Here is a 72,089-nt window from a genome sequence, read left to right as displayed (position 1 = left end):
TCCATTCCATTTCATTCCATTCCTTTTCTTTCCATTGGGGTTTATTCCATTCCATTCCATTCCATTCCATTCCCTTAAATTCCCTTCCTGATTCTCCATTCCATTCCACTCCATTCCATTCCATTCCATTCCATTCCTTTCCATTCCATTCCGTACAAGTTGATTCCATTGAATTTCATTCCATTCCATTCCATTCCATTCTGGTTGATTGCATTATATTCCATTCCATAACATTCCATTCGTGTTGATTCCATTCCATTCCATTCCATTCCATTCCATTTTGGTTGATTCCATTCCATTCCATTCCATTCCATCCCATTCCATTTGGGTCGATTCCTTTCCATTGCCTTTCATTCCATTCCATTCCATTCCAATCCATTCGGGTTCTTGCCATTCCATTGCAATCCATTCCATTTCATTCCATTCCATTCGGGTTGATTCCATTCCGTTCCATTCCATTCCATTCTCTTCCATTCCATTCCATTCCATTCCATTCAGTTAGCTTCCATTCCATTCCATTCCATTCCATTCCATTCCATTCCATTCGGATTGATTCCATTCCATTCCATTCCATTGCATTCCATTCCTTTCCATTTCATTCTATTCACGTTGATTCCATTCAATTCCTTTCCATACCTTTCCATTCCATTCCATTCCATTAGTGGTGATCGCATTCCATTCCTTTCCATCCCATTCCATTCCATTCCATTGCATTCAGTTTGATTCCATTCCATTCCAGTCCATTCCATTCCATTCCATTCCACTCCATTCATGTTGATTCCATTCCATTCCATTCCATTGCATTCCATTCCATTCCATTCCATTCCATTCGGGTTGATTCCATTCCATTCCATTCCATTCCGTTCCATCCCATTCCATTCCATTCGGGTTGATTTCATTCCATTTCATTCCATTCCATTCCATTCCGGTTGACTACATTCCATTCCATTCCATTCCATTCCATTCGTGTTGATTCCATTCCATTCCATTCCATTAGACTCGTGTTGATTCCATTCAATTCAGTTCCATTACATTGCATTCCATTCCATTCTTTCCATTCGTGTTGATTCCATTCCGTTCCATACCATTATATTCCATTCGGGTTGATTTCATTAAATTCCATTCCATTCCATTCCATTCCATTCCATTCCATTCCATTCCATTCGGGTTGATTCCATTCCGTTCCATTCCATTCCATTCTCTTCCATTCCATTCCATTCCATTCGGGTTGATAACATTTCATTCCATTCCATTCCATTCGGGTTGATACCATTCCATTCCATTCCATTCCATTCGTATTGATTCCATTCCATTCCATTGAATTCCATCCCATTCCATTTCATTCTATTCACGTTGATTCCATTCAATTCCATCCCATAACATTCCATTCCATTCCATTCCATTCCGTTCCATTCCATTCCATTCGGGGTGATTCCATTGCATTCCATCCAACCCATTCCATTCCATTCCATTCCCTTCGGGTTGATTCCATTCCACTCCATTCCATTCCATTCCATTCCATTCCACTCCATTCATGTTGATTCCATTCCATTCCATTCCATTCCATTCCATTCCATTCCATTGCATTCCATTCCATTGCATTCCATTCGGGTTGACTCCGTTCCATTCCATTCCATTCCATTACATTTGGGTCGATTCCATTCCATTGCCTTTCATTCCATTCCATTCCATTCCAATCCATTCGGGTTGATTGCATTCCATTGCAATCCATTCCATTCCATTCCATTCGGGTTGATTCCATTCCGTACCATTCCATTCCATTCCTATCCATTCCATTCCATTCCATTCAGGTTGATTCCATTCCATTCCATTCCATTCCATTTGAATCCACTCCATTCCATTCGGGCTGCTCCATTCCATTCCATTCCATTCCATTCCATTCCATTTGGGTTGATTCCAATCCATTCCATTCCATTCCATTCGGTTTGGTTCCATTCCTTTCCATTCCATTCCATTCCATTCCATTGAATTCGGGTGGATTCCATTCCGTTCCATTCCATTCCATTCCATTCCATTCCATTGCATTCCACTCCATTCCATTCCATTCCTGTTGTTTCCATTCCATTCCATTCCATTCCATTCCTTTCGGGTTGATTTAATTCCATTCCATTCCATTCCACTCGAGATGATTGCACTGCATTCCATTCCATTCTGGTTGATTCCATTCCATTCCATTCCATTTATTTAGGATTGATTCCATTCCATTCCATACCGATCCATTCCATTCCATTCCATTCTATTCGGGTTGATTCGATTCCATTCCATTCCATTCCATTCCATTCTATTCCATTCCATTCCATTTGAGTTGATTCAATTCCAATCCAATCCATTCGTGTTGATTCGATTCCACTCCGTTCCATTGAATTCCATTCTATTCGGGTTGATTCCTTTCCATTCCATTCCATTCCATTCCATTCCTTTCCTTTCCATTCGGGTTGATTCCATTGAATTCCTTTCCATTCCATTCCATTTCATTCCATTCCTTTTCTTTCCATTCGGGTTTATTCCATTCCATTCCATTCCCTTAAATTCCCTTCCTGATTCTCCATTCCATTCCACTCCATTCCATTCCATTCCATTCCATTCCATTCCTTTCCATTCCATTCCGTACAAGTTGATTCCATTGAATTTCATTCCATTCCATTCCATTCCATTCTGGTTGATTGCATTATATTCCATTCCATAACATTCCATTCGTGTTGATTCCATTCCATTCCATTCCATTCCATTCCATTTTGGTTGATTCCATTCCATTCCATTCCATTCCATCCCATTCAATTTGCATTCAGTTTGATTCCATTCCATTCCAGTCCATTTCATTCCATTCCATTCCACTCCATTCATGTTGATTCCATTCCATTCCATTCCATTGCATTCCATTCCATTCCATTCCATTCCATTCGGGTTGATTCCATTCCATTCCATTCCATTCCGTTCCATCCCATTCCATTCCATTCGGGTTGATTTCATTCCATTTCATTCCATTCCATTCCATTCCGGTTGACTACATTCCATTTCATTCCATTCCATTCCATTCGTGTTGATTCCATTCCATTCCATTCCATTAGACTCGTGTTGATTCCATTCAATTCAGTTCCATTACATTGCATTCCATTCCATTCTTTCCATTCGTGTTGATTCCATTCCGTTCCATACCATTATATTCCATTCGGGTTGATTTCATTAAATTCCATTTCATTCCATTCCAGTTGATTCCATTCCACTCAATTCCATTCCATTCCATTCCATTCCATTTCATTCCATTCCATTCCTTTCCATTCTAGTTGATTCCATTCCATTCCATTCCATTCCATTCCATTCCATTGCATTCATGTTGATTCCATTGCATTCCATTCCATTCCATTCAATTCCATTCCTTTCGGGTTGATTCCATTCCATTTCATTCCATTCCACTCCACTCCATTCGGGTTGATTCCATTGCATTCCATTCCATTCCATTCGGTTTGATTCCATTCCATTCCATTTCATTGCATTTCATTCCATTCCATTCCATTCCATTCGGTTTGATTCCATTCCATTCCATTTTATTCCATTCCATTCCCTTCCATTCCATTCCATTCCTTTCAGGTTGATTCCATTCCATTCCATTCCATTCCATTCCATTCCATTCCAATCCATTTCACTCTGGTTGATTCCATTCCCTTCCATTCCATTGCATTCCATTCCATTCCATTCCATTTCATTCGGGTTGATTCCATTCCATTCCATTCCATTCCATTCCATTCCATTCCATTCGGTTTGATTCCATTCTATTCCTTTCCATTCCATTCCATTCATTTCCATTCGGGTTGATTCCCTTCCATTATAATCTATTTCTTTCCATTCCATTCCATTCCAATCCATTCCATTCTATTCCATTGCATTCCATTCCATTCCATTCCATTCCATTCGGATTGACTTCATTCCGTTCCACTTCATTGCATGCCATTCCATTCCATTCATGTGGATTCCATTCCATTCCATGCCGTTGCATTCCATTCCATTCGGGTTGATTCCATTCCATTCCATTCCATTCCATTCCATTCCATTCCATCCCATTCCATTCAATTCGGGTTTATTCCATTTCGTTCCCTTTCATTCCATTCCATTCCATTCCATTCAATTACATTCCATTCAATTCGGGTTCATTCCATTCCATTCCGTTCCATTCCATTCCCTTCCATTCCTTTCCATTCGGGTTGATTCCTGTCCATTCCATTCCCTTCCATTCCATTCCATTCCATTCCATTCCACTCCACTCCATTCCGGTTGATTCCATTCCATTCCATTCCATTCCATTCCATTCCATTCCATTCGGGTTGATTCCATTCCATTCTGGTTCATTCCATTCCACTCCATTCCATTCCATTCCATTCAATTCCATTCATTTCGGGTTGATTCCACTTCATTCCATTCCATTCCATTCAATTACATTCGATTCCATTCGTTTTGATTCCATTCCATTCCCTTCTATGCCATTCCATTCCATTCGGGTTGATTCCATTTCGTTCCATTTCATTCCATTCCATTCCATTCCATTCAGGTACATTCCATTCCATTCGGGTTGATTCCATTCCATTCCCTTCCATTCCATTCCCTTCCATTCCATTCCATTCGGGTTGATTCCAGTCCGTTCCATTCCATTACATTACATTACATTCGGGTTGATTCTATTCCATTCCATTCCATTCCTTTGCATTCGGGGTGATTCCATTCCATTCCATTCCATTCAATACCATTCCATTGCATTCAGGTTGATTCCATGCCATTCCATTCCATTCCGTTCCATTGCATTCCCTTCCATTCGGGTAGATTCCATTCCACTCAATTCCATTCCGGTTGATTCCATTCCATTCCATTCCATTCCGTTCCAATCGGGTTGATTGCACTCCATTGCATTCCATTCCATTCCATTAGATTCATGTTGATTCCGTTCCATTCCAATCCATTGCATTCCATTTCATTCCACACCACTCCATTCGGGTTGATTGCATTGCATTCCATTCCATTCCATGCCATTCCTTTCCATTCCATTCGGGTTGATTCCATTCCATTCCATTTCATTGCATTTCATTCCATTCCATTCCATTCCATTCTATTCGGGTTGATTCCATTCCATTCCATTCTATTACATTCCATTCCCTTCCATCCCATTCCTTTCGTGTTGATTCCATTCCATTCCATTCCATTCGGGTTGATTCCATTCCATTCCATTGCATTCCATTCAATTCCATTCCATTCTATTCCATTCTTTTCGGGTTGATTCCATTCAAATCCATTCCATTCCATTCTATTCGGGTTGATTCAATTCCAATCCATTCCCTTCCATTCCATTCCATGGCATTCCATTCCATTCGGGTTGATTCCATTCCATTCTATTCCTTTCCATTCCATTCCATTCCATTATATTCGTGTTGATTCCATTCCATTCCATTCCATTGCATTCCAATGCATTCAATTCCAATCCATTCGGGTTGATTCCATTCCATTCTATTCCACTCCGTTCCATTCCATTCCATTGCATTCGGGTTGATTCCATTCCATTCCATTCCTTTCCATTCTATTCCATACAATTGCATTCCAGTTCATTTCATTCCATTCCATTCCATTCCATTCTATTGCATTCCATTACATACTATTGCATTCAGGTTTTTTCCATGCCATTACACTCCATTCCATTCCATTCCATTCCATTCCATTCCATTTGGGTTGATTCCATTCCATTCGATTCCATTCCATTCCATTCCATTCCATTCCATTCCATTCCATTTGGGTTGGTTCCATTCCATTCCATTCCATTCCATTCCTTTCCAATCCATTCGGGTTGATTCCATTCCATTGCATTGCATTCCATTCCATTCCATTCCATTCGGGTTGATTCCATTCCGTTCCATTCCATTCCATTCTCTTCCATTCCATTCCATTCCATTCGGGTTGATAACATTCCATTCCATTCCATTCCATTCGGGTTGATACCATATCATTCCATTCCATTCCATTCCATTCGTATTGATTCCATTCCATTCCATTGAATTCCATCCCATTCCATTTCATTCTATTCACGTTGATTCCATTCAATTCCATCCCATAACATTCCATTCCATTCCATTCCGTTCCATTCCATTCCATTCGGGGTGATTCCATTGCATTACATCCAACCCATTCCATTCCATTCCATTCCATTCGTTTTGATTCCATTCCATTCCATTGTATTCCATTCAATTCGATTCCATTCTATTCCATTCTATTCGGGTTGATTCCATTCAAATCCATTCCATTCCATTCTATTCGGGTTGATTCCATTCCAATCCATTTCATTCCATTCCATTCCATGGCATTCCATTCCATTCGGGTTGATTCCATTCCATTCTATTCCATTCCATTCCATTCCATTCCATTGTATTCGTGTTGATTCCATTCCATTCCATTCCATCGCATTCCAATGCATTCAATTCCAATCCATTCGGGTTGATTCCATTCCATTCTATTCCATTGTGTTCCATTCCATTCCATTGCATTCGGGTTGATTCCATTCCATTCCATTCCTTTCCATTCTATTCCATACAATTGCATTCCGGTTGATTTCATTCCATTCCATTCCATTCTATTCCATTCCATTACATACTATTGCATTCAGGTTTTTTCCATTCCATTACACTCCATTCCATTCCATTCCATTCCATTCCATTCCATTCCATTCCATTCCATTCGGGTTGATTCCATTCCGTTCCATTCCATTCCATTCTCTTCCATTCCATTCCATTCCATTCGGGTTGATAACATTCCATTCCATTCCATTCCATTCGGGTTGATACCATTCCATTCCTTTCCATTCCAATCCATTCGTATTGATTCCATTCCATTCCATTGAATTCCATCCCATTCCATTTCATTCTATTCACGTTGATTCCATTCAATTCCATCCCATAACATTCCATTCCATTCCATTCCATTCCGTTCCATTCCATTCCATTGCATTCGGGTTGACTCCATTCCATTCCATTCCTTTCCATTCTATTCTATTCCATACAAGTGCATTCCGGTTGATTTCATTTCATTCCATTCCATTCCATTATATTCCATTCCATTACATACTACTGCATTCAGGTTTTTTCCATTCCATTACACTCCATTCCATTCCATTCCATTCCATTCGGGCTGATAACATTCCATTCCATTCCATTCCATTCGGGTTGATACCATTCCATTCCATTCCATTCCATTCCATTCGTATTGATTCCATTCCATTCCATTGAATTCCATCCCATTCCATTTCATTCTATTCACATTGATTCCATTCAATTCCATCCCATAACATTCCATTCCATTCCATTCCATTCCGTTCCATTCCATTCCATTCGTGGTGATTCCATTGCATTCCATCCAACCCATTCCATTCCATTCCATTCCCTTCGGGTTGATTCCATTCCACTCCATTCCATTCCATTCCATTCCATTCCACTCCATTTCATTACATTCCATTCCATTCCACTCCATTCATGTTGATTCCATTCCATTCCATTCCATTCCATTCCATTCCATTCCATTCCATTCCATTGCATTCCATTCCATTGCATTCCATTCGGGTTGATTCCATTCCATTCCATTCCATTCCATTCTGTTACATCCCATTCCATTCCATTCGGGATGATTCCATTCTATTCCATTCCATTCCATTCCATACCATTCCATTCGGAGTGATTCCATTTGATTCCATTCCATTGCATTCCACTCCATTCCATTCCGTTCGGGTTGATTCAATTCCATTATATTCCATTCCATTCCATTCCATTCCATTCCATTCGAATCCATTCCAGTCTATTCCATTATATTCCATTCCATTCCATTCCATTCCATTCCATTCCATTCCATTCCATTCCATTCGGGCTGATTGCATTTTGTTCCATTTCATTCCATTCCACTCCACTCCATTCCATTCGGATTGATTCCATTCCATTCCATTCCATTCCATTCCCTTCCATTCCATTCCATTCGGGTTGATTCCAGTCCGTTCCATTCTATTCCATTCTATTCCATTCCATGCCATTCGTGTTGATTCGATTCCATTCCATTCCATTCAATTCCATTCCATTCCATTCTAATCGTTTCCATTCCATTCGGGTTGATTCCTTTCCATACCATTCCATTCCATTCCATTTGGATTGATTCCATTCCATTCCATTCCATTCCGTTCCATTCCATTCCATGCCATTCCATTCCATTCCATTCGTGTTGATTCCATTCCATTCTATTCCATTCCGTTGCACTCCATTCCATTCGGGTTGATTCCATTCCATTCCATTCCTTTCCATTCTAATCCATTCCTTTCCATTTCGGTTGATTCCATTTCATTCCATTCTTTTCCATTCCATTCCATTCAGGTTGACTCCATTCCATTCCATTCCATTCCATTCCATTCCATTCCATTCCATTCCATTTGGGTTGATTCCATTCCATTCCATTCCATTCCATTCCATTTGGGTCGATTCCATTCCATTGTCTTTCATTCCATTCCATTCACTTCCAATCCATTCGGGTTGATTCCATTCCATTGCAATCCATTCCATTCCATTCCATTCCATTCGGGTTGATTCCATTCAATTCCATTCCATTCACATTAATTCCATTGCATTCCATTCCATTCCGTTCCCATCGGGTTGATTCCAGTCCATTCCATTCCATTGTATTCCATTCCATTCCATTAAATTCATGTTGATTCCGTTCCATTCCAATCCATTCCATTCCATTCCATACCACTCCAATCCATTCGGGTTGATTCCATTCCATTCCATTCCATTCCATGCCATTCCATTCCATTCCATTCCGGTTGATTCCATTCCGTTCCATTTCATTGAATTTCATTCCATTCCATTCCATTCCATTAGCGTTGATTCCAATGCATTCCATTCAATTCCATTCCATTACCTTCCATTACATTCCTTTCGGGTTGATGACTTTCCTTTCCATTCCATTCCATGCCATTCCATTCCATTCCATTCCATTCCATTCCATTCGGGATGATTCCATTCTATTCCATTCCATTCCATTCCATTCCATTCCATTCCATTCCATTCCATTCGGGGTGATTCCATTTGATTCCATTCCATTGCATTCCACTCCATTCCATTCCGTTCGGGTTGATTCAATTCCATTATATTCCATTCCATTCCATTCCATTCCATTCCATTCCATTCCAATCCCTTCCAATCTATTCCATTATATTCCATTCCATTCCATTCCATTCCATTCGGGTTGATTGCATTTTTTTCAATTTCATTCCATTCCATTCCACTCCATTCCATTCGGATTGATTCCATACCATTCCATTCCATTCCATTCCCTTCCATTCCATTCCATTCGGGTTGATTACACTCCGTTCCATTCTATTCCATTCTATTCCATTTCATGCCATTCGTGCTGATTCGATTCCATTCCATTCCATTCAATTCCATTCCATTCTAATCCTTTCCATTCCATTCGGGTTGATTCCTTTCCATACCATTCCATTCCATTCCATTTGGATTGATTCCATTCCATTCCATTCCATTCCATTCCATTCCATTCCATGCCATTCCATTCCATTCCATTCGTGTTGATTCCATTCCATTCTATTCCATTCCGTTGCATTCCATTACATTCGGGTTGATTCCATTCCATTCCATTATTTTCCATTCCATTCCATTCAGGTTGACTCCATTCCATTCCATTCCATTCCATTCCACTCCATTCCATTCCATTACATACTATTCAATTCGGGTTGATTCCATTCCATTCTACTCCATTCCATTCCATTCCCTTCCATTCCATTCCATTCCATTCCATTCCATTCCATTTGGGTTGATGCCATTCCATTCCATTCCATTCCATTCCATTTGGGTCGATTCCATTCCATTGCCTTTCATTTCATTCCATTCCATTCCAATCCGTTCGGGTTGATTCCATTCCATTACACTCCATTCCATTCCGTTCCATTCCATTCTGGTTGATTCCATTCCGTACCATTCCATTCCATTCCCTTCCATTCCATTCCATTCCATTCAGGTTGATTCCATTCCATTCCATTCCATTCCATTTGAATCCACTCCATTCCATTCGGGCTGATCCATTCCATTCCATTCCATTCCATTTGGGTTGATTCCAATCCATTCCATTCAATTCCATTCGGTTTGGTTCCATTCCTTTCCATTCCATTCCATTCCATTCCATTGAATTCGGGTGGATTCCATTCCGTTCCATTCCATTCCATTCCATTCCATTCCATTGCATTCCACTCCATTCCATTCCATTCCTGTTGTTTCCATTCCATTCCATTCCATTCCATTCCATTCCATTCCTTTCGGGTTGATTTAATTCCATTCCATTCCATTCCACTCGAGATGATTGCACTCCATTCCATTCCATTCGGGTTGATTCCATTCCATTCCATTCCATTTATTTCGGATTGATTCCATTCCATTCCATACCGTTCCATTCCATTCCATTCCATTCTGTTCGGGTTGATTCGATTCCATTCCATTCCATACCATTCCATTTGAGTTGATTCAATTCCAATCCAATCCATTCGTGTTGATTCGATTCCACTCCGTTCCATTGAATTCGATTCTATTCTGGTTGATTCCATTCCATTCCATTCCATTCCATTCCTTTCCATTCGGGTTGATTCCATTGAATTTCTTTCCATTCCATTCCATTCCATTCCATTTCATTCCATTCCTTTTGTTTCCATTCGGGTTTATTCCATTCCATTCCATTCCATTCCCTTAAATTCCCTTCCTGATTCTCCATTCCATTCCACTCCATTCCATTTCATTCCATTCCATTCCTTTCCATTCCATTCCCTACAAGTTGATTCCGTTGAATTTCATTCCATTCCATTCCATTCCATTCTGGTTGATTGCATTATATTCCATTCCATAACATTCCATTCGTGTTGATTCCATTCCATTCCATTCTATTCCATTTTGGTTGATTCCATTCCATTCCATTCCATTCCATTCCATTCCATTTGGGTCGATTCCATTCCATTGCCTTTCATTCCATTCCATTCCATTCCAATCCATTCGGGTTCTTTCCATTCCATTGCAATCCATTCCATTTCATTCCATTCCATTCGGGTTGATTCCATTCCGTTCCATTCCATTCCATTCTCTTCCATTCCATTCCATTCAGTTAGCTTCCATTCCATTCCATTCCTTTCCATTCCATTCCATTCCATTCGGATTGATTCCATTCCGTTCCATTCCATTCCATTACATTACATTCGGGTTGATTCTATTCCATTCCATTCCATTCCATTCCATTCAATTCGGGTTGATTCCATTCCATTCCATTCCATTCCATTCCATTCCATTCCATTCGGGTTGATTCCATGCCATTCCATTCCATTCCGTTCCATTGCATTCCCTTCCATTCGGGTAGATTCCATTCCACTCAATTCCATTCTGGTTGATTCCATTCCATTCCATTCCATTCCGTTCCAATCCGGTTGATTCCAGTCCATTGCATTCCCTTCCATTCCATTAGATTCATGTTGACTCCGTTCCATTCCAATCCATTGCATTCCATTTCATTCCACACCACCCCATTCGCGTTGTTTCCACTGCATTGCATTCCATTCCATGCCATTCCTTTCCATTCCATTCGGGTTGATTCCATTCCATTCCATTGCATTGCATTTCATTCCATTCCATTCCATTCCATTCCATTCTATTCGGGTTGATTCCATTCCATTCCATTCTATTCCATTCCATTCCCTTCCATCCCATTCCTTTCGTGTTGATTCCATTCCATTCCATTCCATTCGGGTTGATTCCATTCCATTCCATTGCATTCCATTCAATTCCATTCCATTCTATTCCATTCTATTCGGGTTGATTCCATTCAAATCCATTCCATTCCATTCCATTCCATTCTATTCGGGTTGATTCCATTCCAATCCATTCCATTCCATTCCATTCCATGGCATTCCATTCCATTCGGGTTGATTCCATTCCATTCTATTCCATTCCATTCCATCCTTTCCATTACATTCCATTATATTCGTGTTGATTCCATTCCATTCCATTCCATTGCATTCCAATGCATTCAATTCCAATCCATTCGGGTTGATTCCATTCCATTCTATTCCATTCCGTTCCATTCCAGTCCATTGCATTCGGGTTGATTCCATTCCATTCCTTTCCATTCTATTCCATACTATTGCATTCCGGTTGATTTCATTCCATTCCATTCCATTCCATTCTATTCCATTCCATTACATACTATTGCATTCAGGTTTTTTCCATTCCATTACACTCCATTCCATTCCATTCCATTCCATTCTATTCCATTCCATTTGGGTTGATTCCATTCCATTCGATTCCATTCGATTCCATTCGATTCCATTCCATTCCATTCCATTCCATTCCATTTGGGTCGATTCCATTCCATTCCATTCCATTCCATTCCATTCCATTCCATTCCATTCCTTTCCAATCCATTCGGGTTGATTGCATTCCATTGCATTGCATTCCATTCCATTCCATTCCATTCGGGTTGATTCCATTCCGTTCCGTTCCATTCCATTCTCTTCCATTCCATTCCATTCCATTCGGGTTGATAACATTCCATTCCATTCCATTCCATTCCATTCGGGTTGATACCATTCCATTCCATTCAATTCCATTCCATTCGTATTGATTCCATTCCATTCCATTGAATTTCATCTCATTCCATTTCATTGTATTCACGTTGATTCCATTCAATTCCATTCCATAACATTCCATTCCATTCCATTCCGTTCTATTCCATTCCATGCCATTCCATTCCATTCCATTCGTGTTGATTCAATTCCATTCTATTACATTCCGTTGCATTCCATTCCATTCGGGTTGATTCCATTCCATTCCATTCCTTTCAATTCTATTCCATTACTTTCCATTTCGGTTGATTCCATTCCATTCCATTCTTTTCCATTCCATTCCATTCAGGTTGACTCCATTCCATTCCATTCCATTCCATTCCATTCCATTCCATTCCACTCCATTCCATTCCATTACATACTATTCAATTCTTGTTGATTCCATTCCATTCTACTCCATTCCATTCCATTCCATTCCATTGCATTCCATTCCATTCCATTCCATTGCATTCCATTCCATTCCATTCCATTCGGGTTGATTCCATTCCATTCCATTCCATTCCGTTCCATCCCATTCCATTCCATTCGGTTTGATTTCATTCCATTTCATTCCATTCCATTCCATTCCGGTTCACTACATTCCATTCCATTCCATTCCATTCCATTCGTGTTGATTCCATTCCATTCCATTCCATTAGACTCGTGGTGATTCCATTCAATTCAGTTTCATTACATTGCTTTCCATTCCATTCTTTCCATTCGTGTTGATTCCACTCCGTTCCATACCATTATATTCCATTCGGGTTGATTTCATTAAATTCCATTCCATTCCATTCCATTCCATTCCAGTTGATTCCATTCCATTCAATTCCATTCCATTCCATTTCATTCCATTCCATTCCTTTCCATTCTAGTTGATTCCATTCCATTCCATTCCATTCCATTCCATTCCATTCCATTCCATTCCATTGCATTTGTGTTGATTCCATTGCATTCCATTCCATTCCATTCAATTCCATTCCATTCGGGTTGATTCCATTCCATTTCATTCCATTCCACTCCACTCCATTCGGGTTGATTCCATTGCATTCCATTCCATTCCATTCGGTTTGATTCCATTCCATTCCATTTCATTGCATTTCATTCCATTCCATTCCATTCCATTCGGTTTGATTCCATTCCATTCCATTTTATTCCATTCCATTCCCTTCCATTTCTTTCCATTCCTTTCAGGTTGATTCCATTCCATTCCATTCCATTCCATTCCATTCCATTCCATTCCATTTCACTCTGATTGATTCCATTCCCTTCCATTCCATTGCATTCCATTCCATTCCATTCCATTTAATTCGGGTTGATTCCATTCCATTCCATTCCATTCCATTCCATTCCATTCCATTCCATTCCATTCCATTCGGGTTGATTCCATTCTATTCCATTCCATTCCATTCCATTCATTTCCATTCGGGTTGATTCCACTCCATTATAATCTATTTCTTTCCATTCCATTCCATTCCAATCCATTCCATTCTATTCCATTGCATTCCATTCCATTCCATTCCATTCGGATTGACTTCATTCCGTTCCACTCCATTCCATGCCATTCCATTCCATTCATGTTGATTCCATTCCATTCCATGCCGTTGCATTCCATTCCATTCGGGTTGATTCCATTCCATTCCATTCCATCCCATTCCATTCAATTCGGGTTGATTCCATTTCGTTCCCTTTCATTCCATTCCATTCCATTCCATTCAATTACATTCATTTCCATTCGGGTTGCTTCCATTCCATTCCGTTCCATTCCATTCCCTTCCATTCCTTTCCATTCGGGTTGTTTCCTGTCCATTCCATTCCCTTCCATTCCATTCCATTCCATTCCATTCCACTCCGTTCCGGTTGATTCCATTCCATTACATTCCATTCCATTCGGGGTGATTCCATTCCATTCTGGTTCATTCCATTCCACTCCATTCCATTCCATTCCATTCAATTCCATTCCTTTCGGGTTGATTCCACTTCATTCCATTCCATTCCATTCAATTACATTCGATTCCATTCGTTTTGATTCCATTCCATTCCCTTCTATGCCATTCCGTTCCATACGGGTTGATTCCATTTCGTTCCATTTCATTCCATTCCATTCCATTCCATTCAGGTACATTCCATTCCATTCGGGTTGATTCCATTCCATTCCCTTCCATTCCATTCCCTTCCATTCCATTCCATTCGGGTTGATTCCATTCCATTCCATTGCATTCCATTGAATTCCATTCCATTCTATTCCATTCTATTCGGGTTGATTCCATTCAAATCCATTCCATTCCATTCTATTCGGGTTGATTCAATTCCAAACCATTCCATTCCATTCCATTCCATTGCATTCCATTCCATTCGGGTTGATTCCATTCCATTCTATTCCATTCCATTCCAATCCATTACATTCCATTTTATTCGTCTTGATTCCATTCCATTCCATTCCATTGCATTCCAATGCATTCAATTCCAATCCATTCGGGTTGATTCCATTCCATTCTATTCCATTCCGTTCCATTCCATTCCATTGCATTCGGGTTGATTCCATTCCATTCCATTCCTTTCCATTCTATTCCATACAATTGCATTCCGGTTGATTTAATTCCATTCCATTCCATTCCATTCTATTCCATTCCATTACATACTATTGCATTCAGGTTTCTTCCATGCCATTACACTCCATTACATTCCATTCCATTTGGGTCGATTCCACTCCATTCGATTCCATTCCATTCCATTCCATTCCATTCCATTCCATTCCATTCCATTTGGGTCGTTTCCATTCCATTCCATTCCATTCCATTCCATTCCTTTCCAATCCATTCGGGTTGATTCCATTCCATTGCATTGCATTCCATTCCATTCCATTCCATTCGGGTTGATTCCATTCCGTTCCATTCCATTCCATTCTCTTCCATTCCATTCCATTCCATTCGGGTTGATAACATTCCATTCCATTCCATTCCTTTCGGGTTGATACCATTCCATTCAATTCCATTCCATTCCATTCGTATTGATTCCATTCCATTCCATTGAATTCCATCCCATTCCATTTCATTCTATTCACGTTGATTCCATTCAATTCCATCCTATAACATTCCATTCCATTCCATTCCATTCCGTTCCATTCCATTCCATTCGGGGTGATTCCATTGCATTCCATCCAACCCATTCCATTCCATTCCATTCCATTCGGGTTGATTCCATTCCATTCCATTGCATTCCATTGAATTCCATTCCATTCTATTCCATTCTATTCAGGTTGATTCCATTCAAATCCATTCCATTCCATTCTATTCGGGTTGATTCCATTCCAATCCATTCCATTCCATTCCATTCCATGGCATTCCATTCCATTCGGGTTGATTCCATTCCATTCTATTCCATTCCATTCCATTCCATTCCATTCCATTCCATTCCATTATATTCGTGTTGATTCCATTCCATTCCATTCCATTGCATTCCAATGCATTCAATTCCAATCCATTCGGGTTGATTCCATTCCATTCTATTCCATTCCGTTCCATTCCATTCCATTGCATTCGGGTTGATTCCATTCCATTCCATTCCTTTCCATTCTATTCCATACAATTGCATTCCGGTTGATTCCATTCCATTCCATTCCATTCCATTCTATTCCATTCCATTACATACTATTGCATTCAGGTTTTCTCCAATCCATTACACTCCATTCCATTCCATTCCATTCCATTCCATGCCATTCCATTCGGGTTGATTCCATTCCGTTCCATTCCATTCCATTCTCTTCCATTCCATTCCATTTCATTCGGGTTAATAACATTCCATTCCATTCCATTCCATTCGGGTTGATACCATTCCATTCCATTCCATTCCATTCGTATTGATTCCATTCCATTCCATTGAATTCCATCCCATTCCATTTCATTTTATTCACGTTGATTCCATTCAATTCCATCCCATAACATTCCATTCCATTCCATTCCGTTCCATTCCATTCCATTCGGGGTGATTCCATTGCATTCCATCCAACCCATTCCATTCCATTCCATTCCATTCGGGTTGATTCCATTCCATTCCATTGCATTCCATTCAATTCCATTCCATTCTATTCCATTCTATTCTGGTTGATTCCATTCAAATCCATTCCATTCCATTCTATTCGGGCTGATTCAATTCCAAACCATTCCATTCCATTCCATTCCATGGCATTCCATTCCATTCGGGTTGATTCCATTCCGTTCCATTCCATTCCATTCTCTTCCATTCCATTCCATTCCATTCAGTTAGCTTCCATTCCATTCCATTCCATTCCATTCCATTCCATTCCATTCGGATTGATTCCATTCGATTCCATTCCATTCCATTCCTTTCCATTTCATTCTATTCACGTTGATTCCATTCAATTCCTTTCCATACCTTTCCATTCCATTCCATTCCATTAGTGGTGATCGCATTCCATTCCTTTCCATCCCATTCCATTGCATTCGGTTTGATTCCATTCCATTCCAGTCCATTCCATTCCATTCCTTTCCACTCCATTCATGTTGATTCCATTCCATTCCATTCCATTGCATTCGGGTTGATTCCATTCCATTCCATTCCATTCCGTTCCCTCCCATTCCATTCCATTCGGGTTGATTTCATTCCATTTCATTCCATTCCATTCCATTCCAGTTGACTACATTCCATTCCATTCCATTCCATTCCATTCGTGTTGATTCCATTCCATTCCATTCCATTAGGCTCGTGTTGATTCCATTCAATTCAGTTCCATTACATTGCATTCCATTCCATTATTTCCATTCGTGTTGATTCCATTCCGTTCCATACCATTATATTCCATTCGGGTTGATTTCATTAAATTCCATTCCATTCCATTCCATTCCATTCCAGTTGATTCCATTCCATTCAATTCCATTCCATTCCATTCCATTCCATTTCATTCCATTCCTTTCCATTCTAGTTGATTCCATTCCATTCCATTCCATTCCATTCCATTCCATTCCATTCCATTCAATTCCATTCCATTCGGGTTGATTCCATTCCATTTCATTCCATTCCACTCCACTCCATTCGGGTTGATTCCATTGCATTCCATTCCATTCCATTCGGTTTGATTTCATTCCATTCCATTTCATTGCATTTCATTCCATTCCATTCCATTCCATTCGGTTTGATTCCATTCCATTCCATTCTATTCCATTCCATTCCCTTCCATTCCATTCCATTCCTTTCAGGTTGATTCCATTCCATTCCATTCCATTCCATTCCATTTCACTCTGGTTGATTCCATTCCCTTCCATTCCATTGCATTCCATTCCTTTCCATTCCATTTCATTCGGGTTGATTCCATTCCATTCCATTCCAATCCATTCCATTCCATTCGGGTTGATTCCGTTCTATTCCATTCCATTCCATTCCATTCATTTCCATTCGGGTTGATTCCATTCCATTATATTCTATTTCTTTCCATTCCATTCCATTCCAATCCATTCCATTCTATTCCATTGCATTTCATTCCATTCCGTTCGGATTGACTTCATTCCGTTCCACTCCATTCCATGCCATTCCATCCATTCATGTTGATTCCATTCCATTCCATGCCGTTGCATTCCATTCCATTCGGGTTGATTCCATTCCATTCCATTCCATTCCATTCCATTCCATTCCATCCCATTCCATTCAATTACATTCCATTCCATTCGGGTTGATTCCATTCCATTCCGTTTCATTCCATTCCCTTCCATTCCTTTCCATTCGGGTTGATTCCTGTCCATTCCATTCCATTCCATTCCATTCCATTCCACTCCGTTCCGGTTGATTCCATTCCATTCCATTCCATTCCATTCGGGTTGATTCCATTCCTTTCTGGTTCATTCCATTCCACTCCATTCCATTCCATTCCATTCAATTCCATTCCTTTCGGGTTGATTCCACTTCATTCCATTCCATTCCATTCAATTACATTCGATTCCATTCGTTTTGATTCCATTCCATTCCCTACTATGCCATTCCATTCCATTCGGGTTGATTCCATTTCGTTCCATTTCATTCCATTCCATTCCATTCCATTCAGGTACATTCCATTCCATTCGGGTTGATTCCATTCCATTCCCTTCCATGCCATTCCCTTCCATTCCATTCCATTCGGGTTGATTCCAGTCCGTTCCATTCCATTCCATTACATTACATTCGGGTTGATTCTATTCCATTCCATTCCATTCCATTCCATTCCTTTCCATTCGGTGTGATTCCATTCCATTCCATTCCATTCCATTCCATTGCATTCGGGTTGATTCCATGCCATTCCATTCCATTCCGTTCCATTGCATTCCCTTCCATTCGGGTAGATTCCATTCCACTCAATTCCATTCCGGTTGATTCCATTCCATTCCATTCCATTCCGTTCCAATCGGGTTGATTCCAGTCCATTGCATTCCATTCCATTCCATTAGATTCATGTTGATACCCTTCCATTCCAATCCATTGCATTCCGTTTCATTCCACACCACTCCATTCGGGTTGATTCCATTGCATTCCATTCCATTCCATGCCATTCCTTTCCATTCCATTCGGGTTGATTCCATTCCATTCCATTGCATTGCATTTCATTCCATTCCATTCCATTCCATTCCATTCCATTCCATTCTATTCGGGTTAATTCCATTCCATTCCATTCTATTACATTCCATTCCCTTCCATCCCATTCCTTTCGTGTTGATTCCATTCCATTCCATTCCATTCGGGTTGATTCCATTCCATTCCATTGCATTCCATTCAATTCCATTCCATTCTATTCCATTCTATTCGTGTTGATTCCATTCAAATCCATTCCATTCCATTCTATTCAGGTTGATTCAATTCCAAACCATTCCATTCCATTCCATTCCATTGCAGTCCATTCCATTCGGGTTGATTCCATTCCATTCTATTCCATTCCATTCCATTCCATTACATTCCATTTTATTCGTCTTGATTCCATTCCATTCCATTCAATTGCATTCCAATGCATTCAATTCCAATCCATTCGGGTTGATTCCATTCCATTCTATTCCATTCCGTTCCATTCCATTCCATTGCATTCGGGTTGAATCCATTCCATTCCATTCCTTTCCATTCTATTCCATACAATTGCATTCCGGTTGATTTAATTCCATTCCATTCCATTCCATTCTATTCCATTCCATTACATACTATTGCATTCAGGTTTTTTCCATGCCATTACACTCCATTCCATTCCATTCCATTTGGGTCGATTCCACTCCATTCGATTCCATTCCATTCCATTCCATTCCATTCCATTCCATTTGGGTCGATTCCATTCCATTCCATTCCATTCCATTCCTTTCCAATCCATTCGGGTTGATTCCATTCCATTGCATTGCATTCCATTCCATTCCATTCCATTCGGGTTGATTCCATTCCGTTCCATTCCATTCCATTCTCTTCCATTCCATTCCATTCCATTCGGGTTGATAACATTCCATTCCATTCCATTCCTTTCGGGTTGATACCATTCCATTCAATTCCATTCCATTCCATTCGTATTGATTCCATTCCATTCCATTGAATTCCATCCCATTCCATTTCATTCTATTCACGTTGATTCCATTCAATTCCATCCTATAACATTCCATTCCATTCCATTCCATTCCATTCCATTCCATTCGGGGTGATTCCATTGCATTCCATCCAACCCATTCCATTCCATTCCATTCCATTCGGGTTGATTCCATTCCATTCCATTGCATTCCATTGAATTCCATTCCATTCTATTCCATTCTATTCGGGTTGATTCCATTCAAATCCATTCCATTCCATTCTATTCGGGTTGATTCCATTCCAATCCATTCCATTCCATTCCATTCCATGGCATTCCATTCCATTCGGGTTGATTCCATTCCATTATATTCCATTCCATTCCATTCTATTCCATTCCATTCCATTCCATTGCATTCCATTCCATTCCATTCCATTATATTCGTGTTGATTCCATTCCATTCCATTCCATTGCATTCCAATGCATTCAATTCCAATCCATTCGGGTTGATTCCATTCCATTCTATTCCATTCCGTTCCATTCCATTCCATTGCATTCGGGTTGATTCCATTCCATTCCATTCCTTTCCATTCTATTCCATACAATTGCATTCCGGTTGATTCCATTCCATTCCATTCCATTCCATTCTATTCCATTCCATTACATACTATTGCATTCAGGTTTTCTCCATTCCATTACACTCCATTCCATTCCATTCCATTCCATTCCATGCCATTCCATTCGGGTTGATTCCATTCCGTTCCATTCCATTCCATTCTCTTCCATTCCATTCCATTTCATTCGGGTTGATAACATTCCATTCCATTCCATTCCATTCGGGTTGATACCATTCCATTCCATTCCATTCCATTCGTATTGATTCCATTCCATTCCATTGAATTCCATCCCATTCCATTTCATTCTATTCACGTTGATTCCATTCAATTCCATCCCATAACATTCCATTCCATTCCATTCCGTTCCATTCCATTCCATTCGGGGTGATTCCATTGCATTCCATCCAACCCATTCCATTCCATTCCATTCCATTCGGGTTGATTCCATTCCATTCCATTGCATTCCATTCAATTCCATTCCATTCTATTCCATTCTATTCTGGTTGATTCCATTCAAATCCATTCCATTCCATTCTATTCGGGCTGATTCAATTCCAAACCATTCCATTCCATTCCATTCCATGGCATTCCATTCCATTCGGGTTGATTCCATTCCGTTCCATTCCATTCCATTCTCTTCCATTCCATTCCATTCCATTCAGTTAGCTTCCATTCCATTCCATTCCATTCCATTCCATTCCATTCCATTCCATTCCATTCGGATTGATTCCATTCGATTCCATTCCATTCCATTCCTTTCCATTTCATTCTATTCACGTTGATTCCATTCAATTCCTTTCCATACCTTTCCATTCCATTCCATTCCATTAGTGGTGATCGCATTCCATTCCTTTCCATCCCATTCCATTGCATTCGGTTTGATTCCATTCCATTCCAGTCCATTCCATTCCATTCCTTTCCACTCCATTCATGTTGATTCCATTCCATTCCATTCCATTGCATTCGGGTTGATTCCATTCCATTCCATTCCATTCCGTTCCCTCCCATTCCATTCCATTCGGGTTGATTTCATTCCATTTCATTCCATTCCATTCCATTCCAGTTGACTACATTCCATTCCATTCCATTCCATTCCATTCGTGTTGATTCCATTCCATTCCATTCCATTAGGCTCGTGTTGATTCCATTCAATTCAGTTCCATTACATTGCATTCCATTCCATTATTTCCATTCGTGTTGATTCCATTCCGTTCCATACCATTATATTCCATTCGGGTTGATTTCATTAAATTCCATTCCATTCCATTCCATTCCATTCCAGTTGATTCCATTCCATTCAATTCCATTCCATTCCATTCCATTCCATTTCATTCCATTCCTTTCCATTCTAGTTGATTCCATTCCATTCCATTCCATTCCATTCCATTCCATTCAATTCCATTCCATTCGGGTTGATTCCATTCCATTTCATTCCATTCCACTCCACTCCATTCGGGTTGATTCCATTGCATTCCATTCCATTCCATTCGGTTTGATTTCATTCCATTCCATTTCATTGCATTTCATTCCATTCCATTCCATTCCATTCGGTTTGATTCCATTCCATTCCATTCTATTCCATTCCATTCCCTTCCATTCCATTCCATTCCTTTCAGGTTGATTCCATTCCATTCCATTCCATTCCATTCCATTTCACTCTGGTTGATTCCATTCCCTTCCATTCCATTGCATTCCATTCCTTTCCATTCCATTTCATTCGGGTTGATTCCATTCCATTCCATCCCAATCCATTCCATTCCATTCGGGTTGATTCCATTCTATTCCATTCCATTCCATTCCATTCATTTCCATTCGGGTTGATTCCATTCCATTATATTCTATTTCTTTCCATTCCATTCCATTCCAATCCATTCCATTCTATTCCATTGCATTTCATTCCATTCCGTTCGGATTGACTTCATTCCGTTCCACTCCATTCCATGCCATTCCATCCATTCATGTTGATTCCATTCCATTCCATGCCGTTGCATTCCATTCCATTCGGGTTGATTCCATTCCATTCCATTCCATTCCATTCCATTCCATTCCATCCCATTCCATTCAATTACATTCCATTCCATTCGGGTTGATTCCATTCCATTCCGTTTCATTCCATTCCCTTCCATTCCTTTCCATTCGGGTTGATTCCTGTCCATTCCATTCCATTCCATTCCATTCCATTCCACTCCGTTCCGGTTGATTCCATTCCATTCCATTCCATTCCATTCGGGTTGATTCCATTCCTTTCTGGTTCATTCCATTCCACTCCATTCCATTCCATTCCATTCAATTCCATTCCTTTCGGGTTGATTCCACTTCATTCCATTCCATTCCATTCAATTACATTCGATTCCATTCGTTTTGATTCCATTCCATTCCCTACTATGCCATTCCATTCCATTCGGGTTGATTCCATTTCGTTCCATTTCATTCCATTCCATTCCATTCCATTCAGGTACATTCCATTCCATTCGGGTTGATTCCATTCCATTCCCTTCCATGCCATTCCCTTCCATTCCATTCCATTCGGGTTGATTCCAGTCCGTTCCATTCCATTCCATTACATTACATTCGGGTTGATTCTATTCCATTCCATTCCATTCCATTCCATTCCTTTCCATTCGGTGTGATTCCATTCCATTCCATTCCATTCCATTCCATTGCATTCGGGTTGATTCCATGCCATTCCATTCCATTCCGTTCCATTGCATTCCCTTCCATTCGGGTAGATTCCATTCCACTCAATTCCATTCCGGTTGATTCCATTCCATTCCATTCCATTCCGTTCCAATCGGGTTGATTCCAGTCCATTGCATTCCATTCCATTCCATTAGATTCATGTTGATACCCTTCCATTCCAATCCATTGCATTCCGTTTCATTCCACACCACTCCATTCGGGTTGATTCCATTGCATTCCATTCCATTCCATGCCATTCCTTTCCATTCCATTCGGGTTGATTCCATTCCATTCCATTGCATTGCATTTCATTCCATTCCATTCCATTCCATTCCATTCCATTCCATTCCATTCTATTCGGGTTAATTCCATTCCATTCCATTCTATTACATTCCATTCCCTTCCATCCCATTCCTTTCGTGTTGATTCCATTCCATTCCATTCCATTCGGGTTGATTCCATTCCATTCCATTGCATTCCATTCAATTCCATTCCATTCTATTCCATTCTATTCGGGTTGATTCCATTCAAATCCATTCCATTCCATTCTATTCAGGTTGATTCAATTCCAAACCATTCCATTCCATTCCATTCCATTGCATTCCATTCCATTCGGGTTGATTCCATTCCATTCCATTCCATTCAATTGCATTCCAATGCATTCAATTCCAATCCATTCGGGTTGATTCCATTCCATTCTATTCCATTCCGTTCCATTCCATTCCATTGCATTAGGGTTGAATCCATTCCATTCCATTCCTTTCCATTCTATTCCATACAATTGCATTCCGGTTGATTTAATTCCATTCCATTCCATTCCATTCTATTCCATTCCATTACATACTATTGCATTCAGGTTTTTTTCCATGCCATTACACTCCATTCCATTCCATTCCATTTGGGTCGATTCCACTCCATTCGATTCCATTCCATTCCATTCCATTCCATTCCATTCCATTTGGGTCGATTCCATTCCATTCCATTCCATTCCATTCCTTTCCAATCCATTCGGGTTGATTCCATTCCATTGCATTGCATTCCATTCCATTCCATTCCATTCGGGTTGATTCCATTCCGTTCCATTCCATTCCATTCTCTTCCATTCCATTCCATTCCATTCGGGTTGATAACATTCCATTCCATTCCATTCCTTTCGGGTTGATACCATTCCATTCAATTCCATTCCATTCCATTCGTATTGATTCCATTCCATTCCATTGAATTCCATCCCATTCCATTTCATTCTATTCACGTTGATTCCATTCAATTCCATCCTATAACATTCCATTCCATTCCATTCCATTCCATTCCATTCCATTCCATTCGGGGTGATTCCATTGCATTCCATCCAACCCATTCCATTCCATTCCATTCCATTCGGGTTGATTCCATTCCATTCCATTGCATTCCATTGAATTCCATTCCATTCTATTCCATTCTATTCGGGTTGATTCCATTCAAATCCATTCCATTCCATTCTATTCGGGTTGATTCCATTCCAATCCATTCCATTCCATTCCATTCCATGGCATTCCATTCCATTCGGGTTGATTCCATTCCATTATATTCCATTCCATTCCATTCTATTCCATTCCATTCCATTCCATTGCATTCCATTCCATTCCATTCCATTATATTCGTGTTGATTCCATTCCATTCCATTCCATTGCATTCCAATGCATTCAATTCCAATCCATTCGGGTTGATTCCATTCCATTCTATTCCATTCCGTTCCATTCCATTCCATTGCATTCGGGTTGATTCCATTCCATTCCATTCCTTTCCATTGTATTCCATACAATTGCATTCCGGTTGATTCCATTCCATTCCATTCCATTCCATTCTATTCCATTCCATTACATACTATTGCATTCAGGTTTTCTCCATTCCATTACACTCCATTCCATTCCATTCCATTCCATTCCATGCCATTCCATTCGGGTTGATTCCATTCCGTTCCATTCCATTCCATTCTCTTCCATTCCATTCCATTTCATTCGGGTTGATAACATTCCATTCCATTCCATTCCATTCGGGTTGATACCATTCCATTCCATTCCAATCCATTCGTATTGATTCCATTCCATTCCATTGAATTCCATCCCATTCCATTTCATTCTATTCACGTTGATTCCATTCAATTCCATCCCATAACATTCCATTCCATTCCATTCCGTTCCATTCCATTCCATTCGGGGTGATTCCATTGCATTCCATCCAACCCATTCCATTCCATTCCATTCCATTCGGGTTGATTCCATTCCATTCCATTGCATTCCATTCAATTCCATTCCATTCTATTCCATTCTATTCTGGTTGATTCCATTCAAATCCATTCCATTCCATTCTATTCGGGCTGATTCAATTCCAAACCATTCCATTCCATTCCATTCCATGGCATTCCATTCCATTCGGGTTGATTCCATTCCGTTCCATTCCATTCCATTCTCTTCCATTCCATTCCATTCCATTCAGTTAGCTTCCATTCCATTCCATTCCATTCCATTCCATTCCATTCCATTCCATTCGGATTGATTCCATTCGATTCCATTCCATTCCATTCCTTTCCATTTCATTCTATTCACGTTGATTCCATTCAATTCCTTTCCATACCTTTCCATTCCATTCCATTCCATTAGTGGTGATCGCATTCCATTCCTTTCCATCCCATTCCATTGCATTCGGTTTGATTCCATTCCATTCCAGTCCATTCCATTGCATTCCTTTCCACTCCATTCATGTTGATTCCATTCCATTCCATTCCATTGCATTCGGGTTGATTCCATTCCATTCCATTCCATTCCGTTCCATCCCATTCCATTCCATTCGGGTTGATTTCATTCCATTTCATTCCATTCCATTCCATTCCGGTTGACTACATTCCATTCCATTCCATTCCATTCCATTCGTGTTGATTCCATTCCATTCCATTCCATTAGGCTCGTGTTGATTCCATTCAATTCAGTTCCATTACATTGCATTCCATTCCATTATTTCCATTCGTGTTGATTCCATTCCGTTCCATACCAGTATATTCCATTCGGGTTGATTTCATTAAATTGCATTCCATTCCATTCCATTCCATTCCAGTTGATTCCATTCCATTCCATTCCATTCCATTCCATTCCATTCCATTTCATTCCATTCCATTCCATTCCATTCCATTTCATTCCATTCCTTTCCATTCTAGTTGATTCCATTCCATTCCATTCCATTCCATTCCATTCCATTCAATTCCATTCCATTCGGGTTGATTCCATTCCATTTCATTCCATTCCACTCCACTCCATTCGGGTTGATTCCATTGCATTCCATTCCATTCCATTCGGTTTGATTTCATTCCATTCCATTTCATTGCATTTCATTCCATTCCATTCCATTCCATTCGGTTTGATTCCATTCCATTCCATTCTATTCCATTCCATTCCCTTCCATTCCATTCCATTCCTTTCAGGTTGATTCCATTCCATTCCATTCCATTCCATTCCATTCCATTTCACTCTGGTTGATTCCATTCCCTTCCATTCCATTGCATTCCATTCCTTTCCATTCCATTTCATTCGGGTTGATTCCATTCCATTCCATTCCAATCCATTCCATTCCATTCGGGTTGATTCCATTCTATTCCATTCCATTCCATTCCATTCATTTCCATTCGGGTTGATTCCATTCCATTATATTCTATTAATTTCCATTCCATTCCATTCCAATCCATTCCATTCTATTCCATTGCATTTCATTCCATTCCGTTCGGATTGACTTCATTCCGTTCCACTCCATTCCATGCCATTCCATCCATTCATGTTGATTCCATTCCATTCCATGCCGTTGCATTCCATTCCATTCGGGTTGATTCCATTCCATTCCATTCCATTCCATTCCATTCCATTCCATCCCATTCCATTCAATTACATTCCATTCCATTCGGGTTGATTCCATTCCATTCCGTTTCATTCCATTCCCTTCCATTCCTTTCCATTCGGGTTGATTCCTGTCCATTCCATTCCATTCCATTCCATTCCATTCCACTCCGTTCCGGTTGATTCCATTCCATTCCATTCCATTCCATTCGGGTTGATTCCATTCCTTTCTGGTTCATTCCATTCCACTCCATTCCATTCCATTCCATTCAATTCCATTCCTTTAGGGTTGATTCCACTTCATTCCATTCCATTCCATTCAATTACATTCGATTCCATTCGTTTTGATTCCATTCCATTCCCTACTATGCCATTCCATTCCATTCGGGTTGATTCCATTTCGTTCCATTTCATTCCATTCCATTCCATTCCATTCCATTCAGGTACATTCCATTCCATTCCCTTCCATGCCATTCCCTTCCATTCCATTCCATTCGGGTTGATTCCAGTCCGTTCCATTCCATTACATTACATTACATTCGGGTTGATTCTATTCCATTCCATTCCATTCCATTCCATTCCTTTCCATTCGGTGTGATTCCATTCCATTCCATTCCATTCCATTCCATTGCATTCGGGTTGATTCCATGCCATTCCATTCCATTCCGTTCCATTGCATTCCCTTCCATTCGGGTAGATTCCATTCCACTCAATTCCATTCCGGTTGATTCCATTCCATTCCATTCCATTCCGTTCCAATCGGGTTGATTCCAGTCCATTGCATTCCATTCCATTCCATTAGATTCATGTTGATACCCTTCCATTCCAATCCATTGCATTCCGTTTCATTCCACACCACTCCATTCGGGTTGATTCCATTGCATTCCATTCCATTCCATGCCATTCCTTTCCATTCCATTCGGGTTGATTCCATTCCATTCCATTGCATTGCATTTCATTCCATTCCATTCCATTCCATTCCATTCCATTCCATTCTATTCGGGTTAAATCCATTCCATTCCATTCTATTACATTCCATTCCCTTCCATCCCATTCCTTTCGTGTTGATTCCATTCCATTCCATTCCATTCGGGTTGATTCCATTCCATTCCATTGCATTCCATTCAATTCCATTCCATTCTATTCCATTCTATTCGGGTTGATTCCATTCAAATCCATTCCATTCCATTCTATTCAGGTTGATTCAATTCCAAACCATTCCATTCCATTCCATTCCATTGCATTCCATTCCATTCGGGTTGATTCCATTCCATTCTATTCCATTCCATTACATTCCATTTTATTCGTCTTGATTCCATTCCATTCCATTCAATTGCATTCCAATGCATTCAATTCCAATCCATTCGGGTTGATTCCATTCCATTCTATTCCATTCCGTTCCATTCCATTCCATTGCATTCGGGTTGAATCCATTCCATTCCATTCCTTTCCATTCTATTCCATACAATTGCATTCCGGTTGATTTAATTCCATTCCATTCCATTCCATTCTATTCCATTCCATTACATACTATTGCATTCAGGTTTTTTCCATGCCATTACACTCCATTCCATTCCATTCCATTTGGGTCGATTCCACTCCATTCGATTCCATTCCATTCCATTCCATTCCATTCCATTCCATTTGGGTCGATTCCATTCCATTCCATTCCATTCCATTCCTTTCCAATCCATTCGGGTTGATTCCATTCCATTGCATTGCATTCCATTCCATTCCATTCCATTCGGGTTGATTCCATTCCGTTCCAATCCATTCCATTCTCTTCCATTCCATTCCATTCCATTCGGGTTGATAACATTCCATTCCATTCCATTCCTTTCGGGTTGATACCATTCCATTCAATTCCATTCCATTCCATTCGTATTGATTCCATTCCATTCCATTGAATTCCATCCCATTCCATTTCATTCTATTCACGTTGATTCCATTCAATTCCATCCTATAACATTCCATTCCATTCCATTCCATTCCATTCCGTTCCATTCCATTCCATTCGGGGTGATTCCATTGCATTCCATCCAACCCATTCCATTCCATTCCATTCCATTCGGGTTGATTCCATTCCATTCCATTGCATTCCATTGAATTCCATTCCATTCTATTCCATTCTATTCGGGTTGATTCCATTCAAATCCATTCCATTCCATTCTATTCGGGTTGATTCCATTCCAATCCATTCCATTCCATTCCATTCCATGGCATTCCATTCCATTCGGGTTGATTCCATTCCATTATATTCCATTCCATTCCATTCTATTCCATTCCATTCCATTCCATTGCATTCCATTCCATTCCATTCCATTATATTCGTGTTGATTCCATTCCATTCCATTCCATTGCATTCCAATGCATTCAATTCCAATCCATTCGGGTTGATTCCATTCCATTCTATTCCATTCCGTTCCATTCCATTCCATTGCATTCGGGTTGATTCCATTCCATTCCATTCCTTTCCATTCTATTCCATACAATTGCATTCCGGTTGATTCCATTCCATTCCATTCCATTCCATTCTATTCCATTCCATTACATACTATTGCATTCAGGTTTTCTCCATTCCATTACACTCCATTCCATTCCATTCCATTCCATTCCATGCCATTCCATTCGGGTTGATTCCATTCCGTTCCATTCCATTCCATTTCATTCGGGTTGATAACATTCCATTCCATTCCATTCCATTCGGGTTGATACCATTCCATTCCATTCCATTCCATTCGTATTGATTCCATTCCATTCCATTGAATTCCATCCCATTCCATTTCATTCTATTCACGTTGATTCCATTCAATTCCATCCCATAACATTCCATTCCATTCCATTCCGTTCCATTCCATTCCATTCGGGGTGATTCCATTGCATTCCATCCAACCCATTCCATTCCATTCCATTCCATTCGGGTTGATTCCATTCCATTCCATTGCATTCCATTCAATTCCATTCCATTCTATTCCATTCTATTCTGGTTGATTCCATTCAAATCCATTCCATTCCATTCTATTCGGGCTGATTCAATTCCAAACCATTCCATTCCATTCCATTCCATGGCATTCCATTCCATTCGGGTTGATTCCATTCCGTTCCATTCCATTCCATTCTCTTCCATTCCATTCCATTCCATTCAGTTAGCTTCCATTCCATTCCATTCCATTCCATTCCATTCCATTCCATTCCATTCGGATTGATTCCATTCGATTCCATTCCATTCCATTCCTTTCCATTTCATTCTATTCACGTTGATTCCATTCAATTCCTTTCCATACCTTTCCATTCCATTCCATTCCATTAGTGGTGATCGCATTCCATTCCTTTCCATCCCATTCCATTGCATTCGGTTTGATTCCATTCCATTCCAGTCCATTCCATTCCATTCCTTTCCACTCCATTCATGTTGATTCCATTCCATTCCATTCCATTGCATTCGGGTTGATTCCATTCCATTCCATTCCATTCCGTTCCATCCCATTCCATTCCATTCGGGTTGATTTCATTCCATTTCATTCCATTCCATTCCATTCCGGTTGACTACATTCCATTCCATTCCATTCCATTCCATTCGTGTTGATTCCATTCCATTCCATTCCATTAGGCTCGTGTTGATTCCATTCAATTCAGTTCCATTACATTGCATTCCATTCCATTATTTCCATTCGTGTTGATTCCATTCCGTTCCATACCATTATATTCCATTCGGGTTGATTTCATTAAATTGCATTCCATTCCATTCCATTCCATTCCAGTTGATTCCATTCCATTCAATTCCATTCCATTCCATTCCATTTCATTCCATTCCTTTCCATTCTAGTTGATTCCATTCCATTCCATTCCATTCCATTCCATTCCATTCCATTGCATTCGTGTTGATTCCATTGCATTCCATTCCATTCCATTCAATTCCATTCCATTCGGGTTGATTCCATTCCATTTCATTCCATTCCACTCCACTCCATTCGGGTTGATTCCATTGCATTCCATTCCATTCCATTCGGTTTCATTTCATTCCATTCCATTTCATTGCATTTCATTCCATTCCATTCCATTCCATTCGGTTTGATTCCATTCCATTCCATTCTATTCCATTCCATTCCCTTCCATTCCATTCCATTCCTTTCAGGTTGATTCCATTCCATTCCATTCCATTCCATTCCATTTCACTCTGGTTGATTCCATTCCCTTCCATTCCATTGCATTCCATTTCTTTCCATTCCATTTCATTCGGGTTGATTCCATTCCATTCCATTCCAATCCATTCCATTCCATTCGGGTTGATTCCATTCTATTCCATTCCATTCCATTCCATTCATTTCCATTCGGGTTGATTCCATTCCATGATATTCTATTTCTTTCCATTCCATTCCATTCCAATCCATTCCATTCTATTCCATTGCATTTCATTCCATTCCATTCGGATTGACTTCATTCCGTTCCACTCCATTCCATGCCATTCCATCCATTCATGTTGATTCCATTCCATTCCATGCCGTTGCATTCCATTCCATTCGGGTTGATTCCATTCCATTCCATTCCATTCCATTCCATTCCATTCCATCCCATTCCATTCAATTACATTCCATTCCATTCGGGTTGATTCCATTCCATTCCGTTTCATTCCATTCCCTTCCATTCCTTTCCATTCGGGTTGATTCCTGTCCATTCCATTCCATTCCATTCCATTCCATTCCACTCCGTTCCGGTTGATTCCATTCCATTCCATTCCATTCCATTCGGGTTGATTCCATTCCTTTCTGGTTCATTCCATTCCACTCCATTCCATTCCATTCCATTCAATTCCATTCCTTTCGGGTTGATTCCACTTCATTCCATTCCATTCCATTCAATTACATTCGATTCCATTCGTTTTGATTCCATTCCATTCCCTACTATGCCATTCCATTCCATTCGGGTTGATTCCATTTCGTTCCATTTCATTCCATTCCATTCCATTCCATTCAGGTACATTCCATTCCATTCGGGTTGATTCCATTCCATTCCCTTCCATGCCATTCCCTTCCATTCCATTCCATTCGGGTTGATTCCAGTCCGTTCCATTCCATTCCATTACATTACATTCGGGTTGATTCTATTCCATTCCATTCCATTCCATTCCATTCCTTTCCATTCGGTGTGATTCCATTCCATTCCATTCCATTCCATTCCATTGCATTCGGGTTGATTCCATGCCATTCCATTCCATTCCGTTCCATTGCATTCCCTTCCATTCGGGTAGATTCCATTCCACTCAATTCCATTCTGGTTGATTCCATTCCATTCCATTCCATTCCGTTCCAATCGGGTTGATTCCAGTCCATTGCATTCCATTCCATTCCATTAGATTCATGTTGATACCCTTCCATTCCAATCCATTGCATTCCATTTCATTCCACACCACTCCATTCGGGTTGATTCCATTGCATTCCATTCCATTCCATGCCATTCCTTTCCATTCCATTCGGGTTGATTCCATTCCATTCCATTGCATTGCATTTCATTCCATTCCATTCCATTCCATTCCATTCCATTCCATTCCATTCCATTCTATTCGGGTTAATTCCATTCCATTCCATTCTATTACATTCCATTCCCTTCCATCCCATTCCTTTCGTGTTGATTCCATTCCATTCCATTCCATTCGGGTTGATTCCATTCCATTCCCTTGCATTCCATTCAATTCCATTCCATTCTATTCCATTCTATTCGGGTTGATTCCATTCAAATCCATTCCATTCCATTCTATTCAGGTTGATTCAATTCCAAACCATTCCATTCCATTCCATTCCATTGCATTCCATTCCATTCGGGTTGATTCCATTCCTTTCTATTCCATTCCATTCCATTCCATTACATTCCATTTTATTCGTCTTGATTCCATTCCATTCCATTCAATTGCATTCCAATGCATTCAATTCCAATCCATTCGGGTTGATTCCATTCCATTCTATTCCATTCCGTTCCATTCCATTCCATTGCATTCTTGTTGAATCCATTCCATTCCATTCCTTTCCATTCTATTCCATACAATTGCATTCCGGTTGATTTAATTCCATTCCATTCCATTCCATTCTATTCCATTCCATTACATACTATTGCATTCTGGTTTTTTCCATGCCATTACACTCCATTCCATTCCATTCCATTTGGGTCGATTCCACTCCATTCGATTCCATTCCATTCCATTCCATTCCATTCCATTCCATTCCATTCCATTTGGGTCGATTCCATTCCATTCCATTCCATTCCATTCCTTTCCAATCCATTCGGGTTGATTCCATTCCATTGCATTGCATTCCATTCCATTCCATTCCATTCGGGTTGATTCCATTCCGTTCCATTCCATTCCATTCTCTTCCATTCCATTCCATTCCATTCGGGTTGATAACATTCCATTCCATTCCATTCCTTTCGGGTTGATACCATTCCATTCAATTCCATTCCATTCCATTCGTATTGATTCCATTCCATTCCATTGAATTCCATCCCATTCCATTTCATTCTATTCACGTTGATTCCATTCAATTCCATCCTATAACATTCCATTCCATTCCATTCCATTCCATTCCGTTCCATTCCATTCCATTCGGGGTGATTCCATTGCATTCCATCCAACCCATTCCATTCCATTCCATTCCATTCGGGTTGATTCCATTCCATTCCATTGCATTCCATTGAATTCCATTCCATTCTATTCCATTCTATTCGGGTTGATTCCATTCAAATCCATTCCATTCCATTCTATTCGGGTTGATTCCATTCCAATCCATTCCATTCCATTCCATTCCATGGCATTCCATTCCATTCGGGTTGATTCCATTCCATTATATTCCATTCCATTCCATTCTATTGCATTCCATTCAATTCCATTGCATTCCATTCCATTCCATTCCATTATATTCGTGTTGATTCCATTCCATTCCATTCCATTGCATTCCAATGCATTCAATTCCAATCCATTCGGGTTGATTCCATTCCATTCTATTCCATTCCGTTCCATTCCATTCCATTGCATTCGGGTTGATTCCATTCCATTCCATTCCTTTCCATTCTATTCCATACAATTGCATTCCGGTTGATTCCATTCCATTCCATTCCATTCCATTCTATTCCATTCCATTACATACTATTGCATTCAGGTTTTCTCCATTCCATTACACTCCATTCCATTCCATTCCATTCCATTCCATGCCATTCCATTCGGGTTGATTCCATTCCGTTCCATTCCATTCCATTCTCTTCCATTCCATTCCATTTCATTCGGGTTGATAACATTCCATTCCATTCCATTCCATTCGGGTTGATACCATTCCATTCCATTCCATTCCATTCGTATTGATTCCATTCCATTCCATTGAATTCCATCCCATTCCATTTCATTCTATTCACGTTGATTCCATTCAATTCCATCCCATAACATTCCATTCCATTCCATTCCGTTCCATTCCATTCCATTCGGGGTGATTCCATTGCATTCCATCCAACCCATTCCATTCCATTCCATTCCATTCGGGTTGATTCCATTCCATTCCATTGCATTCCATTCAATTCCATTCCATTCTATTCCATTCTATTCTGGTTGATTCCATTCAAATCCATTCCATTCCATTCTATTCGGGCTGATTCAATTCCAAACCATTCCATTCCATTCCATTCCATGGCATTCCATTCCATTCGGGTTGATTCCATTCCGTTCCATTCCATTCCATTCTCTTCCATTCCATTCCATTCCATTCAGTTAGCTTCCATTCCATTCCGTTCCATTCCAATCCATTCCATTCCATTCCATTCCATTCCATTCGGATTGATTCCATTCCATTCCATTCCATTCTATTCCTTTCCATTTCATTCTATTCACGTTGATTCCATTCAATTCCTTTCCATACCTTTCCATTCCATTCCATTCCATTAGTGGTGATCGCATGCCATTCCTTTCCATCCCATTCCATTCCATTCCATTGCATTCGGTTTGATTCCATTCCATTCCAGTCCATTCCATTCCGTTCCATTCCACTCCATTCATGTTGATTCCATTCCATTCCATTCCATTGCATTCCATTCCATTCCATTCCATTCGGGTTGATTCCATTCCATTCCATTCCATTCCATTCCATTCCATTCCATTCCATTGCATTCCATTCGGGTTGATTTCATTCCATTTCATTCCATTCCATTCCATTCCGGTTGACTACATTCCATTCCATTCCATTCCGTTACATCCCATTCTATTCCATTCGGGATGATTCCATTCTATTCCATTCCATTCCATTCCATTCCATTCCATTCGGGGTGATTCCATTTGATTCCATTCCATTGTATTCCACTCCATTCCATTCCGTTCGGGTTGATTCAATTCCATTATATTCCATTCCATTCCATTCCATTCCATTCCATTCCATTCCATTCCAATCCCTTCCAATCTATTCCATTATATTCCATTCCATTCCATTCCATTCCATTCCATTCCATTCGGGTTGATTGCATTTTGTTCCATTTCATTCCATTCCACTCCACTCCATTCCATTCGGATTGATTCCATTCCATTCCATTCCATTCCATTCCCTTCCATTCCATTCCATTCCGGTTGATTCCAGTCCGTTCCATTCTATTCCATTCTATTCCATTCCATGCCATTCGTGTTGATTCGATTCCATTCCATTCCATTCAATTCCATTCCATTCCATTCTAATCCCTTCCATTCCATTCGGGTTGATTCCTTTAAATACCATTCCATTCCATTCCATTTGGATTGATTCCATTCCATTCCATTCCATTCCATTCCATTCCATGACATTCCATTCCATTCCATTCCATTCCATGACATTCCATTCCATTCCATTCGTGTTGATTCCATTCCATTCTATTCCATTCCGTTGCATTCCATTCCATTTGGGTTGATTCCATTCCATTCCATTCCTTTCCATTCTATTCCATTCCTTTCCATTTCGGTTGATTCCATTCCATTCCATTCTTTTCCATTCCATTCCATTCAGGTTGACTCCATTCCATTCCATTCCATTACATTCCATTCCATTCCATTCAATTCCATTTGGGTTGATTCCATTCCATTCCATTCCATTCCATTCCATTTGGGTCGATTCCATTCCATTGCCTTTCATTCCATTCCATTCCATTCCAATCCATTCGGGTTGATTCCATTCCATTTCAATCCATTCCATTCCATTGCATTCCATTCGGGTTGATTCCATTCCGTACCATTCCATTCCATTCTCTTCCATTTCATTCAGGTTGATTCCATTCCATTCCATTCCATTCCATTTGAATCCACTCCATTCCATTCGGGCTGATCCATTCCATTCCATTCCATTCCATTCCATTTGGGTTGATTCCATTCCGTTCCATTCCATTCCATTCCATTCCATTCCATTGCATTCCACTCCATTCCATTCCATTCCTGTTGTTTCCATTCCATTCCATTCCATTCCTTTCGGGTTGATTTAATTACATTCCATTCCATTCCACTCGAGATGATTGCACTCCATTCCATTCCATTCGGGTTTATTCCATTCCATTCCATTCCATTTATTTCGGATTGATTCCATTCCATTCCATACCATTCCATTCCATTCCATTCCATTCTATTCGGGTTGATTCGATTCGATACCATTCCATTCCATTCCATTCCATTTGAGTTGATTCAATTCCAATCCAATCCATTCGTGTTGATTCGATTCCACTCCGTTCCATTGAATTCCATTCTATTCGGGTTGATTCCATTCCATTCCATTCCATTCCATTCCATTCCATTCCATTCCTTTCCTTTCCATTCGGGTTGATTCCATTGAATTCCTTTCCATTCCATTCCATTCCATTCCATTTCATTCCATTTCTTTTCTTTCCATTCGGGTTTATTCCATTCCATTCCATTCCATTCCATTCCATTCCCTTAAATTCCCTTCCTGATTCTCCATTCCATTCCATTCCATTCCATTCCATTCCTTTCCATTCCATTCCATACAAGTTGATTCCATTGAATTTCATTCCATTCCATTCCATTCCATTCTGGTTGATTGCATTATATTCCATTCCATAACATTCCATTCCATTCCATTCCATTCCATTTTGGTTGATTCCATTCCATTCCATTCCATTTCATTTGGGTCGATTCCATTCCATTGCCTTTCATTCCATTCCTTTCCATTCCAATCCATTCGGGTTCTTTCCATTCCATTGCAATCCATTCCATTTCATTCCATTCCATTCGGGTTGATTCCATTCCGTTCCATTCCATTCCATTCTCTTCCATTCCATTCCATTCCATTCAGTTAGCTTCCATTCCATTCCATTCCATTCCATTCCATTCCATTCCATTCCATTCGGATTGATTCCATTCGATTCCATTCCATTCCATTCCTTTCCATTTCATTCTATTCAGGTTGATTCCATTCAATTCCTTTCCATACCTTTCCATTCCATTCCATTCCATTAGTGGTGATCGCATTCCATTCCATTCCATCCCATTCCATTGCATTCGGTTTGATTCCATTGCATTCCAGTCCATTCCATTCCATTCCTTTCCACTCCATTCATGTTGATTCCATTCCATTCCATTCCATTGCATTCGGGTTGATTCCATTCCATTCCATTCCATTCCGTTCCATCCCATTCCATTCCATTCGGGTTGATTTCATTCCATTTCATTCCATTCCATTCCATTCCGGTTGACTACATTCCATTCCATTCCATTCCATTCGTGTTGATTCCATTCCATTCCATTCCATTAGACTCGTGTTGATTCCATTCAATTCAGTTCCATTACATTGCATTCCATTCCATTCTTTCCATTCGTGTTGATTCCATTCCGTTCCATACCATTATATTCCATTCGGGTTGATTTCATTAACTTCCATTCCATTCCATTCCATTCCAGTTGATTCCATTCCATTCAATTCCATTCCATTCCATTCCATTTCATTCCATTCCTTTCCATTCTAGTTGATTCCATTCCGTTCCATTCCATTCCATTCCATTCCATTGCATTCGTGTTGATTCCATTGCATTCCATTCCATTCCATTCAATTCCATTCCATTCGGGTTGATTCCATTCCATTTCATTCCATTCCACTCCACTCCATTCGGGTTGATTCCATTGCATTCCATTCCATTCCATTCGGTTTGATTTCATTCCATTCCATTTCATTGCATTTCATTCCATTCCATTCCATTCCATTCGGTTTGATTCCATTCCATTCCATTCTATTCCATTCCATTCCCTTCCATTCCATTCCATTCCTTTCAGGTTGATTCCATTCCATTCCATTCCATTCCATTCCATTCCATTCCATTCCATTTCACTCTGGTTGATTCCATTCCCTTCCATTCCATTGCATTCCATTCCTTCCCATTCCATTTCATTCAGGTTGATTCCATTCCATTCCATTCCAATCCATTCCATTCCATTCGGGTTGATTCCATTCTATTCCATTCCATTCCATTCCATTCATTTCCATTCGGGTTGATTCCATTCCATTATATTCTATTTCATTCCATTCCATTCCATTCCAATCCATTCCATTCTATTCCATTGCATTTCATTCCATTCCATTCGGATTGACTTCATTCCGTTCCACTCCATTCCATGCCATTCCATTCCATTCATGTTGATTCCATTCCATTCCATGCCGTTGCATTCCATTCCATTCGGGTTGATTCCATTCCATTCCATTCCATTCCATTCCATCCCATTCCATTCAATTCGGGTTGATTCCATTTCGTTCCCTTTCATTCCATTCCATTCCATTCCATTCAATTACATTCCATTCCATTCGGGTTGATTCCATTCCATTCCGTTTCATTCCATTCCCATCCATTCCTTTCCATTCGGGTTGATTCCTGTCCATTCAATTCCATTCCATTCCATTCCATTCCACTCCATTCCGGTTGATTCCATTCCATTCCATTCCATTCCATTCGGGTTGATTCCATTCCATTCTGGTTCATTCCATTCCACTCCATTCCATTCCATTCCATTCAATTCCATTCCTTTCGGGTTGATTCCACTTCATTCCATTCCATTCCATTCAATTACATTCGATTCCATTCGTTTTGATTCCATTCCATTCCCTACTATGCCATTCCATTCCATTCGGGTTGATTCCATTTCGTTCCATTTCATTCCATTCCATTCCATTCCATTCAGGTACATTCCATTCCATTCGGGTTGATTCCATTCCATTCCCTTCCATTCCATTCCCTTCCATTCCATTCCATTCGGGTTGATTCCAGTCCGTTCCATTCCATTCCATTACATTACATTCGGGTTGATTCTATTCCATTCCATTCCATTCCATTCCATTCCATTCAATTCGGGTTGATTCCATTCCATTGCATTCCATTCCATTCCATTCCATTGCATTCGGGTTGATTCCGTGCCATTCCATTCCATTCCGTTCCATTGCATTCCCTTCCATTCGGGTAGATTCCATTCCACTCAATTCCATTCTGGTTGATTCCATTCCATTCCATTCCATTCCGTTCCAATCGGGTTGATTCCAGTCCATTGCATTCCATTCCATTCCATTAGATTCATGTTGATTCCGTTCCATTCCAATCCATTGCATTCCATTTCATTCCACACCACCCCATTCGCGTTGTTTCCATTGCATTCCATTCCATTCCATGCCATTCCTTTCCATTCCATTCGGGTAGATTCCATTCCATTCCATTGCATTGCATTTCATTCCATTCCATTCCATTCCATTCCATTCTATTCGGGTTGATTCCATTCCATTCCATTCTATTCCATTCCATTCCCTTCCATCCCATTCCTTTCGTGTTGATTCCATTCCATTCCATTCCATTCGGGTTGATTCCATTCCATTCCATTGCATTCCATTCAGTTCCATTCCATTCTATTCCATTCTATTCGGATTGATTCCATTCAAATCCATTCCATTCCTTTCCATTCCATTCTATTCGGGTTGATTCCATTCAAATCCATTCCATTCCATTCCATTCCATTCTATTCGGGTTGATTCCATTCCATTCTATTCCATTCCATTCCATTCCATTCCATTCCATTCCATTATATTCTTGTTGTTTCCATTCCATTCCAATCCATTGCATTCCAATGCATTCAATTCCAATCCATTCGGGTTGATTCCATTCCATTCTATTCCATTCCGTTCCATTCCATTCCATTGCATTCGGGTTGATTCCATTCCATTCCATTCCTTTCCATTCTATTCCATACTATTGCATTCCGGTTGATTTCATTCCATTCCATTCCATTCCATTCTATTCCATTCCATTACATACTATTGCATTCAGGTTTTTTCCATTCCATTACACTCCATTCCATTCCATTCCATTCCACTCCATTCTATTCCATTCCATTTGGGTTGATTCCATTCCATTCGATTCCATTCCATTCCATTCCATTCCATTCCATTCCATTTCATTCCTTTCCATTCCATTCCATTTAGGTCGATTCCATTCCATTCCATTCCATTCCATTCCTTTCCAATCCATTCGGGTTGATTGCATTCCATTGCATTGCATTGCATTCCATTCCATTCCATTCGGGTTGATTCCATTCCGATCCATTCCATTTCATTCTCTTCCATTCCATTCCATTCCATTCGGGATGGTAACATTCCATTCCATTCCATTCCATTCGGGTTGATACCATTCCATTCCATTCCATTCCATTCCATTCGTATTGATTCCATTCCATTCCATTGAATTCCATCCCATTCCATTTCATTCTCTTCAGGTTGAGTCCATACTATTCCATTCCATAACATTCCATTCCATTCCATTCCATTCCGTTCCATTCCATTCCATTCGGGGTGATTCCATTGCATTCCATCCAACCCATTCCATTCCATTCCATTCCATTCGGGTTGATTCCATTCCACTCCATTCCATTCCATTCCATTCCATTCCACTCCATTCATGTTGATTCCATTCCATTCCATTCCATTGCATTCCATTGCATTCCATTCCATTGCATTCCATTCGGGTTGATTCCATTCCATTCCTTTCCATTCCGTTACATCCCATTCCATTCCATTCGGGTTGATTCCATCCCATTCCATTCCATTCCATTCCGGTTGATTCCATTCCGTTCCATTCCACTCCATTCGTGCTGATTCCATTCCATTCCATTCCATTCCATTCCATCCCATTAGACACGTGTTGATTCCATTCCATTCAATTCCATTCCATTCCACTCCATTCCTTTCCATTCGGGTTGGTTCCATTCCGTTCCATCCCATTCCATTCCATTCGGGTAGATTCCATTCCATTCCATTCCATTCTATTCCATTCCAGTTGATTCCATTCAATTCCAATCCATTCCATTCCATTCCATTCCGGTTGATTCCATTCCATTCCATTCCATCCCATTCCATTCCTTTCCAACAGATTCTTGTTGAAACCATTCCATTCATTTCCATTCCATTCCATTCCATTCCATTCCTTTCCATTCCATTCCATTCGGGTTGATTCCATTCCGTTCCATTCCTTTCAATTCTATTCCATTCCATTCCATTTTGGTTGATTCATTCCATTCCATTCTTTTCCATTCCATTCCATTCAGGTTGATTCCATTCCATTCCATTCCATTCCATTCCATTCTATTCCATTCCATTACATACTATTCAATTCAGGTGGTTTCCATTCCATTCCACTTCATTCCATTCCATTCCATTCCATTCCATTCCATGTGTGTTGATTCCAGTCAATTCCGTTCCATTCCATCCCATTTGGGTCGATTCCATTCCATTGCCTTTCATTCCATTCCATTCCATTCCAATCCATTCGGGTTGATTCCATTCCATTGCAATCCATTCCATTCCATTCGGGTTTGTTCCATTCTGTACCATTCCATTCCATTCGCTTCCATTCCATTCCATTCCATTCAGGTTGATTCCATTCCATTCCATTCCATTCCATTCAACTCCATTCCACTCCATTGCATTCTACTCCATTCCATTCCATTCCTTTTGTTTCAATTCCATTCCATTCCATTCCATTCCGTTCGGGTTGATTTCATTCCATTCCATTCCACTCGAGATGATTGCACTCCATTCCATTCCATTCGGGTTGATTCCATTCCATTCCAATCCTTTCGTGTTGATTCGATTCCACTCCGTTCCATTGAATTCCATTCCATTCGGGTTGATTCCATTCCATTCCATTCCATTCCTTTCCATTCCATTTCATTCCATTCCATTCGGGTTGATCCCATTCCATTCCATTCCATTCCATTCCATTCCATTCGGGTTGATTCCATTGCATTCCCTTCCATTCCATTCCATTCCATTCCATTCCATTGCATTCCATTCCATTTCATTCCATTCGCGTTTATTCCATTTCATTTCATTCCATTCCATTCCATGCCATTCCATTCCCTTACATTCCCTTCGGGATTCTCCATTCCATTCCACTCCATTCCATTCCATTCCATTCCATTCAATTCCATTCCTTTCCATTCCATTCCGTACAAGTTGTTTCCATTGCATTGCATTCCATTCCATTCCATTCAACTCCATTTCATTCCATTCGTGTTGATTCCAATCCATTCCATTCCATTCGGGTTGACTCCATTCCATTCCATTCCATTCCATTCCATTCCATTCTAGTTGATTGCATTATACTCCATTCCATAACATTCCATTCGCGTGGATTACATTCCATTCCATTCCATTGCATTCCATTCCAATCGGGCTGATTATATTCCATTCCATTCCATTCCATTCCATTCCATTCGAGTTGATTCCACTGCATTCCATTCCATGCGGGTTGATTCCATTCCATTCCATTCCATACCATTGCGTTCCATTCCTTTCCATACAATTCCATTCAGATAGATTCCTTTCCATTCTGTTCCATTCCATTCCACTCCATTCGTGTTGATACCATTCCAATCCATTCCATTGCATTCCACTCTTTCTGGGTTGATTCCATTCCATTCCTATCCGTTCAATTCCATTCCATTCTTGTTGATTCCATTCCATTCCATTCCATTCCATTCCCCTCCATTGCATTCCATTCAGGTTGATTCCATTTCATTCCACTCCATGCCATTCCATTCCATTCCATTCGCATTGATTCCATTCCGTTCCATTCCATTCCATTCCATTCCATTCCATTCGGATTGATTCCATTCCATTCCATTCCGTTCCATTACATTACATTGCATTCACGTTGATTCTATTCCATTCCATTCCATTCCATTCCATTCCATTCGGTTTCATTCCATTCTTTTCCATTCCATTCCATTAGGGTTGATTCCATTCCATTCCATTCCGTTTCATTCCATTCCACTCCATTCCATTCCATTCGTGTTGTTTCCATTCCATTCCATTCCATTCCATTCGGGTTGATAGCATTCCATTGCATTCCATTCCATTCCATTCCATTCCATTCCAATCCATTCCATTCCATTCCATTCGAGTTGTTTCCACTGCATTCCCTTCCATTCGGGTTCATTCCATTCGATTCCATTCCATTCCATTCCATTTTTTTCGGATTGATTCCATTCCATTCCACACCATTCCCTTCCATTCCATTCCATTCTATTTGTGTTGATCCCGTTCCATTCCATTCCATTCCATTCCATTTCATTCGAGTTGATTCCACTCCATTCCATTCCATTCGTTTTGATTCGATTCCATTCCATTCCATTGCATTCCATTCCATTCGGGTTGATTCCATTCCATTCCATTTCTTTCCATTCCATTTCATTCCATTCCATTCGGGTTGACTCCTTTCCATTCCATTCCATTCGGGTTGGTTCCATGCCATTTCATTCCATTCCTTTCCATTAAATTCCTTTCCACTCCATTCGGTTTGATTGCATTGCATTCCTTTCCATTCCATTCCATTCCATTCCTTTCCATTCCATTACATTCAATTTCATTCCTTTCGGGTTTATTCCATTCCATTCCATACCATTCGGGTTGATACCATTCCATTGCATTCCATTCCATTCCATTCCATTCCTTTCCAATCCATTCGGGTTGATTCCATTCCATTGCATTCCCTTCCATTCCATTCCATTCCATTCAGGTTGATTCCATTCCATTCCATTCCATTCCATTCTATTCAATTCCATTCAATTCCATTCCATTCGGGTTGATTCCATTCCATTCCATTCCATTCCATTCCATTCCTTTCGGGTTGATTCCATTCCATTCAAGTCCATTCCATTCCATTCCATTCCACTCCATTCATGTTGATTCCATTCCATTCCATTCCATTCTATTCCTTTGCATTCCATTCCATTGCATTCCGTTCCATTCGGGTTGATTCCATTCCATTCCATTCCATTCCGGTTGATTCAATTCCATTCCATTCAATTCCATTCCATTCCATTCCATTCCATTCCATTCCATTCCATTCCATTCCATTCCATTAGATTCGTGTTGATTCCATTCCATTCTATTCCTTTCCATTCGGGTTGATTCCATTCCGTTCCATCCCATTCCAGTCCATTCGTGTTGATTCCATTTAATTCCATTCCATTCCATTCCATTTGATTCCATTCCATTCCAATCAATTCCATTCCATTACATTTCAATCAGGTTGATTCCATTCCATGCCATTCCATTCCATTCCATTCCATTAGATTCGTGTTGATTCCATTCCATTCCATTCCATTCCATTCAATTCGGGTTGATTATATTCCATTCCATTCCATTCCATGCCATTCCATTCCATTCGGGTTGATTCCATTCCATTCCATTCAATGCCATTGCATTCCATTCCATTCGGGTTTATTCCATTGTATTCCATTCCATTCCATTCCCTTCGGGTTGATTCCATTCTATTCCATTCCATTCCGTTACATTCCATTCCATTCCATTCGGGTTGATTCCATTCCATTCCATTCCATTCCCGTTGATTCCATTGCATTCCATTCTATTCCGTTCCAATCGGGTTGATTCCAGTCCATTCCATTCGATTGCATTCCATTCCATTCCATTAAATTCGTGTTGATTCCGTTCCATTCCAGTCCATTCCATTCCATTCCATTTCACTCCAATCCATTCGGGTTGATTACATTCCATTCCCTTCCATTCCATGCCATATCATTCCATTCCATTCGGGCTGATTCCATTCCGTTCCATTTCATTGAATTTCATTCCATTCCATACCATTCCATTTGCATTGATTCCATTCCATTCCATTCCATTCCATTCCATTCCATTCCATTCCATTCCCTTCCATTCCATTCCTTTCGGGTTGATGACTTTCCTTTCCATTCCATTCCATTCCATTCCATTCCATTACATTCCATTCCATTCGGGATGATTCCATTCTATTCCATTCCATTCCATTCCATTCCAATCGGGGTAACTCCATTCCATTGCATTCCATTGCATTCCATTCCATTCCGTTCCATTCGGGTTGATTCCATTCCATTATATTCCATTCCATTCCATTCCATTCCAATCCCTTCCATTCTATTCCATTCTATTCCATTCCATTCCATTCCATTCCATTCCATTCCATTCGGGTTGATTGCGTTTTGTTCCACTCCATTCCATTCCATTCCACACCATTCCATTTGGGTTGATTCCATTCCATTCCATTCCATTCCATTCCCTTCCATTCCATTCCATTCTGGTTGATTCCAGTCTGTTCCATTCTATTCCATTCTATTACATTCCATTCCATTCTCATTGATTCCATTGTATTCCATTCCTTTCCATTCCATTCCATTCCATTCCAATCGGGTTCATTCCATTCCATTCCATTTGGATTGAGTCCATTCCATTCCATTCCATTCCATGCCATTCCATTCCATTCCATTCGGGTTGATTCCATTCCATTCTATTCCATTCCGTTCCATTCCATTCCATTCCATTCGGGTTGATTCCATTCTATTCCATTCCTTTCCATTCTATTCCATTCCATTCCATGTCGGTTGATTCCATTCTATTCCATTCTTTTCCATTCCATTCCATTCAGGTGGATTCCATTCCTTTCCATTCCATTCGATTCCATTCCATTCCATGCCATTCCATTACATACTATTCAATTCGGGTTGATTCCATTCCATTCCACTCCATTCCATTTTATTCCATTCCATTCCATTCCATTCCATTCCATTCCATTTGGGTTGATTCCATTCCATTCCATTCCATTCCATTCCATTCCATTTGGGTCGATTCCCTTCCATTGCCTTTCATTCCATTCCATTCCATTCCAATCCATACGGGTTGATTGCATTCCATTGCAATCCATTCCATTCCATTACATTCCATTCGGGTTGATTCCATTCCCTTCCATTCTATTCCATTGTCTTCCATTCCATTCCATTTCATTCACGTTGATTCCATTGCATTCCATTCCATTCCATTCAATTCCGTTCCATTCGGATTGATTCCATTCCAATCCATTCCATTCCTTTCCATTTCATTCGGGTTGATTCCATTCCATTCCATTCCATTCCATTCCGTTCCATTCCATTCCATTCGGGTTGATTCCATTCTATTCCATTCCATTCCATTCCATTCATTTCCATTCGGGTTGATTCCATTCCATTATATTCTATTTCTTTCCATTCCATTCCATTCCAATCCATTCCTTTCTATTCCATTGCATTCCATTCCATTCCATTCCATTCCATTCCATTGCATTCGGATTGACTTCATTCCGTTCCACTCCATTCCCTGCCTTTCCATTCCATTCATGTTGATTCCATTCCATTCCATGCCGTTGCATTCCATTCCATTCGGGTTGATTCCATTCCATTCCATTCCATTCCATTCCATCCCATTCCATTCAATTCGGGTTGATTCCATTTCGTTCCCTTTCCTTCCATTCCATTCCATTCCATTCAATTACGTTCCATTCCATTCGGGTTGATTCCATTCCATTCCGTTCCATTCCATTCCCTTCCATTCCTTTCCATTCGGGTTGATTCCTGTCCATTCCATTTCCTTCCATTCCATTCCATTCCATTCCATTCCATTCCATTCCACTCCGTTCCGGTTGATTCCATTCCATTCCATTCCATTCCATTCCATTCCTTTCGGGTTGATTCCATTCCATTCTTGTTCATTCCATTCCACTCCATTCCATTCCATTCCATTCAATTCCATTCCTTTCGGGTTGATTCCACTTCATTCCATTCCATTCCATTCAATTACATTCGATTCCATTCGTTTTGATTACATTCCATTCCCTTCTATGCCATTCCATTCCATTCGGGTTGGTTCCATTGCGTTCCATTTCATTCCATTCCATTCCATTCCATTCAGGTACATTCCATTCCATTCGAGTTGATTCCATTCCATTCCCTTCCATTCCATTCCCTTCCATTCCATTCGGTTTGATTCCAGTCCGTTTCATTCCATTCCATTACATTACATTCGGGTTGATTCTATTGCATTCCTTTCCATTCCATTCGGGTTGATTCCATTCCATTCCATTCCATTCCATTCCATTCCATTCCATTCCATTCCATTGCATTCGGGTTGATTCCATGCCATTCCATTCCATTCCGTTCCATTGCATTCCCTTCCATTCGGGTAGATTCCATTCCACTCAATTCCATTCCGGTTGATTCCATTCCATTCCATTCCATTCCGTTCCAATCGGGTTGATTCCAGTCCATTGCATTCCATTCCATTCCATTAGATTCATGTTGATTCCGTTCCATTCCATTCTATTGCATTCCATTTCATTCCACACCACTCCATTCGGGTTGATTCCATTGCATTCCATTCCATTCCATTCCATGCCATTCCTTTCCATTCCATTCGGGTTGATTCCATTCCATTCCATTGCTTTGCATTTCATTCCATTCCATTCCATTCCATTCCATTCTATTCGGGTTGACTCCATTCCATTCCATTCTATTCCATTCCATTCCCTTCCATCCCATTCCTTTCGTGTTGATTCCATTCCATTCCATTCCATTCGGGTTGATTCCATTCCATTCCATTGCATTCAATTCAGTTCCATTCCATTCTATTCGGATTGATTCCATTCAAATCCATTCCATTCCATTCCATTCCATTCTATTCGGGTTGATTCCATTCCAATCCATTCCATTCCATTCCATTCCATGGCATTCCATTCCATTCGGGTTGATTCCATTCCATTCTAATCCATTCCATTACATTCCATTACATTCCATTATATTCGTGTTGATTCCATTCCATTCCATTCCATTGCATTCCAATGCATTCAATTCCAATCCATTCGGGTTGATTCCATTCCATTCTATTCCATTCCGTTCCATTCCATTCCATTGCATTCGGGTTGATTCCATTCCATTCCATTCCTTTCCATTCTATTCCATATTATTGCATTCCGGTTGATTTCATTCCATTCCATTCCATTCCATTCTATTCCATTCCATTACATACTATTGCATTCAGGTTTTTTCCATTCCATTACACTCCATTCCATTCCATTCCATTCCATTCTATTGCATTCCATTTGGGTTGATTCCATTCCATTCGATTCCATTCCATTCCATTCCATTCCATTCCATTCCTTTCCATTCCATTCCATTTGGGTCGATTCCATTCCATTCCATTCCATTCCATTCCTTTCCAATCCATTCGGGTTAATTGCATTCCATTGCATTGCATTCCATTCCATTCCATTCCATTCGGGTTGATTCCATTCCGTTCCATTCCATTCCATTCTCTTCCATTCCATTCCATTCCATTCGGGTTGGTAACATTCCATTCCACTCCATTCCATTCGTGTTGATACCATTCCATTCCATTCCATTCCATTCCATTCCATTCGTGTTGATTCCATTCCATTCCATTGAATTCCATCCCATTCCATTTCATTCTATTCAGGTTGATTCCATACAATTCCATTCCATAACATTCCATTCCATTCCATTCCATTCCGTTCCATTCCATTACATACGAGTTGATTCCATTGCATTCCATATCATTCCAATCCATTCAACTCCATTCCATTCCATTCGAGTTGATTCCAATCCATTCCATTCCTTTCGGGTTGACTCCATTCCATTCCATTCCATTCCATTCCATTCGGGTTGATTGCATTATATTCCATTCCATTCCATTCCATTCGGGTTGATTCCATTCCATTCCATTCCATTGCATTCCATTCCAATCGGGTTGATTATATTCCATTCCATTCCATTCCATTCCATTCCATTCCATTCGGGTTCATTCCATTCCATTCCATTCCATTCGGGTTCATTCCATTCCATTCCATTCCATTCCATTCCATTTGGATTGATTCTATTCCATTCCATTCCATTCCATTCCATTCCATTCCATTCGGGTTGATTCCATTCCAATCTATTCCATTCCGTTCCATTCCATTCCATTCCATTCGGGTTGATTCCATTCCATTCCATTCCATTTCGGTTGATTCATTCCATTCCATTCTTTTCCATTCCATTCCATTCAGGTTGATTCCATTCCATTCCATTCCATTCCATTCTATTCCATTCCATTGCACACTATTCAATTCAGGTGCTTTCCATTCCATTCCACTTCATTCCATTCCATTCCATTCCATTCCATTCCATTCCATTTGGGTTGATTCCAGTCAATTCCATTCCATTCCATTCCAATTGGGTCGATTACATTCCATTGCCTTTCTTTCCTTTCCATTCCATTCCAATCCATTCGGGTTGATTCCATTCCATTGCAATCCATTACATTCCATTCCATTCCATTCGGGTTGATTCCATTCTGTACCATTCCATTCCATTCGCTTCCATTCCATTCCATTCCATTCAGGTTGATTCAATTCCATTCCATTCTATTCCATTCCATTCCATTCCACTCCATTGCATTCTACTCCATTCCATTCCATTCTTTTTGTTTCAATTCCTTTCCATTCCATTCCATTCCATTCCGTTCGGGTCGATTTCTTTCCATTTCATCCCATTCCACTCGAGATGATTGCACTCCATTCCATTCCATTCGGGTTGATTCCATTCCATTCAAATCCTTTCGTGTTGATTCGATTCCACTCCATTCCATTGAATTCCATTCCATTCGGGTTGATTCCATTCCATTCCATTCCATTCCTTTCCATTCCATTTCATTCCATTCCATTAGGGTTGATCCCATTCCATTCCATTCCATTCCATTCGGGTTGATTCCATTGCATTCCTTTCCATTCCATTCCATTCAATTCCATTCCATTCCATTTCATTCCATTCGCGTTTATTCCATTTCATTCCATTTCATTCCATTCCATTCCATTCCCTTACATTCCCTTTGGGATTCTCCATTCCATTCCACTCCATTCCATTCCATTCCATTCCATTCCATTTCATTCCATGCCATTCCTTTCCATTCCATTCCGTACAAGTTGATTCCATTGCATTCCATTCCATTCCATTCCATTCAACTCCATTACATTCCATTCGAGTTTATTCCAATCCATTCCATTCCATTCGGGTTGACTCCATTCAATTCCATTCCATTCCATTCCATTCCATTCTAGTTGATTGCATTATACTCCATGCCATAACATTCCATTCGCGTTGATTCCATTCCATTCCATTCCATTGCATTCCATTCCATTCGGGTTGATTATATTCCATTCCATTCCATTCCATTCCATTCGAGTTGATTCCACTGCATTCCATTCCATGAGGGGTTGATTCCATTCCATTCCATTCCATTCCATTCCATTCCATACCATTTCGTTCCATTCCTTTCCATTCCATTCCATTCAGATAGATTCCTTTCCATTCTGTTCCATTCCATTCCACTCCATTCGTGTTGATAGCATTCCAATCCATTCCATTGCATTCCACTCTTTCCGGGTTGATTCCATTCCATTCCTATCCGTTCAATTCCATTCCATTCTTGTTGATTCCATTCCATTCCATTCCATTCCATTCCCCTCCATTGCATTCCATTCAGGTTGATTCCATTTCATTCAACTCCATGCCATTCCATTCCATTCCATTCCATTCGCATTGATTCCATTCCGTTCCATTCCATTCCATTCCATTACATTCGGATTGATTCCATTCCATTCCATTCCAATCCATTCCATTCCATTACATTGCATTCACGTTGATTCTATTCCATTCCATTCCATTCCATAAGGTTTCATTCCATTCTTTTCCATTCCATTCCATTCGGGTTGATTCCATTCCATTCCGTTTCATTCCATTCCACTCCATTCCATTCCATTCGTGTTGTTTCCATTCCATTCCATTCCATTCCATTCCATTCCTTTCGGGTTGATAGCATTTCATTGCATTCCATTCCATTCCATGCCATTCCATTCCAATCCATTCCATTACATTCCATTCGAGTTGTTTCCACTGCATTCCCTTCCATTCGGGTTCATTCCATTCGATTCCATTCCATTCCATTCCATTTTTTTCAGATTGATTCCATTCCATTCCACACCATTCCCTTCCATTCCATTCCATTCTATTTGTGTTGATCCCGTTCCATTCCATTCCATTCCATTCCATTCCATTTCATTCGAGTTGATTCCACTCCATTCCATTCCATTCGTTTTGATTCGATTCCATTCCATTCCATTGCATTCCATTCCATTCAGGTTGATTCCATTGCATTCCATTTCTTTCCATTCCATTTCATTCCATTCCATTCGGGTTGACTCCTTTCCATTCCATTCCATTCGGGTTGGATCCATTCCATTTCATTCCATTCTTTTCCATTAAATTCCTTTCCACTCCATTCGGGTTGATTGCATTGCATTCCTTTCCATTCCATTCCATTCCATTCCTTTCCATTCCATTACATTCAATTTCATTCCTTTCGGGTTTATTCCATTCCATTCCATTCCATTCCATTCCATTCGGTTTGATACCATTCCATTGCATTCCATTCCATTCCATTCCATTCCTTTCCAATCCATTCGGGTTGATTCCATTCCATTGCTTACCCTTCCATTCCATTCCATTCCATTCAGGTTGATTCCATTCCATTACATTCCATTCCATTCTATTCCATTCCATTCCATTCCATTCGGGTTGATTCCATTCCATTGCATTCCATTCCATTCCTTTCGTGTTGACTCCATTCCATTCAAGTTCATTCCATTCCATTCCATTCCACTCCATTCATGTTGATTCCATTCCATTCCATTCCATTCTTTTCCTTTGCATTCCATTCCATTGCATTCCATTCCATTCGGGTTGATTCCATTCCATTCCATTCCATTCCGGTTGATTCCATTCCATTCCATTCCATTCCATGCCGTTCCATTCCATTAGATTCGTGTTGATTCCATTCCATTCTATTCCTTTCCATTCGGGTTGATTCCATTCCGTTCCATCCCATTCCAGCCCATTCGTGTTGATTCCATTTAATTCCATTCCATTCCATTCCATTTGATTCCATTCCATTCCAATCAATTCCATTCCATTACATTTCAATCAGGTTGATTCCATTCCATTCCATTCCATTCCATTCCATTCCATTAGATTCGTGTTGATCCCATTCCATTCCATTCCATTCCATTCAATTCGGGTTGATTATATTCCATTCCATTCCATTCCATTCCATTCCATTCCATTCCATTCCATTCGGGTTGATTCCATTCCATTCCATTCCATTCCATTCCATTCCATTCCATTCCATTCCATTCGGGTTTATTCAATTCTATTCCATTCCATTCCATTCCCTTCGGGTTGATTCCATTCTATTCCATTCCATTCCGTTACATTCCATTCCATTCCATTCGGGTTGATTCCATTCCATTCCATTCCATTCCCGTTGATTGCATTGCATTCCATTCCATTCCATTCCAATCGGGTTGATTCCAGTCCATTCCATTCGATTGCATTCCATTCCATTCCATTAAATTCGTGTTGATTCCGTTCCATTCCAGTCCATTCCATTCCATTCCATTCCACTCCAATCCATTCGGGTTGATTATATTCCATTCCCTTCCATTCCATTCCATTCCACTCCAATCCATTCGGGTTGATTACATTCCATTCCCTTCCATTCCATGCCATACCATTCCATTCCATTCAGGCTGATTCCATTCCGTTCCATTTCATTGAATTTCATTCTATTCCATACCATTCCATTCGCGTTGATTCCATTCCATTGCATTCCATTCCAATCCATTCCATTCCCTTCCACTCCATTCCTTTCGGGTTGATGACTTTCCTTTCCATTCCACTCCATTCCACTCCATTCCATTCCATTCCATTTGGATTGATTCTATTCCATTCCGTTCCATTCCATTCCATTCCATTCCATTCCATTCCATTCGGGTTGATTCCATTCCATTCTATTCCATTCCGTTCCATTCCATTCCATTCCATTCGGGTTGATTCCATTCCATTCCATTCTTTCCATTCTATTCCATTCCATTCCATTTCGGTTGATTCCATTCTATTCCATTCTTTTCCATTCCATTCCATTCAGGTGGATTCCATTCCTTTCCATTCCATTCGATTCCGTTCCATTCTATGCCATTCCATTACATACTATTCAATTCGGGTTGATTCGATTCCATTCCACTCCATTCTACTCCATTCCATTACATATTATTCATTTCGGGTTGATTCCATTCCATTCCACTCCATTCCATTTTATTCCATTCCATTCCATTCCATTCCATTCATTTTGGGTTGATTCCATTGCATTCCATTCCATTCCATTCCATTCCATTCCATTCCATTCCATTTGTGTCGATTCCATTCCACTGCTTTTCATTCCATTCCATTCCATTCCATTCCATACGAGTTGATTCCATTGCATTCCATATCATTCCAATCCATTCAACTCCATTCCATTCCATTCGTGTTGATTCCAATCCATTCCATTCCTTTCGGGTTGACTCCATTCCATTCCATTCCATTCCAGTCCATTCCATTCCATTCGGGTTGATTGCATTATATTCCATTCCATTCCATTCCATTCGGTTTGATTCCATTCCATTCCATTCCATTGCATTCCATTCCAATCGGGTTGATTATATTCCATTCCATTCCATTCCATTCCATTCCATTCCATTCCATTTCATTCCATTCCATTCCATTCCATTCCACTCGGGTCCATTCCATTCCATTCCATTCCATTCCATTCCATTCCATTTGGATTGATTCTATTCCATTCCATTCCATTCCATTCCATTCCATTCCATTCCATTCCATTCGGGTTGATTCCATTCCATTCTATTCCATTCCGTTCCATTCCATTCCATTACATTCCATTCGGGTTGATTCCATTCCATTCCATTCCATTCCATTCCATTCCTTTAGTGTTGACTCCATTCCATTCAAGTTCATTCCATTCCATTCCATTCCACTCCATTCATGTTGATTCCATTCCATTCCATTCCATTCTATTCCTTTGCATTCCATTCCATTGCATTCCGTTCCATTCGGGTTGATTCCATTCCATTCCATTCCATTCCGGTTGATTCCATTCCATTCCATTCCATTCCATTCCATTCCATTCCATTCCATTAGATTCGTGTTGATTCCATTCCATTCTATTCCTTTCCATTCGGGTTGATTCCATTCCGTTCCATTCCATTCCAGTCCATTCGTGTTGATTCCATTTAATTCCAATCCATTCCATTCCATTTGATTCCATTCCATTCCAATCAATTCCATTCCATTACATTTCAATCAGGTTGATTCCATTCCATTCCATTGCATTCCATTCCATTCCATTCCATTAGATTCGTGTTGATTCCATTCCATTCCATTCCATTCCATTCACTTCGGGTTGATGATATTCCATTCCATTCCATTCCATTCCATTCGGGTTGATTCCATTCCATTCCATTCCATTCCATTCCATTCCATTCGGGTTTATTCCATTCTATTCCATTCCATTCCATTCCCTTCGGGTTGATTCCATTCTATTCCATTCCATTCCGTTACATTCCATTCCATTCCATTCGGGTTGATTCCATTCCATTCCATTCCATTCCCGTTGATTCCATTGCATTCCATTCCATTCCGTTCCAATCGGGTTGATTCCAGTCCATTCCATTCGATTGCATTCCATTCCATTCCATTAAATTCGTGTTGATTCCGTTCCATTCCAGTCCATTCCATTCCATTCCATTCCACTCCAATCCATTCGGGTTGATTACATTCCATTCCCTTCCATTCCATGCCATACCATTCCATTCCATTCAGCCTGATTCCATTCCGTTCCATTTCATTGAATTCCATTCTATTCCATACCATTCCATTCGCGTTGATTCCATTCCATTCCATTCCATTCCATTCCAATCCATTCCATTCCCTTCCATTCCATTCCTTTCGGGTTGATGACTTTCCTTTCCATTCCATTCCATTCCACTCCATTCCATTCCATTCCATTTGGATTGATTCTATTCCATTCCATTCCATTCCATTCCATTCCATTCCATTCGGGTTGATTCCATTCCATTCTATTCCATTCCGTTCCATTCCATTCCATTCCATTCTGGTTGATTCCATTCCATTCCATTCTTTCCATTCTATTCCATTCCATTCCATTTCGGTTGATTCCATTCAATTCCATTCTTTTCCATACCATTCCATTCAGGTGGATTCCATTCCTTTCCATTCCATTCGATTCCATTCCATTCTATGCCATTCCATTACATACTATTCAATTCGGGTTGATTCGATTCCATTCCACTCCATTCTTCTCCATTCCATTACATATTATTCAATTCGGGTTGATTCCATTCCATTCCACCCCATTCCATTTTATTCCATTCCATTCCATTCCATTCCATTCCATTTGGGTTGATTCCATTCCATTCCATTCCATTCCATTCCATTCCATTCCATTCCATTCCATTCCATTTGGGTCGATTCCATTCCATTGCTTTTCATTCCATTCCATTCCATTCCATTCCATACGAGTTGATTCCATTGCATTCCATTTCATTCCAATCCATTCAACTCCATTCCATTCCATTTGAGTTGATTCCAATCCATTCCATTCCTTTCGGGTTGACTCCATTCCATTCCATACCATTCCATTCCATTCCATTCGGGTTGATTGCATTATATTCCATTCCATTCCTTTCCATTCGGGTTGATTCCATTCCATTCCATTCCATTGCATTCCATTCCAATCGGGTTGATTATATTCCATTCCATTCCATTCCATTCCATTCCATTCCATTTCATTCCATTCCATTCCATTTCATTCCATTCCATTCCATTCGGGTTGATTCCATTCCATTCTATTCCATTCCGTTCCATTCCATTCCATTCCATTCGGGTTGATTCCATTCCATTCCATTCCTTTCCATTGTATTCCATTCCATTCCATTTCGGTTGATTCCATTCTATTCCATTCTTTTCCATACCATTCCATTCAGGTGAATTCCATTCCTTTCCATTCCATTCGATTCCATTCCATTCTATGCCATTCCATTACATACTATTCAATTCGGGTTGATTCGATTCCATTCCACTCCATTCTTCTCCATTCCATTACATATTATTCAATTCGGGTTGATTCCATTCCATTCCACTCCATTCCATTTTATTCCATTCCATTCCATTCCATTCCATTCCATTTGGGTTGATTCCATTCCATTCCATTCCATTCCATTCCATTCCATTTGGGTCGATTCCATTCCATTGCTTTTCATTCCATTCCATTCCATTCCATTCCATACGAGTTGATTCCATTGCATTCCATATCATTCCAATCCATTCAACTCCATTCCATTCCATTCGAGTTGATTCCAATCCATTCCATTCCTTTCGGGTTGACTCCATTCCATTCCATTCCATTCCATTCCATTCCATTCGGGTTGATTGCATTATATTCCATTCCATTCCTTTCCATTCGGGTTGATTCCATTCCATTCCATTCCATTGCATTCCATTCCAATCGGGTTGATTATATTCCATTCCATTCCATTCCATTCCATTCCATTTCATTCCATTCCATTCCATTCCATTCCATTCCATTCCATTCCATTCCATTCTGGTTGATTCCATTCCATTCTATTCCATTCCGTTCCATTCCATTCCATTCCATTCGGGTTGATTCCATTCCATTCCATTCCTTTCCATTCTATTCCATTCCATTCCATTCCATTTTGGTTGATTCCATTCTATTCCATTCTTTTCCATACCATTCCATTCAGGTGGATTCCATTCCTTTCCATTCCATTCGATTCCATTCCATTCTATGCCATTCCATTACATACTATTCAATTCGGGTTGATTCGATTCCATTCCACTCCATTCTACTCCATTCCATAACATATTATTCAATTCAGGTTGAATCCATTCCATTCCACTCCTTTCCATTTTATTCCATTCCATTCCATTCCATTCCATTTGGGTTGATTCCATTCCATTCCATTCCATTCCATTCCATTCCATTTGGGTCGATTCCATTCCACTGCTTTTCATTCCATTCCATTCCATTCCATACGAGTTGATTCCATTGCATTCCGTATCATTCCAATCCATTCAACTCCATTCCATTGCATTCGAGTTGATTCCAATCCATTCCATTCCTTTCGGGTTGACTCAATTCCATTCCATTCCATTCCACTCCATTCCATTCCATTCGGGTTGATTGCATTATATTCCATTCCATTCCATTGCATTCGGTTTGATTCCATTCCATTCCATTCCATTGCATTCCATTCCAATCGGGTTGATTATATTCCATTCCATTCCATTCCATTCCATTTCATTCCATTCCATTCCATTCCATTCCATTCGGGTCCATTCCATTCCATTCCATTCCATTCCATTTCGATTGATTCTATTCCATTCCATTCCATTCCATTCCATTCCATTCCATTCCATTCCATTCCATTCGGGTTGATTCCATTCCATTCTATTCCATTCCGTTCCATTCCATTCCATTCCATTCCGGTTGATTCCATTCCATTCCATTCCTTTCCATTCTATTCCATTCCATTCCATTTCGGTTGATTCCATTCTATTCCTTCCTTTTCCATACCATCCCATTCAGGTGGATTCCATTCCTTTCAATTCCATTCGATTATATTCCATTCTATGCCATTCCTTTACATACTATTCATTTCGGGTTGATTCGATTCAATTCCACTCCATTCTACTCCATTCCATTACATATTATTCAATTCGGGTTGATTCCATTCCATTCCACTCCATTCCATTTTATTCCATTCCATTCCATTCCATTCCATTCCATTTTGGTTGATTCCATTCCATTCCATTCCATTCCGGTTGATTCCATTCCATTCCATTCCATTAGATTCATGTTGATTCCGTTCCATTCCTATCCATTCCATTCCATTCAATTCCACTAAACTCCATTCGGGTTGATTCCAATCCATTCCATTCCATTCCATGCCATTCCTTTCCATTCCATTCGTGTTGATTCCATTCCATTCCATTGCATTGCTTTCCATTCCATTCCATTCCATTCCATTCCATTCCATTCGGGTTGATTCAATTCCATTCCATTCTATTCCATTCCCTTCCCTTCCATTCCATTCCTTTCGTGTTGATTCCATTCCATTCCTTTCCATTCCATTCCATTCCATTCCATTCCATTCCACTCCATTTCACTCGGGTTGATTCCATTCCATTCCATTCCATTCCATTCCATTCTATTCGGGTTGATTCCATTCTGTCCCATTCCATTCCATTCCAATCGGGTTGATTCCATTCCATTCCATTCCATTGCATTCAATTACATTCCATTCCATTCGGGTTGATTCCATTCCATTATATTCCATTCCATTCCATTCCATTCCATTCCATTCCATTCCAATTCATTCCATTCTATTCCATTCCTTTCCATTCCATTCCATTCCATTCGGATTGACTCCATTCCATTCCATTCCATTCCATACCATTGCATTCCATTCCATTCGTGTTGATTCCCTTCCATTCCATTCCATTCCATGCCATTCCATTCCATTCCATTCGGGTTGATTCCATTCCATTCCATTCCATTCCCGTTGATTCCATTGCATTCCATTCCATTCCGTTCCAATCGGGTTGATTCCAGTCCATTCCATTCGATTGCATTCCATTCCATTCCATTAAATTCGTGTTGATTCCGTTCCATTCCAGTCCATTCCATTCCATTCCATTCCATTCCACTCCAATCCATTTGGGTTGATTACATTCCATTCCCTTCCATTCCATGCCATACCATTCCATTCCATTCAGCCTGATTCCATTCCGTTCCATTTCATTGAATTCCATTCTATTCCATACCATTCCATTCGCGTTGATTCCATTCCATTCCATTCCATTCCATTCCAATCCATTCCATTCCCTTAAATTCCATTCCTTTCGGGTTGATGACTTTCCTTTCCATTCCATTCCATTCCACTCCATTCCATTCCATTCCATTTGGATTGATTCTATTCCATTCCATTCCATTCCATTCCATTCCATTCCATTCGCGTTGATTCCATTCCATTCTATTCCATTCCGTTCCATTCCATTCCATTCCATTCTGGTTGATTCCATTCCATTCCATTCTTTCCATTCTATTCCATTCCATTCCATTTCGGTTGATTCCATTCAATTCCATTCTTTTCCATACCATTCCATTCAGGTGGATTCCATTCCTTTCCATTCCATTCGATTCCATTCCATTCTATGCCATTCCATTACATACTATTCAATTCGGGTTGATTCGATTCCATTCCACTCCATTCTTCTCCATTCCATTACATATTATTCAATTCGGGTTGATTCCATTCCATTCCACTCCATTCCATTTTATTCCATTCCATTCCATTCCATTTTGGTTGATTCCATTCTATTCCATTCTTTTCCATACCATTCCATTCAGGTGGATTCCATTCCTTTCCATTCCATTCGATTCCATTCCATTCTATGCCATTCCATTACATACTATTCAATTCGGGTTGATTCGATTCCATTCCACTCCATTCTACTCCATTCCATAACATATTATTCAATTCAGGTTGAATCCATTCCATTCCACTCCTTTCCATTTTATTCCATTCCATTCCATTCCATTCCATTTGGGTTGATTCCATTCCATTCCATTCCATTCCATTCCATTTGGGTCGATTCCATTCCACTGCTTTTCATTCCATTCCATTCCATTCCATACGAGTTGATTCCATTGCATTCCGTATCATTCCAATCCATTCAACTCCATTCCATTGCATTCGAGTTGATTCCAATCCATTCCATTCCTTTCGGGTTGACTCAATTCCATTCCATTCCATTCCACTCCATTCCATTCCACTCGGGTTGATTGCATTATATTCCATTCCATTCCATTGCATTCGGTTTGATTCCATTCCATTCCATTCCATTGCATTCCATTCCAATCGGGTTGATTATATTCCATTCCATTCCATTCCATTCCATTTCATTCCATTCCATTCCATTCCATTCGGGTCCATTCCATTCCATTCCATTCCATTCCATTTCGATTGATTCTATTCCATTCCATTCCATTCCATTCCATTCCATTCCATTCCATTCCATTCCATTCCATTCGGGTTGATTCCATTCCATTCTATTCCATTCCGTTCCATTCCATTCCATTCCATTCCGGTTGATTCCATTCCATTCCATTCCTTTCCATTCTATTCCATTCCATTCCATTTCGGTTGATTCCATTCTATTCCTTCCTTTTCCATACCATCCCATTCAGGTGGATTCCATTCCTTTCAATTCCATTCGATTATATTCCATTCTATGCCATTCCTTTACATACTATTCATTTCGGGTTGATTCGATTCAATTCCACTCCATTCTACTCCATTCCATTACATATTATTCAATTCGGGTTGATTCCATTCCATTCCACTCCATTCCATTTTATTCCATTCCATTCCATTCCATTCCATTCCATTTTGGTTGATTCCATTCCATTCCATTCCATTCCGGTTGATTCCATTCCATTCCATTCCATTAGATTCATGTTGATTCCGTTCCATTCCTATCCATTCCATTCCATTCAATTCCACTAAACTCCATTCGGGTTGATTCCAATCCATTCCATTCCATTCCATGCCATTCCTTTCCATTCCATTCGTGTTGATTCCATTCCATTCCATTGCATTGCTTTCCATTCCATTCCATTCCATTCCATTCCATTCCATTCGGGTTGATTCAATTCCATTCCATTCTATTCCATTCCCTTCCCTTCCATTCCATTCCTTTCGTGTTGATTCCATTCCATTCCTTTCCATTCCATTCCATTCCATTCCATTCCATTCCATTCCACTCCATTTCACTCGGGTTGATTCCATTCCATTCCATTCCATTCCATTCCATTCTATTCGGGTTGATTCCATTCTGTCCCATTCCATTCCATTCCAATCGGGTTGATTCCATTCCATTCCATTCCATTGCATTCAATTACATTCCATTCCATTCGGGTTGATTCCATTCCATTATATTCCATTCCATTCCATTCCATTCCATTCCATTCCAATTCATTCCATTCTATTCCATTCCTTTCCATTCCATTCCATTCCATTCGGATTGACTCCATTCCATTCCATTCCATTCCATACCATTGCATTCCATTCCATTCGTGTTGATTCCCTTCCATTCCATTCCATTCCATGCCATTCCATTCCATTCCATTCGGGTTGATTCCATTCCATTCCATTCCATTCCCGTTGATTCCATTGCATTCCATTCCATTCCGTTCCAATCGGGTTGATTCCAGTCCATTCCATTCGATTGCATTCCATTCCATTCCATTAAATTCGTGTTGATTCCGTTCCATTCCAGTCCATTCCATTCCATTCCATTCCATTCCACTCCAATCCATTCGGGTTGATTACATTCCATTCCCTTCCATTCCATGCCATACCATTCCATTCCATTCAGCCTGATTCCATTCCGTTCCATTTCATTGAATTCCATTCTATTCCATACCATTCCATTCGCGTTGATTCCATTCCATTCCATTCCATTCCATTCCAATCCATTCCATTCCCTTAAATTCCATTCCTTTCGGGTTGATGACTTTCCTTTCCATTCCATTCCATTCCACTCCATTCCATTCCATTCCATTTGGATTGATTCTATTCCATTCCATTCCATTCCATTCCATTCCATTCCATTCGCGTTGATTCCATTCCATTCTATTCCATTCCGTTCCATTCCATTCCATTCCATTCTGGTTGATTCCATTCCATTCCATTCTTTCCATTCTATTCCATTCCATTCCATTTCGGTTGATTCCATTCAATTCCATTCTTTTCCATACCATTCCATTCAGGTGGATTCCATTCCTTTCCATTCCATTCGATTCCATTCCATTCTATGCCATTCCATTACATACTATTCAATTCGGGTTGATTCGATTCCATTCCACTCCATTCTTCTCCATTCCATTACATATTATTCAATTCGGGTTGATTCCATTCCATTCCACTCCATTCCATTTTATTCCATTCCATTCCATTCCATTCCATTCCATTCCATTTGGGTTGATTCCATTCCATTCCATTCCATTCCATTCCATTCCATTTGGGTCGATTCCATTCCATTGCTTTTCATTCCATTCCATTCCATTCCATTCCATACGAGTTGATTCCATTGCATTCCATATCATTCCAATCCATTCAACTCCATTCCATTCCATTCGAGTTGATTCCAATCCATTCCATTCCTTTCGGGTTGACTCCATTCCATTCCATTCCATTCCATTCGGGTTGATTGCATTATATTCCATTCCATTCCTTTCCATTCGGGTTGATTCCATTCCATTCCATTCCATTGCATTCCATTCCAATCGGGTTGATTATATTCCATTCCATTCCATTCCATTCCATTCCATTTCATTCCATTCCATTCCATTCCATTCCATTCCATTCCATTCCATTCTGGTTGATTCCATTCCATTCTATTCCATTCCGTTCCATTCCATTCCATTCCATTCGGGTTGATTCCATTCCATTCCATTCCTTTCCATTCTATTCCATTCCATTCCATTCCATTTTGGTTGATTCCATTCTATTCCATTCTTTTCCATACCATTCCATTCAGGTGGATTCCATTCCTTTCCATTCCATTCGATTCCATTCCATTCTATGCCATTCCATTACATACTATTCAATTCGGGTTGATTCGATTCCATTCCACTCCATTCTACTCCATTCCATAACATATTATTCAATTCGGGTTGAATCCATTCCATTCCACTCCTTTCCATTTTATTCCATTCCATTCCATTCCATTCCATTTGGGTTGATTCCATTCCATTCCATTCCATTCCATTCCATTCCATTCCATTTGGGTCGATTCCATTCCACTGCTTTTCATTCCATTCCATTCCATTCCATACGAGTTGATTCCATTGCATTCCATATCATTCCAATCCATTCAACTCCATTCCATTGCATTCGAGTTGATTCCAATCCATTCCATTCCTTTCGGGTTGACTCAATTCCATTCCATTCCATTCCACTCCATTCCATTCCATTCGGGTTGATTGCATTATATTCCATTCCATTCCATTGCATTCGGTTTGATTCCATTCCATTCCATTCCATTGCATTCCATTCCAATCGGGTTGATTATATTCCATTCCATTCCATTCCATTCCATTTCATTCCATTCCATTCCATTCCATTCCATTCGGGTCCATTCCATTCCATTCCATTCCATTCCATTTCGATTGATTCTATTCCATTCCATTCCATTCCATTCCATTCCATTCCATTCCATTCCATTCGGGTTGATTCCATTCCATTCTATTCCATTCCGTTCCATTCCATTCCATTCCATTCCGGTTGATTCCATTCCATTCCATTCCTTTCCATTCTATTCCATTCCATTCCATTTCGGTTGATTCCATTCTATTCCTTCCTTTTCCATACCATTCCATTCAGGTGGATTCCATTCCTTTCAATTCCATTCGATTATATTCCATTCTATGCCATTCCTTTACATACTATTCATTTCGGGTTGATTCGATTCAATTCCACTCCATTCTACTCCATTCCATTACATATTATTCAATTCGGGTTGATTCCATTCCATTCCACTCCATTCCATTTTATTCCATTCCATTCCATTCCATTCCATTCCATTCCATTCCATTTTGGTTGATTCCATTCCATTCCATTCCATTCCGGTTGATTCCATTCCATTCCATTCCATTAGATTCATGTTGATTCCGTTCCATTCCTATCCATTCCATTCCATTCAATTCCACTAAACTCCATTCGGGTTGATTCCAATCCATTCCAAACCATTCCATGCCATTCCTTTCCATTCCATTCGTGTTGATTCCATTCCATTCCATTGCATTGCATTCCATTCCATTCCATTCCATTTCATTCCATTCGGGTTGATTCAATTCCATTCCATTCTATTCCATTCCCTTCCCTTCCATTCCATTCCTTTCGTGTTGATTCCATTCCATTGCTTTCCATTCCATTCCATTCCATTCCATTCCATTCCATTCCACTCCATTTCACTCGGGTTGATTCCATTCCATTCCATTCCATTCCATTCCATTCCATTCTATTCGGGTTGATTCCATTCTGTCCCATTCCATTCCATTCCAATCGGGTTGATTCCATTCCATTCCATTCCATTGCATTCAATTACATTCCATTCCATTCGGGTTGATTCCATTCCATTATATTCCATTCCATTCCATTCCATTCCATTCCATTCCAATTCATTCCATTCTATTCCATTCCTTTCCATTCCATTCCATTCCATTCGGATTGACTCCATTCCATTCCATTCCATTCCATACCATTGCATTCCATTCCATTCGTGTTGATTCCCTTCCATTCCATTCCATTCCATGCCATTCCATTCCATTCCATTCGGGTTGATTCCATGCCATTCCGTTCCATTCCATTCCATTCCATTCGGGTTGATTCCATTTCATTCCATTCCTTTCCATTACATTCAATTACATTCCATTCCATTCGTGTTGATTCCATTCCATTCCCTTCCATTCCATTCCCTTCCATTACGTTCCATTCAGGTTGATTCTAGTCCGATGCATTCCATTCCATTCCATTCCATTCGGGTTGATTCACTTCCGATTCATTCCCTTACATTCCATTCCATTCGGATTGATTCCATTCCATTCCATTCCATTGCTTTCGGGTTGATTCCAATCCATTCCATTTCATTCCGTTCCATTCCATTCCATTCCATTCGGGTTGAATCCATTCCACTCCATTCCATTCCGGTTGATTCCATTCCATTCCATTCCATTCCGTTCCAATCGGGTTGATTCCAGTCCATTCCATTCCATTCCATTCCATTAGATTCATGTTGATTCCGTTCCATTCCTATCCATTCCATTACATTCAATTCCACTCCACTCCATTCGGGTTGATTCCAATCCTTTCCATTCCATTCCATGCCATTCCTTTCCATTCCATTCGTGTTGATTCCATTCCATTCCATTGCACTGCATTCCATTCCATTCCATTCCATTCCATTCGGGTTGATTCCATTCCATTCCATTCTATTCCATTCCCTTCCCTTCCATTCCATTCCTTTCGTGTTGATTCCATTCCATTCCATTCCATTTCATTCCATTCCACTCCATTTCACTCGGGTTGATTCCATTCCATTCCATTCCATTCTATTCGGTTTGATTCCATTCTATTCCATTCCATTCCATTCCATTCAATTCCAATCGGGTTGATTCCATTCCAATCCATTCCATTGCATTCAATTACCTTCCATTCCATTCGGGTTGATTCCATTCCATTCCATTCCATTCCATTCCATTCCCTTCCATTCCATTCCATTCAGGTTGATTGCAGTCCGTTCCATTCCATTCCATTCCATTCCATTCCATTCCATTCCATTCCATTCCATTCCGGTTGATTCCATTCCATTCCATTCCATTCCATTCGGGTTGATTCCATTAAATTCCATTCCATTCCATTCAATTCCATTCCATTCCATTCCATTGTATTCGGGTTGATTCCATTCAAATCCATTCCATTCCATTCCATTCCATTCTATTCGGTTTGATTCCATTCCAATCCATTCCATTCCATTCCATTCCATTCAATGGCATTCCATTCTTTTCGGGTTGATTCCATTCCATTCCATTCCATTCCATTTCATTATATTCGTGTTCATTCCATTCCCTTCCATTCCATTCCATTCCATTGCATTCCTTTCCATTCCATTCGGGTTGATTCCATTCCGTTCAAATCCACTCCATTCTCTTCCATTCCATTCCATTCCATTCAGGTTGATTCCATTCCGTTGCATTCCATTCGGATTGATTCCATTCCATTCCATTCCATTCCACTCCATTTCATTCTATTCACGTTGATTCCATTCAATTCCGTTCCATACCATTCCTTTCCATTCCATTCCATTCCATTGCATAACATTAGTTGTGATTGCATTCCATTCCATTCCATCCCATTCCATTCCATTCCATTGCATTCGGTTTGATTCCATTTCATTCCACTCCATTCCATTCCATTGCATTCCACTCCATTCATGTTGATTCCATTCCATTCCATTCCATTCCATTCCATTCCATTCCATTCCATTCCATTCGGGTTGTATCCATTCCATTCCATTTCATTCCGTTCCAAACCATTCCATTCCATTCGTGTTGATTCCATTCCATCCCATTCCATTCCATTCCATTCCATTCCATTCCGGTTGTCTAGATTCCATTCCATTCCATTCCATTCCATTCCGGTTGACTCGATTCCATCCCATTCCATTCCATTCCTTTCCATTCCATTCAATTCCATTCCATTCCATTCCATTCCATTCTTTTTCATTCGGGTTGATTCCATTCCGTTCCATCCCATTCCATTCCATTCGGGTTGATTTCATTCCATTCCACTCTATTCTATTCCATTCCAGTTGATTCCATTCCATCCCATTCCATTCCATTCCATTCGGGTTGATGCCATTCTATTCCATTCCATTCCATTCCATTAGATTCGTGTTGAATCTATTCCATTCAATTCCATTCCATTCCATTCCATGCCGTTCCGTTCCATTCAGGTTGTTTCGATTCCATTCCATCCCATTCCATTCCATTCCATTCCATTGAATTCGGGTTGATTCCATTGCATTTCATTCCATTCAATTGCATTCCATTCCATTGCATTCCATTCCATTCCATTCGTGTTGATTCCATTCCATTCCATTCCATTCCATTCCGGTTGATTCCGTACAATTCCATTCCATTCCATTGCACTGCATTCCATTCCATTCGGGTTGATTCCATTCCATTCCATTCCATTCCATTCCATTCCATTCCACTCCACTCCATTCGGGTTGATTACATTGCATTTCATTCCATTCCATGCCATTCCATTGCATTCCATTTGGTTTGATTCCATTCCGTTCCATTTCATTGTATTTCATTCCATTCCATTCCATTCCATTCGGTTTTATTCCATTCCATTCCATTCTATTCCATTCCATTCCCTTCCATTCCATTCCTTTCGGGTTGATTCCATTCCATTCCATTCCATTCCATTCCAGTCCATTCCATTCCATTCCATTTCATTTGGGTTGATTCCATTCCATTCGATTCCATTCCATTCCATCCCGTTTGGGTGGATTCCATTTCATTCGATTCCATTCCATTCCATCCCGTTTGGGTTGATTCCATTCTATTCCAATCCATTCCATTCCATTTGGGTTGATTCCATTCCATTATATTCCATTTCATTCCATTCCATTCCATTCCATTCCAATCCATTCCATTCTATTCCATTCCATTCCAATCCATTCCATTCCATTCGGATTGACTCCATTCCATTCCATTCCATTCCATTCCATTCCATTCAATTCGTGTTTATTCCATTCCATTCTATTCCATTCCGTGCCATTCAATTCCATTCCATTCCATGCCATTCCATTCCATTCCATTCGGGTTGATTCCATTCCATTCCATTCCATTCCATTCAGGTTGATTCCATTTCCTTCCATTTCATTCCATTCCATTCCATTCCATTCAATTACATTCCATTCCATTCGGGTTGATTCCATTCCTTTCCGTTCCATTCCATTCCCTTCCATTCCATTCCATTCGGGTTGAATCCAGTCCGTTCCATTCCATTCCATTCCATTCCATTCCATTCCGTTCCGGTTGATTCCATTCCATTCCATTCCATTCCATATCATTCCATTCGGGTTGATTCCATTCCATTCGGGTTCATTCCATTCTACTCCATTCCATTCCATTCCATTCAATTCCATTCGTTTCGGGTTGATTCCATTTCGTTCCATTTCATTCCATTCCATTCCATTCCATTCAATTATATTCCATTCCATTCGGGTTGATTTCATTCCATTCCGTTCTATTCCATCACATTCCATTTGGGTTGATTCCATTTTGTTCCGTTTCTTTCTATTCCATTCCATTCCATTCAAGTACGTCCCATTCCATTCGGGTTGATTCCATTCCATTCCCCTCCATTCCATTTGGGTTGATTCCATTCCATTCCCTTCCACTCCATTCCCTTCCATTCCATTGCATTCGCGTTGATTCCAGTCCTTTCCATTCCATTCCATTCCTTTCCATTCGGGTTGATTCCATTCCATTCCTTTCCATTACATTCCATTTCATTCGGGTTGATTTGATTCCATTCCATTCTATTTGAGTTGATTCAATTCCATTCCAATCCATTCGTGTTGATTCGATTCCATTCCATTCCATTGAATTCCACTGCTTTCGGGTTGATTCCATTCCATTCCCTTCCATTCCACTCCATTGCATTCCATTCGGGTTGATTCCATTCCATTCCATTCCATTGCATTCCATTCCATTCCATTTAATTCCATTCAATTCGGGTAGATTCCTTTCCATTCCATTCCATTCCATTCCATTCGGATTGATTCCTTTCTATTCCATTCCATTCCATTCGGGTTGATTCCATTCCATTCCATTCCATTAAATTCCTTTCCATTCCATTCGGGTTTATTGCACAGCATTCCTTTCCATTCCATTCCATTCCAATACATTCCATTCCATTTCATTCCATTCGATTTTATTCCATTCCATTCCATTACATTACATTACATTCCCTTCGGGTTTCTCCATTCCATTCCACTCCATTCCATTCCATTCCATTCCATTCCATTCCTTTCCATTCCATTCCATACAAGTTGATTCCATTGCATTCCATTCCATTCCATTCCATTCAACTCCATTCCATTCCATTGGAGTTGATTCCAATCCATTCCATTCCATTCCGGTTGACTCCTTTCCATTCAATTCCATTCCATTCGCGTTGATTCCATTCCATTCCTTTCCGTTGCATTCCATTCCAATCGGGTTGATCATATTCCATTCCATTCCATTCGCGTTTATTCCATTCCATTCCTTTCCGTTGCATTCCATTCCAATCGGGTTAATCATATTCCATTCCATTCCATTCCATTCCATTCCATTTGAGTTGATTCCACTCCATTCCATTCCATGCGGGTTGATTCCATTCCATTCCATTCCATTCCATTCCATTCCATTGCAATCCATTCCTTTCCATTCCATTCCATTCAGATAGATTCCATTCCATTCCGTTCCATTCCATTCCACTCCATTCAGGTTGATACCATTCCAATCCATTCCATTGCATTCCACTCCTTTCGGGTTGATTCCATTCCATTCCATTCCATTCCCTTCCATAGCATTCCATTCGCGTTGGTTCCATTCCTTGCCACTCCATGCCATTCCATTCCATTCCATACTATTGCATTCGCATTGATTCCATTCCATTCCATGGCATTCCATTCCATTCGGGTTGATTCCATTCCATTCCATTCCATTCAGTTCCATTCCATTCCATTCCATTCGCGTTGATTCTATTCCTTTCCATTCCTTTCAATTCCATTCCATTCCATTAGGGTTTATTCCATTCCATTCCATTCGGTTTGATTCCGTTCTTTTCCATTCCATTCCATTCGGGTTGATTCCATTCCATTCCAATCCATTTCATTCCATTGCACTCCATTCCATTCCATTCGTGTTGTTTCCATTCCATTCCATTTCATTCGGGTTGATAGCATTCCATTCCATTCCATTCCAAGCCATTGCATTCCATTCCATTCGAGTTGATTCCACTCAATTCCCTTCCATTCCGGTTCATTCCATTCCATTCCATTCCATTCCATTCCATTCCATTTATTTCGGATTGATTCCATTCCATTCCACTCCATGCCATTCCATTCCATTCCATTCTATTCCATTCGCATTGATTCCATTCCATTCCATTCCATTCCATTCCATTCCATTCCATTTATTTCGGATTGATTCCATTCCATTCCACACCATTCCCTTCCATTCCATTCCATTCTATTCGGGTTGATTCCATTCCATTCCATTCCATTCTATTCCATTCCATTCCCTTCCATCCCATTCCTTTCGTGTTGATTCCATTCCATTCCATTCCATTCGGGTTTATTCCATTCCATTCCATTGCATTCCATTCAATTCCTTTCCATTCTATTCCATTCTATTCGGGTTGATTCCATTCAAACCCATTCCATTCCATTCCATTCCATTCTATTCGGGTTGATTCCATTCCAATCCATTCCATTCCATCGCATTCCATTCCATTCGGGTTGATTCCATTCCATTCTATTCCATTCCATTCCATTCCTTTCCATTACATTCCATTATATTCGTGTTGATTCCATTCCATTCCATTCCATTTCATTCCAATGCATTCAATTCCAATCCATTCGTGTTGATTCCATTCCATTCTATTCCATTCCGTTCCATTCCAGTCCATTGCATTCGGGTTGATTCCATTCCATTCCTTTCCATTCTATTCCATACTATTGCATTCCGGTTGATTTCATTCCATTCCATTCCATTCCATTCTATTCCATTCCATTACATACTATTGCATTCAGGTTTTTTCCATTCCATTACACTCCATTCCATTCCTTTCCATTCCATTCTATTCCATTCCATTTGGGTTGATTCCATTCCATTCGATTCCATTCCATTCCCTTCCATTCCATTCCATTCCATTCCATTCCATTCCATTTGGGTCGATTCCATTCCATTCCATTCCATTCCATTCCTTTCCAAACCATTCGGGTTGATTGCATTCCATTGCATTGCATTCCATTCCATTCCATTCCATTCGGGTTGATTCCATTCTGTTCCATTCCATTCCATTCTCTTCCATTCCATTAAATTCCATTCGGGTTGATAACATTCCATTCCATTCCATTCGGGTTGATACCATTCCATTCCATTCCATTCCATTCCATTCGTATTGATTCCATTCCATTCCATTGAATTTCATCCCATTCCATTTCGTTCTATTCACGTTGATTCCATTCAATTCCATTCCATAACATTCCATTCCATTCCATTCCGTTCCATTCCATTCCATGCCATTCCATTCCATTCCATTCGTGTTGATTCAATTCCATTCTATTACATTCCGTTGCATTCCATTCCATTCGGGTTGATTCCATTCCATTCCATTCCTTTCAATTCTATTCCATTCCTTTCCATTTCGGTTGATTCCATTCCATTCCATTCTTTTCCATTCCATTCCATTCAGGTTGACTCCATTCCATTCCATTCCATTCCATTCCATTCCACTCCATTCCATTCCATTACATACTATTCAATTCGGGTTGATTCCATTCCATTCTACTCCATTCCATTCCATTCCATTCCATTCCATTCCATTTGGGTTGATTCCATTGCATTCCATTCCATTCCATTCCATTTGGGTCGATTCCATTCCATTGCCTTTCATTCCATTCCATTCCATTCCAATCCATTCGGGTTGATTCCATTCCATTGCAATCCATTCCATTCCATTCCATTCCATTCGGGTTGATTCCATTCCGTACCATTCCA

This window comes from Pan troglodytes, chromosome 16 (assembly GCF_028858775.2).
Source record: "Pan troglodytes isolate AG18354 chromosome 16, NHGRI_mPanTro3-v2.0_pri, whole genome shotgun sequence".
NCBI classification, from domain to species: Eukaryota; Metazoa; Chordata; class Mammalia; order Primates; family Hominidae; genus Pan; species Pan troglodytes.
Note: the sequence above shows the minus strand (reverse complement) of the source record.